The sequence below is a fragment of the Balaenoptera musculus genome, chromosome 3 (assembly GCF_009873245.2).
Source record: "Balaenoptera musculus isolate JJ_BM4_2016_0621 chromosome 3, mBalMus1.pri.v3, whole genome shotgun sequence".
Classification (NCBI taxonomy): Eukaryota; Metazoa; Chordata; class Mammalia; order Artiodactyla; family Balaenopteridae; genus Balaenoptera; species Balaenoptera musculus.
In genome coordinates this window covers 64,158,568-64,230,656 of record NC_045787.1, presented here as the reverse complement: position 1 = coordinate 64,230,656, position 72,089 = coordinate 64,158,568, and the positions used below count along the sequence as shown (strand labels likewise).

At 38.5% G+C, this 72,089-nt stretch overlaps 1 protein-coding gene and 1 long non-coding RNA gene across 2 annotated transcripts; both read right to left on the bottom strand.

Annotated features, from left to right (window-relative positions):
* Nucleotides 1-29,262: 29,262 nt before the first annotated feature.
* Nucleotides 29,263-39,003, bottom strand: LOC118891810. Its single transcript, XR_005019175.1, has 5 exons — nucleotides 38,909-39,003; nucleotides 38,092-38,183; nucleotides 36,399-36,598; nucleotides 34,764-34,927; nucleotides 29,263-29,348 (listed from the first exon to the last, which is right to left on the bottom strand). It is a non-coding gene; the product is annotated as an uncharacterized LOC118891810 (long non-coding RNA).
* Nucleotides 39,004-46,012: 7,009 nt separating this feature from the next.
* ATP6AP1L (ATPase H+ transporting accessory protein 1 like) lies at nucleotides 46,013-71,622 on the bottom strand. The gene is given in 10 exon segments (XM_036847597.1): nucleotides 46,013-46,401; nucleotides 46,404-46,424; nucleotides 50,849-51,089; nucleotides 56,857-56,907; nucleotides 62,036-62,145; nucleotides 62,148-62,246; nucleotides 62,249-62,275; nucleotides 64,096-64,157; nucleotides 64,399-64,445; nucleotides 71,528-71,622. Coding segments are annotated over 10 exon segments (1,035 nt in total). The 3' UTR covers nucleotides 46,013-46,119.
* Between the last annotated feature and the right edge of the window lie 467 nt (nucleotides 71,623-72,089).

The window sequence follows — 72,089 nt, the reverse complement described above, 5'->3', positions numbered from 1 at the left end:
AACATGGGAAAGGAAATAGCCACCCAAGTCCAGGAAGCGCAGAGAGTCCCATACAGGATAAACCCAAGGAGAAACACGTCGAGACACATAGTAATCAAAGTGGCAAAAATTAAAGACAAAGAAAAATTATTGAAAGCAGCAAGGGAAAAACGACAAATAACTTACAAGGGAACTCCCATAAGGTTAACAGCTGATTTCTCAGCAGAAACTCTGCAAGCCAGAAGGGAGTGGCATGATATACTTAAAGTGATGAAAGGGAAGAACCTACAACCAAGATTACTCTACCCGGCAAGGATCTCATTTAGATTTGATGGAGAAATCAAAAGCTTTACAGACAAGCAAAAGCTAAGAGAATTCAGCACCACCAAACCAGCTCTACAACAAATGCTAAAGGAACTTCTCTAAGTGGGAAACACAAGAGAAGAAAAGGACCTACAAAAACAAACCCAAAACAATTAAGAAAATGGTCATAGGAACATACATATCAATAATTACCTTAAATGTGAATGGATTAAACGCCCCAACCAAAAGACATAGACTGGCTGAATGGATACAAAAACAAGACCCATATATATGCTGTCTACAAGAGACCCACTTTAGACCTAGGAACACATACAGACTGAAAGGGAGGGGATGGAAAAAGATATTCCATGCAAATGGAAATCAAAAGAAAGCTGGAGTAGCTATACTCATATCAGATAAAATAGACTTTAAAATAAAGAATGTTACAAGAGACAAGGAAGGACACTACATAATGATCAAGGGATCAATCCAAGAAGAAGATATAACAATTATAAATATATATGCACCCAACATAGGAGCACCTCAATACATAAGGCAACTGCTAACAGCTATAAAAGAGGAAATCGACAGTAACACAATAATAGTGGGGGACTTTAACACTTCACTTACACCAATGGACAGATCATCCAAAATGAAAATAAATAAGGAAACAGAAGCTTTAAATGACACAATAGACCAGATAGATTTAACAGATATATATAGGACATTCCATCCAAAAACAGCAGATTACACGTTCTTCTCAAGTGCGCACGGAACATTCTCCAGGATAGATAACATCTTGGGTCACAAATCAAGCCTCAGTAAATTTAAGAAAATTGAAATCATACCAAGTATCTTTTCTGACCACAACGCTATGAGATTAGAAATGAATTACAGGGAAAAAAACGTAAAAAAGACAAACACATGGAGGCTAAACAATACGTTACTAAATAACCAAGAGATCACTGACGAAATCAAAGAGGAAATCAAAAAATACCTAGAGACAAATGACAATGAAAACACGACGACCCAAAACCTATGGGATGCAGCAAAAGCGGTTCTAAGAGGGAAGTTTATAGCTATACAAGCCTACCTAAAGAAACAAGAAAAATCTCAAGTAAACAATCTAACCTTACACCTAAAGAAACTAGAGAAAGAAGAACAAACAAAACCCAAAGTTAGCAGAAGGAAACAAATCATAAAGATCAGAGCAGAAATAAATGAAATAGAAACAAAGAAAACAATAGCAAAGATCAATAAAACTAAAAGTTGGTTCTTTGAGAAGATAAACAAAATTGAAAAGCCATTAGCCAGACTCATCAGGAAAAAGAGGGAGAGGACTCAAATCAATAAAATCAGAAATGAAAAAGGAGAAGTTACAACAGACACCGCAGAAATACAAAACATCCTAAGAGACTACTACAAGCAACTTTATGCCAATAAAATGGACAACCTGGAAGACATGGACAAATTCTTAGAAAGGTATAACCTTCCCAGACTGAATCAGGAAGAAACAGAAAATATGAACAGACCAATCACAAGTAATGAAATTGAAACTGTGATTAAAAATCTTCCAACAAACAAAAGTCCAGGACCAGATGGCTTCACAGGTGAATTCTATCAAACATTTAGAGAAGAGCTAACACCCATCCTTCTCAAACTCTTCCAAAAAATTGCAGAGGAAGGAACACTCCCAAACTCATTCTATGAGGCCACCATCACCCTGATACCAAAACCAGACAAAGACACTACAAAAAAAGAAAATTACAGACCAATATCACTGATGAATATAGATGCAAAAATCCTCAACAAAATACTAGCAAACAGAATCCAACAACACATTAAAAGGATCATACACCACGATCAAGTGGGATTTATCCCAGGGATGCAAGGATTCTTCAATATACGCAAATCAATCAATGTGATACACCATATTAACAAATTGAAGGATAAAAACCATATGATCATCTCAATAGATGCAGAAAAAGCTTTTGACAAAATTCAACACCGATTTCTGATAAAAACTCTCCAGAAAGTGGGCATAGAGGGAACCTACCTCAACATAATAAAGGCCATATATGACAAACCCACAGCAAACATCATTCTCAATGGTGAAAAACTGAAAGCATTTCCTCTAAGATCAGGAACGAGACAAGGATGTCCACTCTCACCACTATTATTCAACATAGTTCTGGAAGTCCTAGCCACGGCAATCAGAGAAGAAAAAGAAATAAAAGGAATACAAATTGGAAAAGAGGAAGTAAAACTGTCACTGTTTGCGGATGACATGATACTATACATAGAGAATCCTAAAACTGCCACCAGAAAACTGCTAGAGCTAATGAATGAATATGGTAAAGTTGCAGGATACAAAATGAATGCACAGAAATCTCTTGCATTCCTATACACTAATGATGAAAAATCTGAAAGAGAAATTATGGAAACACTCCCCTTTACCATTGCAACAAAAAGAATAAAATACCTAGGAATAAACCTACCTAGGGAGACAAAAGACCTGTATGCAGAAAACTATAAGACACTGATGAAAGAAATTAAAGATGATACCAACAGATGGAGAGATATACCATGTTCTTGGATTGGAAGAATCAACATTGTGAAAATGAGTATACTACCCAAAGCAATCTACAGATTCAATGCAATCCCTATCAAATTACCAATGGCATTTTTTACGGAGCTAGAACAAATCATCTTAAAATTTGTATGGAGACACAAAAGACCCCGAATAGCCAAAGCAGTCTTGAGGGAAAAAAATGGAGCTGGAGGAATCAGACTCCCTGACTTCAGACTATACTACAAAGCTACAGTAATCAAGACAATATGGTACTGGCACAAAAACAGAAACATAGATCAATGGAACAAGATAGAAAGCCCAGAGATTAACCCACGCACCTATGGTCAACTAATCTATGACAAAGGAGGCAAAGATATACAATGGAGAAAAGACAGTCTCTTCAATAAGTGGTGCTGGGAAAACTGGACAGCTACATGTAAAAGAATGAAATTAGAATACTCCCTAACACCATACACAAAAATAAACTCAAAATGGATTAGAGACCTAAATATAAGACTGGACACTATAAAACTCTTAGAGGAAAACATAGGAAGAACACTCTTTGACATAAATCACAGCAAGATCTTTTTTGATCCACCTCCTAGAGTAATGGAAATAAAAACAAAAATAAACAAGTGGGACCTAATGAAACTTCAAAGCTTTTGCACAGCAAAGGAAACCATAAACAAGACGAAAAGACAACCCTCAGAATGGGAGAAAATATTTGCAAATGAATCAACGGACAAAGGATTAATCTCCAAAATATATAAACAGCTCATTCAGCTCAATATCAAAGAAACAAACACCCCAATCCAAAAATGGGCAGAAGACCTAAATAGACATTTCTCCAAAGAAGACATACAGACGGCCACGAAGCACATGAAAAGCTGCTCAACATCACTAATTATTAGAGAAATGCAAATCAAAACTACAATGAGGTATCACCTCACTCCTGTTAGAATGGGCATCATCAGAAAATCTACAAACAACAAACGCTGGAGAAGGTGTGGAGAAAAGGGAACCCTCTTGCACTGTTGGTGGGAATGTAAATTGATACAGCCACTATGGAGAACAATATGGAGGTTCCTTAAAAAACTAAAAATAGAATTACCATATGACCCAGCAATCCCACTACTGGGCATATACCCAGAGAAAACCGTAATTCAAAAAGACACATGCACCCGAATGTTCATTGCAGCACTATTTACAATAGCCAGGTCATGGAAGCAACCTAAATGCCCATCAACAGACGAATGGATAAAGAAGTTGTGGTACATATATACAATGGAATATTACTCAGCCATAAAAAGGAACGAAATTGAGTCATTTGTTGAGACGTGGATGGATCTAGAGACTGTCATACAGAGTGAAGTAAGTCAGAAAGAGAAAAACAAATATCATATATTAATGCATGTATGTGGAACCTAGAAAAATGGTACAGATGAGCCAGTTTGCAGGGCAGAAGTTGAGACACAGATGTAGAGAATGGACATATGGACACCAAGGGGGGAAAACTGCGGTGAGGTGGGGATGGTGGTGTGCTGAATTGGGCGATTGGGATTGACATGTATACACTGATGTGTATAAAATTGATGCCTAATAAGAACCTGCAGTATAAAAAAACAAACAAAACAACTAATACTAAACTTTCATTGGGTTATTTGTATGGAAATATGTTAATATAAATGTTTCAGACATTACATGAAATTTCTAAAAATCTTGTACTTGTATTTGTATGGAAATATGTATGGAAATATGTTAATATAAATGTTTCAGACATTACATGAAATTTCTAAAAATCTTAAAAAAAAAAAAAAAGAAAAAGATAATATGACAGACATAAAACTTAGTCCATGAACCTAGGTGGGTAAGAGGGAACACTTCTTCCATATTCTTTAAATCAACCTGAGTCCAACTCAAGCCCCCAGGAGATGTAACCCAGTCGCTATTGGGGCTCCCCACACAGCAATAGGACATCAATAGGCCTTGGGTTGGATGTCAGCTAAAAGAGTGAGAAAAGTCCAGAAGGACTCCCAAAATTTCTGTCCCAGCATTGGCTGCACCACTGACTGAAAGAGGGTGAGACACACAGTTCTAGAGGGGCAACACCTTGGTTCACCTTGAATTTGAGGTTCTTGAAGGATGTCTGTGTGGAGATGCCCAAAAGGCATTTGCATATACATGTCTGGAAAATCAGAACTATAGATTAATATTTTAGAGTTATCAGTATATGGGTAGCAATTAAAACTTTGAGAATGATAGTGTTTTACACGCAGAATTAATTAATTGCTGTCATATTTTACTGTTCTCTGGTACCCCCCGCACACACATATACCCTGAAACAAAATCAGCAAGAAAACTGCTGACCTCACAGTGAAACTCAGAGTGGGAAGACACAAGATTGTTATCTGGCCGATTAATCCGGCACACATCTCCCCTTTGGTACCTGGCTGCAGCTCCAAGAGGCTGGGGACACACCTGTTGGCTTATTGTTGCACACACACATCCAATCCTGTGCTCAGCACAGTGCCCAGCACATAGTAGGCACTCAGAGAGAGTTATAGACTGAATGAAGCAAGACATCCCACCGCCATATTTAACCATCATGTATATACAGTGCTGGATTTTGAGGTCTGGATTTATGCATGGATGATAAAGGGGAAATCTTTGTATATTAGAAAAAATGCTCAGAGTACGAATAAATAATGTGGATTGCTTGGAAATGGGGTCAATTATTTTGGCAAGATATGGCAGAAATTAATTCTGTATCTAAAACTGCAATATATAATGACAAAATAAAAGAATCTTTTACTATGAGAATACAATGACCATATTCCTAACAAATGTAAGAGTCACGCTTGAATGAGTCAGATGAAATTTCCCTGCTGTGACTAAAATGCATTCCCTTATACAAATACATGATTTCACAAAGGTGCCATATTATATAATTTTTAAAACTATCAAAATGACATTCAAAAATATTTCAAGACTCTAAAAAATATCTATGTTGACTGTGTAGTGAATAATAAATTAATTACATAAATAATTCCATTTTAAAAAGCATTACTTCAATTTTTCATTTATAATAAGCACATTAAAAACAACAGATGCCTGAGATCATTTTGAATATCGTTTGATGTTAAGGTAAAAGAACCATGCAAAACTTTCTAACCTGGGCTCAAAATTGTTTTAGTTTGACATTTTAGTCTTTTGTGTACATATATTTAGAAGGAGCCTAACCTCATCTTTATCGTTAGGATCGTAAAGACTATCAGTTCTCAATGTTGTGTTATAGTGTCTAATTTATTCTAAAATACTTGCCCTCAAACAGGGTATTTGTAAGTGAATCTTAACTAATGTAACTCCCCAGGGGCGATTAGTTAGAATTTAAAAGACCCTAATCGGTCATTCTCTGAGGAGCCTATTGCAAGCAGCTTTCAATATGGCTTTCCAAATCTGCACCAGAAGATTAATTTAAATAAAGATATTAGATAAATTTTCATAGGTGAAATAAGAATTATTCTAGATCTGCAGTCAAATGAAAATTTTATGCAGGCACCCCAACCTTTGCATGAACAAAGTATACAAATTTGCCACATTCACCTTCAGTGTGAGACCCTAGGTCTGGTCCAGTCCTCCATGTTGCCTGTTAAACTAAAAGGATTTTTCCCTTCCAAGAGTACTGTTCTACTGCCTTAAAATGAATGTTCATGCAACATGTTCAGCCCAAGCGCCTAAAAGGACAAAAACCTCATGAAGCCAGTTGCATGACTGCCTGCTAATAAATGTTGGATTACAGTAGAATTCTGCCTGAGACTTGCTTTCACTGATTCCTAGCACCTGGTGGCTAGGGGTGTAGGGAAGGAGCTTTCCAGTTACCACTTACTTCTAACTGTTGGAGGCTACCAATAATCACCAAAATAAGCTGACACTGTCATTGGGTGAATTGGCTTACATGAGTTCTCAAAATTGTAGTAGGGAGACCAGTAGGGATAGCCAGAAATAGACTGGCCATGTCCCTCTCCCAAATAACCTGAGGCCAAATCCTTTCTAAAGCCTAACTATGCTCAGAAAAATTGCCATACAAAATGAAAGGTAGGCACATGAAAAGATGCTCAACATCACTAATCATCAGGGAAATGCAAATCAAAACCACAATGAGATATCACCCTATACCTGTGAGAATGGCTATCATCAACAAGAATACAACAAACGTTGGCAAGAATGTAGAGAAAAGGGAACCCTTGTACACTGGTGGTAGGAACGTAAATCGGTGCAGACACTGTGGAAAACAGTATGGAGGTTTCTCAAAAACACTAAAATTAGAACTACTATATGACCCAGCAATCCCACTCCTGGGTATATATCTGAAAAAAACAAAAACACTAATTCAAAAAGATACGTGCACCACAGTGCTCATAGCAGCATTATTTATAATTGCTAAGATAAGGAAGCAACCAAAGTGTCCATCAACAGATGAATGGATAAAGAAGATGCAGTACATACATATAATGGAATATTACTCAGTCGTAAAAAAGAATGAAAGTTTGCCATTTGTAACTACATGGATGGACTTGGAAGGTATTATGTGAAGTGAAATAAGTCAGACGGAGAAAGACAAATACTGTATGATATCACTTATATGTGGAATCTAAAAAAGTACAACAAACTAGTGAATATAACAAAAAGAAGCAGACTCACAGATATAGAGAACAAACTAATGGTTACCAGTAGGGATAGGAAAGGGGGGAGAGGGGCAAGAGATGGGTAGGGGATTAAGAGGTACAAACTATTATGTATAAAATAAGCTACAAGGATATATTATACAACACAGGGAATATAGCCAATATTTTATAATAACTATGAATGGAGTATAACCTTTAAAAATCGTGAATCACAATATTGTACACCTGTAAGTTGTATAATATTGTACATTAACTATGCAATAAAAAAATTTTTAGTTTTTTAAAATGAAAGGTATGGAATGACTGAAGTGGCCTAACCCTCCCACTATAGAGGTGAAAACTTCAACTCACAGAGAAGAGACCAGAATCTCCCAGAAAGCAAGTGATAGCCCCACACACTGCACGCAAGGGCAAGCCAATTGGCTGAGAAGGGTCAGCCTCACTCTGTCCTGAGGGTAGGACACTTCCTACACTTCCAGAGGTGATTGAAGGATAGGGGAAAGACTTCCACTCAAAAACACTGCCCCATGGGCTGTCATTAGTTGGTGTATTTTCTGCTGTGGATTTAGGGTTTGTATGGGTGAAGCCACTAGGCAAGATACAGAAAGACAAGGATGTTTGTTGAGATTAGGTCAACAACTGAAATTTCATGGTCAGGTACTCAGTCTTTTGAATTTAGCTTGACTGTCTCTTGTACAAAGATACTATATTTATTAGCAAACATGACTTAAGTACCAATTGTATGCCAGGCGCTGTCCAAGACACCAGGAACACAGAAATGAAAGGCACATAATCCATTCCTCAATTTGTCACCAGTCCTAGGAGAGTAGCATATTCTCAGAAACAACTTCATAGGACTTAATTTATCTAAGTTTTCCTAGATGACTGGAAGGACCTGGGACAGTCTCCAAGCAGAGATGAGTGAGGGAAAGAGTTAAAGAAAAATGCCAAAAGGGAAAAAGAAGGAAGAGATACTGAAAGAGGTGCCTTCTTTCGGCAGCCTTCCCTGCATGGCCACGTCGTCCTAGGATCAGCCTAAACCTAACCAAGATAACTGAAGTTATTAGTAAGGTGAGGGACATAAGACTGTTGGCAAAACACAGATCCACCAGTGTCAGAGTAGCTTTAGTCTTGGAAAGAATGAAAATATAATACTTCTTCTCTGAGTATTCATGCTCTTTCATATGTTTGTCCCAAATCCTTGCAATGAAAAAGGGCTTCTTCCTTTCTGTTTCCATAGACCAAATGAATTCAGAATCATCTGGTGTTTGTATTGCACAATGTATGCAATGAAGCAGAGGTAGATGAAAGTAAAATACATCCTGTACTTCCTGCCAAGTTAGAAAACAGGCCCAGATAGGGGCCAGATGTGTAAATCACGCCATATCATATTTTGCCCTTCCAGAGCTCCGCTGCTCTGAGTCACTTAGAAATGGAAGCAGGTAGGAACTTATTTCCTAACTTAGGAAACTAAGGAACTTTTCCATAAGATGGAAGTACGAATTTTAGACTCAAGGAGAAAACCTGAATTTTCTGGTGCTGGGCATTAGGTTTACCCTCCGCAAAGCACTTAGAACTGCTTGGAAAAAGTCAAAAGACTTGTTAGACATCAAAAGCCCAGAACAATGCTTTAATGATTTTAAGTGTAAATGAATCTTTGACACATATGGATTAAATTTCCCTTACAAGGCGCATGCTAAAGCACTGAAGAAAAATGTTCCTGACAAGTCACATGTTCAGTTTACCAAATGAGTGCAGACTATGTGATAGATCATCCATGAGGCCCAATTGTGTACCATCCCACAGGACACATGCTGCCTGCAGGCGGACACATCACAGGTGGACTCATCTGCTTTTCTCCGGGAAAACCGATATCCACTTGCAAAAGAATGAAATTGGACCTTACCTTACACCATACACAAATACACAAAAATCAACTCAAACTGGATTAAAAATTTAAACATAAGACCTAAAGCCATACAACTCCTAGAAGAAAGCATAGGAGAAAAGCTCCTTGACATTGGTCTTGGTGATGATATTTTGGATTTGACACCAAAAGTACAAACAACAAAAGCAAAACTAAACAAGAGGGACTACATCAAATTAAAAGCTTCTGCACAGCAAAAGAAACAACAAAATGAAAAGAAAATCTATGTAACGGGAGAAAATATTTGCAAACCATGTATCTGATAAGGGGTTAATATTCAAAATATATAAGGCACACATATAACTCAATAGCAGAAAAACAACTAATCAGATTTTTTAAATGGGCAAAGGACCTGACTAGATATTTTTCCAAAGAAGACATACAAATGGCCAACAGGTGTATAAAAAGATGCTCAACATCACTAGGTATTAGGGAAATACAAGCCAAAACCACAGTGAGATATCACCCCACGCCTGTTAGGATGGTTATTATCAAAAAAAGTCAAAAGATAAGTTTTGGCTAAGTGTGGGGAAAGGGAACCATTTTCCACTGTTGGTGGGAATGTAAATTCATACTGCCTTTATGGAAAATAGTATGGAGGTTCCTCAAAAAATTAAGAATAGAACTATACTACCATATGATCTAGCAATTCCACTTCTGGATATAACTATCAAAGAGATAGCTGTACTCCCATGTTCACGTCAGCATTATTTACAATTGTCAAGATATGAAAACAGCCTAAGTGTCTGTCAACAGAAAAATGGATAAATAAAATGTCTAAAATCTATGTATATAATGAAATGTTATTCAGTCTTAATAAAAGAAGGAAATAATGCCATTTGCAACATCACGAATAAACTGAAGGACATTGTGAAAATTGAAATAAGCCAGAGAAAGACAATTATGGCATGGTGTCACTTACAAGTGGAATCTATAAAAGCTGAACAGAACTTTTTACAGAAGCAAAGAGAAGAATGGTAGCTGGGGGATGGGGAAAATGGGGAGATGTTTGCCAAAGGGTACAAAAGTTCAGTTATAACATGAAAAAGTTTGGAGACCTAGTGTACAGTATGGTGACTGTAGTTAATAATTATTGTATACTTGAAATTTGCTAAAAGAATAGATTGTAAGTATTCTTGCCACCAAAACAAAAAAGGTAACCATATGAGGAGATAGATATGTTAACTTGATTGTGGTAATCATTTCACAACATGTATGTATATACAATCATCACACTGTACTTTATATACAATTTTACTTGTCAATCATACTTCAATAAAGCTGAAAAACAGTAGGAGTATAATAAGGTAAAAATGAGATGAAGTAAATTGGAATGAAATTAAATGGAAAAAAAAAACTTATGGGCTATGAACCATAGACTTGTTAGTCCTTTTTTTGGTTCAATGGGTCCTAGCACGACCCCAGAAACTCAAGAGAAAACATTTTGAAAGTTGATCAGTCTAGGTTCAGCCTGGGACAAAAGACTGTCTTACTGAAAAAATATGGATACGCCCTAAGGGCTGCCATATAAATTTAAAAGCCATAACTTCTTGACATCATAATTTATGCACACAAGAGAAGGTCTGCCAGAAATATCTGAGTCCAAAACATCAATAGGGAACAAAATTATTCTGGGAAAAAATAAGTGTTAGGTTTGTATCAATCCACAGTAATCCACAGTAGACAAAACAGTCAACTTTAGAAAGTAACAAACTAAGGTTTCTTAGAAAGTAACAATAAGGCTGACACATTACAAACCTGGATGAGTGACTAAATATCTTAATCTAAAGTGAAATCTGGGTGAAGGTATGAGATGCGGTGCTGTGAGGCGTATAGACTATTGAAGAGCAAAAAGCAGCTGCAGAATTGTCCTGTTATTCTCCAGATTTAATGTCCCTAACACTTCTCCAAACACATATAAAAGCTGTGAAAATGCAATAAGAAAAAAGTCAGGAATCGTTACATATTAAATGGGTTTACTGTCTCATCTTTGGATTCAGCCTGATTTTTATTTTCATAACTTCTAGAAAAGGTAATCTTAACACTTACTAATACCTAACAGTCTGCCCTAAGAATTTCTATGATAGTTTGTGCGAAGGAAGGAAGGGAGGAAGGAAGGGCTAGTAACACACCAGATTTGGAGCATTTGAGGAACTGTAAATGACTAGACTGAATTTAAAGCTTTATCATTAGACTGTGTGCTTCAAAATCAGAAGTAAGATGAAAAATATAGGGGAAAACTGAATAAAGCATATAAAAAGTAAATATGAATTATTTATTTTAGGATATAATTATTCTTATGGAACAAGCCAGAAGGGAGTTTTAGACGGAAGAAAAGGTGGGGAAATCCCAGCTAATTAATTTCGATTTTTTTTTTTGGTAAATTTTACAGTCTCCACACTAAATTTCTAAAAAATTTTAAACGGCCCACACCATTCCAAAACTATTTGACTTTATGTTTCATCATTTGGTGAGTTTAATCAGTTCCATAAAGGAAGCAACAAACGATGGCCAAATGAAAATATAAACTTCAAGAGCTTGGGAATCATTAGTGAGGAGCCATGTTTCTTCCCAGGAAGCCTGCTCAGCTGTGGGCTCTGGATATGAGAATGAGAATCTCCTCTGAATTTACATAACCTTAAGTTAAAGAATGAAACGCAGCTAATAGGAGAGAACCAGATTAAAGAGGACAAGCTCTCACTAATTACTCAGCCAAAGTTTTTATAGGAAGTAGCAATAAAGGTTTCATGTCTTTCACACTTCTCCCTAGAATAGGTTTTACCAAATTTTAATAAAGACACATGGAAAGATTTCTTTCTGAGCATTAACTTAAATCTCATTTTCAATTCTTATTTTTAGACACTGAGTCCTGTGGTTGGCATTACAGAAGTGTTTCTGGAGGGTGGCCATGTTACTGATGATTTTTAATGGATGCCAAAGAAGAAAAAACATTCTAACTTGGAAAGAAGAATTCAGGCCAAAGAAGAAAGCACAAGGTATGCAAGCCATCTATGTTAAACAAATGCAGCCATGCTGAAACAATATAATTTGTGCTTCAGACAAAAAAATATTGTAATTTTCTTATGGGTTACAGAAAAATCATACAATAAATATTATAGAAATGACCCTTTTTGGTACTGGGGAAAATTAGAGCATTTGCCTCAAACATTGTGCTGTGGGCACAGACCTATTCCTAGTCCCAAAGCCTTTTTTTCTTGCCAAACTAAAGCAGATACATGAGCTGGAGCAGGTGGGGGACCACGCCTTGGACACTTGGGCATGTGAGCAGAGATGGGATAAAGTAATGAGAATATCACACAAGAAAAGTCCAAAGACCTGGGATCTAGTTCCATATATGCCATTTGATTGTTGGGCAGAGTTAATGAATGTTTCTTTGGTGCCCAAGGCACTGACAGGTAGTCGATTTAGCATTTAGGCAGACCCACAGGCACTTTTAGTCTCATATAGCATCACTCAATGCCATGTCACAGATGACATAGAGAGTCTTACTAGACTCCATCAACCTGAGTCTTTCTCAGGCTCCATCCTTCTCAGTCTCACTTGGACAAAGCTCTCAAAAAAAAAGTTTGGCTTATCTGAGTCCAACAGGGTGTTGAGTTTCTTGTGTCAGAGCTCTAGAAATAAGACACTATTCTTAGCTAGGATTACTTGGGAAATGTTTAGCAGTGATTGTTAGCTATTCTAGGAATGACACTGAATTTGGATGGGATCAGGTTGGCGCCTCTACTAGAGGAATGTCTGCTCTGGTGAGGAAGGGAGCATGGGGATTGTAACTTCAGTTTGAACGTTTTAAATCATCCTGTGGGTAAACAGAAGTTCCCGCAACCCAATTCCTCAACATAATTTACCTGTAGCTCTGAGTTTTCTCATGAAAGGTGAGGGGTACTTCCAGTCAGCATGAGCCTAACCATCATGTTAATTGGTTAAATTCACTACATCTTCCACTGTTGAAAGACAAAAACTTCAGACACAAGAATAATCACTGGACACCTTCCCAAAACACATCCCACATAGCTCCCTAAACAGCTTACCATAATTCCTGGCACCCAACACTGGCATCAGCGTGCAGTGTCTTAGACATCACAAGTAGATAAACTCAATCAGGAAACCAGAGAGAGAAGCAAAAAACAACCTTTGCTTTTTATGAAGCAAAAAACAACCTTAGGGCTCAGTTGACATCAGAAGGCAGAATAACATGTAAGCCAATTTTGCCTACTTGACAAATCTACATGGAGTGCACTCTGGACATGAAAAATAGTAGGTCACAGTCCCATTTCTAGGCTTTCATAAATTCGCAGTACATATCCAACCTCTCATATTCCTCTGCTCAAAAGACTCATATATAAAAGTCCTACATAAATTCACTTCAATAAAGGCTCCTTTAATCTAGATGAGTATAGGAGTTAATATGTATAAAGCACCTAGAAAAATCCTGAGTACATAATATTCTTTATGTATATAAATGTTTGTTAAATAAAAGATTTAAGAATTTAGTACATCTGTTTTTAAACGTCAACATAATTATAAACTCCTTGGAGCTTTTTAAAGATTTTCCTACAGTTCTATCAGAGTTCTAGGAACATACTAGACATGTAATAAACACTGCTTCCTAACTGATTCATTTCAAATATTTATTGAATACCTGTATGGTTATTCAAAATTAATTGAACACTTCTGAAATTTATTTTCAGTGCCTAAGTTTTATATGAACATTCAGTCAAACCAATTTATTAAGAAGCCTTCATGGTTATTTCTTTACTCCTGCAGATGTTCATTATGCATCCTGCATGGCACCTGGCAGGGCTCAATCCTGCATCTAATTCATCTCAGGCTCTGTGTAGCATCACACCATCAATGGTGGAAATGGCAGCCTTGATGTGGTCCTTCATAGCCTCAGATCTGAGAGGATGAAATAGTCCGAATACAAGGTTCAGGACACACCCCCAAAAGAAGAAGTCACTCAGTGTACAACTTGAGGGGTCAGGGGGCCACTGCTCCTGAGATAGTTAGGGGCAAAGCCCTGTACTCTACACATGTTGGATTCCTTGACCCCTGGCAGTGTTACCTATTATATGGTCTAAAATAGCCCTCTTACTTAAGGAACTTTACTCTGAGTTTTAAAAGTTATTGCTCTTTCTCCTTCTCAACATACTTACCCTATTTGAAGGATAATTCTTCCTGGCAGGAATAATTATTTATAATATATAAAATAGACTGAGGTAGACAATGAGTTCCTTATGCTCACATTATCACCTTTAGTTCTTCTACTTGCTTGTTTCTTTCAAACATTTCTCACTTTCCCCATCTGAATTGCTCATTTCTAGAACTTCTCTCTGTCCATCTGCTTTTCTTGAGAATCAAGGTTCAGGTTAAAAGAGTCATTTTCCCAGTACATAGAGTTTGCCATTCATCAGTGTCAACATAAGCATCAGCTTTGTGTCCAGTGCATCAAATTTTAACCTCTATGCCCTCTTTCTCAAACGACCTACACTTTCCAAAAATCATCTCCCAAGCTTCAGACTTTTCTGGCTGCCTCTGCTCACTGGCATTGGAAGGCTCTCCTAATACGCTTCTTCACCCAATGTCAGTTACGTGTTATTGTCTTCTTTCAGCAAAACATTTCTAAAGATGTTCAATAAGCCTGCACCTCACAACCTCTTCAATGCCTAGGACATCTGTCTCTCCACAGTGTGGTAGACATCTATATAGTCTCAGCCCTTGATTCTCTCAGTCTGTCTCCACCCATACGTCAAAAAACCCATATTGTCCAGCACATCCATAACTCGCTTCATAGGTCATATTTCATCAAATCCTAAAAAAGACGCTGCACTAAAATCTAGTCAAATAATCTACTGTTACTCTCTTCAGTCCCCTAACAAATCTATTGTACAAAGAACAGTACTCAGCATATCCAGAGAGTTGTTCATTTAGAAACACAACTATGGGCAAGATTATTATCTCCAATCCATTAGTGGCAAGCCCAAGAAATTCAAGAGACTAGAGAGGGGTTAACACATAAATTCCTTTCAGAAAAGTGACTTCCTTTATTTCATTGGCCTTAAGGCATCTCTTTTACTCCTCATTCCATAGAGGAGTAAAATCAATAAAGATCTCAGAGAAAATACAATTTTTTAGACAACAGAAGAAATGGAAAGACCTCAAAACAGAAGACCTCAGAGGTATTTTTCCAGAGTGTGTATTTCCCAGGCTGGTGTGGACATTCCTTCAATCACTGAAAGACAAGGAGATTTGCACTTTGTTTTTCCTTAATCTGAACACAATCATCACCTTCATGTACCCAACAAACACAGAGAGCTACATTCACCCTCCAACAAAAATAAAGCCATCCCTACCATGGGCTTCCCAAGGGTAGTTACCTACTCTTCCACTCACATTCCCACCATGTCACCTTTCCAAGCCCTCTGCTCTCCACGTTTAAGGGTGTGAGCATGGAATAGGCAGGCTCTCACTTTTATCACTCTGACTTCCACCAGGATTAAAGATTCTATAATATAATTGAATGGTTCTTAGATTTGTGGAATGTCTGAATTCTAAAGGTAACTGGAGATTAGATGTTCAATAAATGTTACCTATTATTCCACTAAACTCTAAGCAAGGCCTGTATCTGAATTTTCTCATCAATGTATCTCAGCACCCACCAGAGTATCTGGCACATAGTAGGTGCTCAATATCTATTTACTAAATTAATGAACAAATAAATAAGTAAATGAATGATGAATAAATGAGAGATCACTTATTCCAAATATCTATTTTAAGGATGACAAATGCTATATAGCATTAATAACAGACACTTCATATTTACTGTCTTACAGCAGTCTTACTTTCAGTCTTAAATAATATAAAACTAATTTAAATGACTTGCCCAGTTTCTCACAATTCTAATACCAAAATTTCAGTGCTCCTAATCTAAAAGAAAAAAAATGCCACAGTTGGGAAATCAGCTCCATCAAGAAGGTATTAAATATAATAATAGGGCTATATGAATCTATATGAGCTTATAGGCACAAAGCCCAAAATCAAAAGTATGTGTGATATATTAATAAACTATATAAATATTAATAAAAGATGTACTATAGTTTAATTTAACATATGCACTATAATTTAGATGGTATTATGATACTCAAGCATTTGATAATTCCTGAATGCATAATCAATATCACCTTGATATTGATAAGAGAATGCCAAGCTGATGACAATTTTGCTGGTTAGTCAGTGTTTGCATATTGATCATTTGTTTCAAATTAGCTGTAAAAGCAAGATGTCCTTTGGGAAAAGTACAAATAATGGGGTGATTAAAAACAAATAAGGTGTTTTTATATCAGTAAGTGAAATACATATTTCTATTTCAAAATTGTGGTATTCAATTATTCAATGCACTGAATTCAATGCAGAATTCGATATACTCACTAAAGAGGAAAGTGGAGAATTTCAGCAATTATCCACCTATTGCAAAAGGGGAAATATATTTTGCTTATTCCATTAGATATCTCATACAAAACTAAGGGATGGTTTTGTTTCACCTGATCGGAGAAACAGTCTCAGTTTGCTCCTGAAAAGCTGGTAGTTACACGTAATGAGTAATCTTTATTCCACAGTAAAACTTAATTTTAGTGTGATTCACTGGTCACCTACGTGTTACATTTATTACAAAATGCATTACTTTTTATTATATTACTAATATAATACTATACTGTTACTATATTATATTACTAATCAAAAATAAAAGAGCATATAAAATGAATATATTGATCTAGAGAGAGGGAGGAAATACCATTGTTTATTCACCCAAATATTACATAATAAATATCATTTTTTGACTCTAAATACAAATGAATCTGACTAGACACAAAATGCCTTACTCCACTCCTTGCTGTCACATGGACTTTGAGAAGTCCACCATTTACATCATGAGAAATAAGGCCTACTTCATTCTGTTGTGAATCAAATACCAGCTGATGGAAAAGCAACGAATCATTAACTTAGTCTTCTCTCAGTGAGGAAGAAACAGATTGAGTGTGTTAATCCATCCACTTCAAAGGGAAATATTTTGAAGATTTTCAAAAGCAACCTTGAATCCCAAAAACAAATAAATGCAGATTTGGGGGAATCGTTTATAGGAAAAGACTGGGTGTGTCTACATTTTCCTTACTGATGACTGCAACCAATTAATTTAATCGGCAAAACTTGTTAGTAGGACAGAACTGGAAATAAATTTACTTATTCTGACAAGTTTTCTATTAGAGATATCAAGGAACAACTGATGTCTCTTGGAAATAACTAAAGACAACACCCTCTTTGGCATCAGCTGTGTGTTTTCTTTGGTTTGATTTTCCCTGGTTTTCCATGGCAAACAGTATTTGCTTAAAGACACCTCTCCGAGAGATTAACCAAGATGGCGGAGTAGAAGGACGTGCTCTCACTCCCTCTTGCGAGAGCACCAGAATCACCACTGGCTGCTGGACAATCATTGACAGGAAGACCCTGGACTTCACCAAGGAGGATACCCCACGTCCAAGGACAGAGGAGAAGCCACAGTGAGACGGTAGGAGGGGCGCAATCAGAGTAAAATCAAATCCCATAACTGCTGGGTGGGTGACTCACAGACTGGCGAACACTTATACCACAGAATTCCACCCACTGGAGTGAAGGTTCTGAGCCCAACGTCAGGCTTCCCAACCTGGGGGGTCCGGCAACGGGAGGAGGAATTCCTAGAGAATCAGACTTTGAAGCCTAGTGGGAATTGATTGCAGGACTTTGACAGGACTGGGGGGAAACAGAGACCCCACTCTTGGAGGGCACACACAAAGTAATGTGTGCATCGGGACCCAGGGGAAGGAGCAGTGACCCTGGGGGAGACTGAACCAGACCTACCTACTGGTGTTGGGGGGTCTCCTGCAGAGGCGAGTAGTGGCTCTGTTTCACCGTGGGGATAAGGACACTGGCAGCAGAGGTTCTGGGAAGTTCTCCTTGGCGTGAGCCCTCCCAGAGTCTGCCATTAACCCCACCAAAGAGCACCGGTAGGCTCCAGTGTTGGGTTGCCTCAGGCAAAACAACCAACAGGGAGGGAACCCAGCCCCCACCCATCAACAGTCAAGTGGATTAAGGTTTTACTGAGCTCTGACCGCCACAGCAACAGTCAGCTCTACCCACCACCAGAGCCTCCCATCAAGCCTCTTAGATAGCCTCAACCACCAGAGGGCAGACAACAGAAGCAAGAAAAACTACGATCCTGCAGCCTGTGGACCAAAAACCACAGTTACAGAAAGATAGAGAAGATGAAAGGCAGAGGGCTATGTACCAGATGAAGGAACAAGAAAAAACCCCAGAAAAACAACTAAATGAAGTGGAGATAGGCAACCTTCCAGAAAAAGAATTCAGAATAATGATAGTGAAGATGATCCAGGACCTCGGAATAAGAATGGAGGCAAAGATTGAGAAGATGCAAGAAATGATTAACAAAGACCTAGAAGAATTAAAGAACAAACAAACAGAGATCACCAATACAATAACTGAAATGAAAACTACACTAGAAGGAATCAATAGCAGAATAACTGAGGCAGAAGAACGGATAAGTGACCTGGAAGACAGAATGGTGGAATTCACTGCTGCAGAACAGACTAAAGAAAAAAGAATGAAAAGAAATGAAGACAGCCTAAGAGACCTCTGGGACAACATTAAACGCAACAACATTCGCATTATAGGGGTCCCAGAAGGAGAAGAGAGAGAGAAAGGACCAGAGAAAATATTTGAAGAGATTATAGTCGAAAACTTCCCTAACATGGGAAAGGAAATAGCCACCCAAGTCCAGGAAGCGCAGAGAGTCCCATACAGGATAAACCCAAGGAGAAACACGTCGAGACACATAGTAATCAAAGTGGCAAAAATTAAAGACAAAGAAAAATTATTGAAAGCAGCAAGGGAAAAACGACAAATAACATACAAGGGAACTCCCATAAGGTTAACAGCTGATTTCTCAGCAGAAACTCTGCAAGCCAGAAGGGAGTGGCATGATATACTTAAAGTGATGAAAGGGAAGAACCTACAACCAAGATTACTCTACCCGGCAAGGATCTCATTTAGATTTGATGGAGAAATCAAAAGCTTTGCAGACAAGCAAAAGCTAAGAGAATTCAGCACCACCAAACCAGCTCTACAACAAATGCTAAAGGAACTTCTCTAAGTGGGAAACACAAGAGAAGAAAAGGACCTACAAAAACAAACCCAAAACAATTAAGAAAATGGTCATAGGAACATACATATCGATAATTACCTTAAACGTGAATGGATTAAATGCCCCAACCAAAAGACATAGACTGGCTGAATGGATACGAAAACAAGACCCATATATATGCTGTCTACAAGAGACCCACTTTAGACCTAGGGACACATACAGACTGAAAGTGAGGGGATGGAAAAAGATATTCCATGCAAATGGAAATCAAAAGAAAGCTGGAGTAGCTATACTCATATCAGATAAAATAGACTTTAAAATAAAGAATGTTACAAGAGACAAGGAAGGACACTACATAATGATCCAGGGATCAATCCAAGAAGAAGATATAACAATTATAAATATATATGCACCCAACATAGGAGCACCTCAATACATAAGGCAACTGCTAACAGCTATAAAAGAGGAAATCGACAGTAACACAATAATAGTGGGGGACTTTAACACCTCACTTACACCAATGGACAGATCATCCAAAATGAAAATAAATAAGGAAACAGAAGCTTTAAATGACACAATAGACCAGATAGATTTAATTGATATATATAGGACATTCCATCCAAAAACAGCAGATTACACGTTCTTCTCAAGTGCGCACGGAACATTCTCCAGGATAGATCACATCTTGGGTCACAAATCAAGCCTCAGTAAATTTAAGAAAATTGAAATCATATCAAGCATCTTTTCTGACCACAACGCTATGAGATTAGAAATGAATTACAGGGAAAAAAACGTAAAAAGGACAAACACATGGAGGCTAAACAATACGTTACTAAATAACCAAGAGATCACTGAAGAAATCAAAGAGGAAATCAAAAAATACCTAGAGACAAATGACAATGAAAACACGACGACCCAAAACCTATGGGATACAGCAAAAGCGGTTCTAAGAGGGAAGTTTATAGCTATACAAGCCTACCTAAAGAAACAAGAAAAATCTCAAGTAAACAATCTAACCTTACACCTAAAGAAACTAGAGAAAGAAGAACAAACAAAACCCAAAGTTAGCAGAAGGAAACAAATCATAAAGATCAGAGCAGAAATAAATGAAATAGAAACAAAGAAAACAATAGCAAAGATCAATAAAACTAAAAGTTGGTTCTTTGAGAAGATAAACAAAATTGATAAGCCATTAGCCATACTCATCAAGAAAAAGAGGGAGAGGACTCAAATCAATAAAATCAGAAATGAAAAAGGAGAAGTTACAACAGACACCGCAGAAATACAAAGCATCCTAAGAGACTACTACAAGCAACTTTATGCCAATAAAATGGACAACCTGGAAGAAATGGACAAATTCTTAGAAAGGTATAACCTTCCCAGACTGAATCAGGAAGAAACAGAAAATATGAACAGACCAATCACAAGTAATGAAATTGAAACTGTGATTAAAAATCTTCCAACAAACAAAAGTCCAGGACCAGATGGCTTCACAGGTGAATTCTATCAAACATTTAGAGAAGAGCTAACACCCATCCTTCTCAAACTCTTCCAAAAAATTGCAGAGGAAGGAACACTCCCAAACTCATTCTATGAGGCCACCATCACCCTGATACCAAAACCAGACAAAGACACTACAAAAAAAGAAAATTACAGACCAATATCACTGATGAATATAGATGCAAAAATCCTCAACAAAATACTAGCAAACAGAATCCAGCAACACATTAAAAGGATCATACACCACGATCAAGTGGGATTTATCCCAGGGATGCAAGGATTCTTCAATATACGCAAATCAATCAATGTGATACACCATATTAACAAATTGAAGAATAAAAACCATATGATCATTTCAATAGATGCAGAAAAAGCTTTTGACAAAATTCAACACCCATTTCTGATAAAAACTCTCCAGAAAGTGGGCATAGAGGGAACCTACCTCAACATAATAAAGGCCATATATGACAAACCCACAGCAAACATCATTCTCAATGGTGAAAAACTGAAAGCATTTCCTCTAAGATCAGGAACGAGACAAGGATGTCCACTCTCACCACTATTATTCAACATAGTTCTGGAAGTCCTAGCCACGGCAATCAGAGAAGAAAAAGAAATAAAAGGAATACAAATTGGAAAAGAAGAAGTAAAACTGTCACTGTTTGCAGATGACATGATACTATACATAGAGAATCCTAAAACTGCCACCAGAAAACTGCTAGAGCTAATCAATGAATATGGTAAAGTTGCAGGATACAAAATTAATGCACAGAAATCTCTTGCATTCCTATACACTAATGATGAAAAATCTGAAAGAGAAATTATGGAAACACTCCCATTTACCATTGCAACAAAAAGAATAAAATACCTAGGAATAAACCTACCTAGGGAGATGAAAGACCTGTATGCAGAAAACTATAAGACACTGATGAAAGAAATTAAAGATGATACCAACAGATGGAGAGATATACCATGTTCTTGGATTGGAAGAATCAACATTGTGAAAATGAGTATACTACCCAAAGCAATCTACAGATTCAATGCAATCCCTATCAAATTACCAATGGCATTTTTTACGGAGCTAGAACAAATCATCTTAAAATTTGTATGGAGACACAAAAGACCCCGAATAGCCAAAGCAGTCTTGAGGCAAAAAAATGGAGCTGGAGGAATCAGACTCCCTGACTTCAGACTATACTACAAAGCTACAGTAATCAAGACAGTATGGTACTGGCACAAAAACAGAAACATAGATCAATGGAACAAGATAGAAAGCCCAGAGATTAACCCACGCACCTATGGTCAACTAATCTATGACAAAGGAGGCAAAGATATACAATGGAGAAAAGACAGTCTCTTCAATAAGTGGTGCTGGGAAAACTGGACAGCTACATGTAAAAGAATGAAATTAGAATACTCCCTAACACCATACACAAAAATAAACTCAAAATGGATTAGAGACCTAAATATAAGACTGGATACTATAAAACTCTTAGAGGAAAACATAGGAAGAACACTCTTTGACATAAATCACAGCAAGATCTTTTTTGATCCACCTCCTAGAGTAATGGAAATAAAAACAAAAATAAACAAATGGGACCTAATGAAACTTCAAAGCTTTTGCACAGCAAAGGAAACCATAAACAAGACGAAAAGACAACTCTCAGAATGGGAGAAAATATTTGCAAATGAATCAACGGACAAAGGATTAATCTCCAAAATATATAAACAGCTCATTCAGCTCAATATCAAAGAAACAAACACCCCAATCCAAAAATGGGCAGAAGACCTAAATAGACATTTCTCCAAAGAAGACATACAGATGGCCACGAAGCACATGAAAAGATGCTCAACATCACTAATTATTAGAGAAATGCAAATCAAAACTACAATGAGGTATCACCTCACTCCTGTTAGAATGGGCATCATCAGAAAATCTACAAACAACAAATGCTGGAGAGGGTGTGGAGAAAAGGGAACCCTCTTGCACTGTTGGTGGGAATGTAAATTGATACAGCCACTATGGAGAACAATATGGAGGTTCCTTAAAAAGCTAAAAATAGAATTACCATATGACCCAGCAATCCCACTACTGGGCATATACCCAGAGAAAACCGTAATTCAAAAAGACACATGCACCCGAATGTTCATTGCAGCACTATTTACAATAGCCAGGTCATGGAAGCAACCTAAATGCCCATCAACAGACGAATGGATAAAGAAGATGTGGTACATATATACAATGGAATATTACTCAGCCATAAAAAGGAACGAAATTGAGTCATTTGTTGAGACATGGATGGATCTAGAGACTGTCATACAGAGTGAAGTAAGTCAGAAAGAGAAAAACAAATATCGTATATTAATGCATGTATGCGGAACCTAGAAAAATGGTACAGATGAGCCAGTTTGCAGGGCAGAAGTTGAGACACAAATGTAGAGAATGGTCATATGGACACCAAGGGGGGAAAACTGCGGTGAGGTGGGGATGGTGGTGTGCTGAATTGGGCAATTGGGATTGACATGTATACACTGATGTGTATAAAACTGATGCCTAATAAGAACCTGCAGTATAAAAAAACAAACAAAACAACTAATACTAAACTTTCATTGGGTTATTTGTATGGAAATATGTTAATATAAATGTTTCAGACATTACATGAAATTTCTAAAAATCTTATATTTGTATTTGTATGGAAATATGTTAATATAAATGTTTCAGACATTACATGAAATTTCTAAAAATCTTATATTTGTATTTGTATGGAAATATGTATGGAAATATGTTAATATAAATGTTTCAGGCATTACATGAAATTTCTAAAAATCTTATATGTTCTGGTATAATGTTATAAGTAATAATCCTAGTTATTACTTTAAAATGTATATCTCAGAAATAACTAATTTTCTTGTCAACTGCATTATTATGAACTTTCATCAAATCTTTAACTGTGGTCATTTTTAAGTCTTTTGTCATTTACAGACAGTTCTGGGTGTACTCTGATGATTTTGCAAATATGTTCCTATAAAAGGGTTTCATCTTCAAGAAATTCATGGAAAAGACTCTGACAAGTACAGGTTTCTGGTAACTGACTGTACTGCTGAACTGAATGAATAAGCATTTTCAGAACTCTAATGAAAAACTGATGAACTCATAAAAGTGCTAACAAAAGATCAAGATGAAAAAAAAAAATTAATTACATGGGATTGAGTGAACTGATGAGGATGAGTATAATTTTTGTGACTTTCTGTCTGAATTTAAAAAAAAAAAAAAAATCCCACAAGGACTCAGAGGCAAAGAATATACAAATCAATTTTCACTGCAAAGTAAAGGAGCTGTTACAGTGGAGGATTACTGGACTGAATGTCAATATTATGACATAGTATGAGTGTGTTTCATGTTTGGTAATTGCAATCATTGTTGCTTTTGTTGTGGTCATCCATGTACAATGCTTGGTGTCAGTCTATTTATGTCTTGTAAAAATAAAATACAGTGTGTGTGTGTGTGAATAAAAAAAAAATAAAAATAAAAAAATAAAAAATAAAAAATAAAAAAGAATCTGCCTGCCAATGCAGGGCACATGGGTTCAAGCCCTGGTCCGGGAAGATCCCACATGCCGCGGAGCAACTGAGCCCGTGCACCACGGCTGCTGAGCCTGCGCTCTAGAGTCTGTGAACCACAACTACTGAGCCCATAAGCCACAACTACTGAGCCCGCGTGCCACAACTACTAAAGTCCACGTGCCTAGAGTCTGTACTCCACAACGGGAGAAGCCACCGCAATGAGAAGCCCGTGCACCGCAACGGGGAGTAGCCCCAACTCGCCGCAGCTAGAGAAAGCCCGCGTGCAGCAGCGAAGACCCAACACAGCCAAAAATAAAATAAATCAATTTAAAAAAAACACACGCAAAAAACACTCTGGCCCTTGGTCCCCTTTCTCCAGGCAAATCAGAGCTGACCTTTCCCCATTCTAGAAGGGCTTTGAGGTGGGAAGCAGAGTCTCACAACCAGTCCTCCAGTTCTGTCAGTGTGTATGGAAGCTGTTAAAAATGCAGATTCCTGGGAGCCACCCTCAGAAATCCTGAGTCCACAGGTCTACCTTAGAGCCTATGAATCTACATTTTAAACAAGCTTCCCAAGCAGTTACAGCACCACACTTTGAGAAAACTGCACCTATGCACTTTTTAGTTACCAAGTAGATGCTGTCCATGGGACCACTGGGAAGGAAGTGCCTCCTCTCTGAATATTTGGGGTTTCCTGGCCAGCCTACCTTGGTGGATTACTGGGGTATAGAGTGGGGTTCAAGGTCTCAATGAACCTGACATAGCAAGGAAAGCTACATTGTAGGATGGCTATACATGGAGGGAGACAACTGGAGTAGGAGGCCATGGAATTGGTGATGTCACATATCTCAAAAGATCCTAAACGTACAACTGCATGTGAATCTACTACTATATCACAAGAAAAAGTTTAAAAAGAAAATTCCTAACAGAAGTCATCCAGCCACTGGCATGGGCAGGAGAAGAGGTGCTAGGATGTTTCCCAAGGATCTAGTGTTCGTGTCAGCTCCTGGGCTCAGTCTTTTGTATGAATTTGGAGGAAGAGGGGAATACAGTTAGCTGTCAGGATGTGGATGGTGCTGGACAGTGTGAGAAGATAGGTGCTGTAGCTGCTATGAAAAAGAGTGCAAAAAATTGATGTGAACAAACACTGGTCCAAGGGACACAGATTGGTCATGTTGTCAGCAGACTCTTTAAGAGTAGATTTATGTGGCTGTCTGGCTGTCAATCTCCAGATGAATGGTAAACAATGGCCAGCAACTATGAACATGAACTATTTTGGAAAGCATCTTTGGAAAATGGATACAAACAGGGGGCTCAGTTAGAGCCCAGGTGGCTTGACAGTCCATGGAGGAAGAAGCAGATCTCACTGTTGAACAGGACTGCCGCAGCTAGAGTGAACTGGGAGAACAGTACTGAGGTAAGGGAAAGAGGACAAGCCATCTTGGTGACGGAGTCCACCACCACCAGGAAAGAGACCTGCTTTGAAAGGACAGTCAATTGGACGTTAATCTAGTGTGAAGGTTTTCTGGAGACATTCCATCAAGAGCAGGGGGCAGTGGTTCTTTGGGTCACCCATGCCTGTCCTTGACCTGGACACAGTTGTTAACAATAGGGAGAATCCTGAATGGTGTCTTTCAAAGTTTTACACAGCCCTGGGGCCAATGAGACTGCATACCTTTTTCTGCTGCCAGATTCATTGAGACCCTGATCCCCACCATGCACTCCAGTAAGCCACCAAGGTAAACTGTTTGCCTTGATGGGCTAACCCAGCATTCTGCACTATCACACAGTCTTGATAGATGACAGTCTAACTTATCATATGCCTACACAGATGCTACTGGTTCCCTGATAGATGTAGCCAGGGACACAAAGTTCTCTGGTTTAAGACTCTCCCTTAGTAGGGCTGCCTCCACTGCTCCCTGGCCTTCGGGATTGGGGATTGGACATCTGATCGGTAGTTTGTGCTGCTTAGTATGAGTAGAGTTCAAGTCTAGGAAAGAAAGACACATTCCCTTGTGTGTAATAAATCTGAGTCTCAGTTACTCAGATTGTAGTAATCTAAGCACTCTGGTTGAAGATGCAGTTCCACTCAAGGCTGTGCTTCCAGTATTGACTGCAGCCTTGAATCCCACACTGGGTGATTGCCCTCAGCTGGAGCCGGCTTCAGGACAAGACTACAGGGACTACAAGGAATAGGTAGAGTCCTGGTGGGAAAGGATAAGCCCTACAGCAATGCATTAAGCCTTCATGCAATGAGTATTGAATGGATGAAGTAGTGATTCAGTCTACATATGAGCAATTCCAACATGGGTTGAGGGGGTGGGGGGAGATTATTTCCTAAAATAACTCATCTTCAGACTCTTAAAGAATTATTCCTTGTTTTGAATTAAATCTATCTTCATTTAACTTCCAAAAAAAAAAAAAAAAAAAAAAGACACCTCTCCCTGCTCTGCCTGACTATTCTCCATGGGAATCAGAGCTCCCTATCTGATGATAAATCTGGTTTCCTACAGCAAATGGAGTTGATACCCTGAGGCCTATGAGGCCTGTTCCCCTAGGGCAGTGAGTCTACTGAACAGATGAACCATAGAAACAGAAAATGTTTTCCATCTCCAAAAGCAGATACAGAAAACCAGTAGGAAAGAGAAACCCTTGGTTCTGAGATTGTAAAAGTTGGTTCAGAGAACATCTGCTGCCTTCTAAAGAATATATTATGGAGGACACAATCTCTTTGTCTCAATGGACATCTCCCAAAGTCTATGCAGCAAAACCCCCAAAAAGCTGTGAGTGTGAGGACAGAGTGCAGGGGTCTAATTCAATTTCTATTTTGACATTCAAACAAAGAAATGTAGCTGTTTGGGAGAACTCTCCTGACTACAAAGGAACCATCTGGGACTAATTATGATATCCAGGCTTATTTAAAACCATCATTTCATTTGTATTTTGAGTTTCTAGTGTAGTTAATTAAGGTTTCCCTTATCCCTAACCATACCGTAATCATACACACACACACACACACACACACACACACACACACAAAGCTTTTGCAGAGTTGTGTAAGGATTACCACTATGAATAGCAGTGAGTTACAAAATTCTACAGGACTTTTTATTTATTTATTTAACAATTTATTTATTTTATTTTTATTTATTTTTGGCTGCATTGGGTCTTTGTTGCTGCGCACGGGCTTTCTCTAGTTGCGGCAAGCGGGGGCTACACTTCGTTGTGGTGCGCAGGCTTCTCATTGGGGTGGCTTCTCTTGTTACGGAGCACGGGCTTCAATAGTTGTGGCACGCAGGCTTCAGTAGTTGTGGCTCATGGGCTCTAGAGCGCAGGCTCAGTAGTTGTGGTGCATGGGCTTAGTTGCTCCGCGGCATATGGGATCTTCCTGGACCAGGGATCGAACCCGTGTCCCCTGCACTGGCAGGCAGATTCTTAACCACTGTGCCACCAGGAAAGTCCTCCAGGACTTTTTAAAACTGGAAGTCATTTTCCAAGTCTTCTTCAACGGATAACAATAATAGTTCCAGCAACAATAGTTCCAGAACAAATTAGTGGTTTACATCATTAGAGCATTACATCTGGACACCACAAATGCAATGTACTCTTGTCCCTACAAGTGTATGAGCTCTTGCATTCAAGAAACACTCCAGATTCAGAATAAGTGAGACCCTGCCCCTCCAGTCTATTGAAAACCCTTGTGGGAGCCAGGAGGCCATAAAGAGTTTATATATCATCTCCTTCTCCCAAATAGTCAGAGACTGAACCAGACAAAATAAATCCTTTCTCTTGCAGGCTACTGGCTAGATGTAGAAGGCTCTGTGGTAGCATTCTTCCTTCCCATTCAGCTATATTTCAAATCTTCCCTTTTTGAGAGAATAGCTTCAAAGAGGCTTCAGAATTCTCTAAAATCCTTTTACTTCTTTTTTGCAGTTACAAACTGAAAACTGAATTTGGAAAGGAGGTAACATGAGTTTCGGTGTATGATTATCTCTTAAATCATAAGGAAAGACAAGACACCTTACTAAAGGAACAGGAAGACTGTCATCCTCTTTTCCTATAGAGTAGTTTCCTTTTCCCACAAACGAGCTATAGTCAACATGCTGAGAAAAATCTAATGATCATGAGATTTGTGAATAAGTTTTTTGATTCTACCCTTCTTTCCTGCTGGCCATTTCTCTACCCCAGAGTCTGGTGAACCAGGAGGAGGGTAAAGAACAACTTGACTACTTGTGGATCTCTGGCAAAAGGTTTAGCGTAGGACAAGGTTCAACCTAATTTCTAAAATAAATTTTTCAAATATTACTGGTACAAACTCTGTCTGTTCCCCATTACCATAGATACCAGGAATTAACTGTAATTTTGCTTCCATTTGATTCCCCGTAGGGACAAAACCACAGTTTTAATGCCAACACATGCACATTCTAACATTACAGTAAACGTTTTTCTGACGCATTTACAGATTCACAAAAAAAAGAGAGATAAACTGAAACATTTGGCTAAGGCTTAGTTACTTTGCTGAGAATCAGTAATATTTCAGAAAGTGGTACAATGTTGAAATTACAAAATCCATTCTTTAAAAACCCTCAGGTTAGAGTTTGAGTTACTAGAAAAAGAAAGAAATGCAAATTGTTTATTGTTTTCACATGTACAGTAAATTCAGAAAATTGTACTTCTTTCAAGAACCATATGGTAGAGAGAGACTTTCTTTTCATCAGGGGTGGTTTTGCTTATTGTGCCAAGAGCTAAAAAGATGTTTTTAATAACCAAAGCCAGTTTGTCATACAATCTGTCTGGATCTTGCTTGTAAGAGATGAAGATCCCTTGGGTAGGAAATAGAGGGTGATGGGGGAGTTGTCTGAGATAGAAAAGTTGTGCAAGAAACACAATCCAAAGGGAAGATCTTTAACTCATGGTTGATAGAAAAACTGGTTTGCATATTTCATTGCGGAATCATGGGAGGTTACTGAGGCTCCTTTTGTAAATGTAACCATGTTCTTCATGAGGGGGAATGTGACAATGAACTGAGTGCTGAAAACATGTCCCCTAAATACCCAAGTTTGGTGCAAGTGAAGGATTCACCCAACAACAGTCTGAGAGGGCCTCAGAGAGAAGAGGACTGCTCTTTGAAAATGACTTTGAATCAAGGGAAGGCCAGAATCCTGCCTTGGAGGCTAGGAAAAAAGCATTCTTAGGAATGAGAGTGATCCTGAGAGGATCACGCAGATGTGTTTCCCCAGACCTGTGTTTAAAAAAAGGACACATCAAAAACTAGTGCCAGACCATTATAAAGTGTTCATGGTTCATGATGAAATAAGAAAATTAAGGAAAGTGTAGCGCACTTTTCATAAAGTTAAATAAACTCACTGTAAAGGTCAGTTCTTTATTATAAGAGTATATCCTTCCTACAGTTCTCAAGTTAAAATATGCTTCAATATATTACATTGAACCACAGGAAATTGCCAATATTCAACTGTTTTTGACCTACAAAAAGGGCAATTTCCTTGGTTTCAATCTAACATTAAATGATGATGATTGGATATGGGAGCTTGTAATGGCTTTTTGTGGCAAAATATAGACCTGGTAACCATATGTCAGTACCCAGATTTATTTTTGAAAATTTTCTATTCCATAAAATCCATATAACTATAAATTGCTATTAGAGAGTGCCTCGATCAGCAGGCTTCTAGATTTTGACTATTGTAAAATAAAATAAAACAAAACAAAACACAATTTTTTTAAAAAAGGAAAACAGACCCAGATGCTGAACAGAATGTTAAGGACACTGGAAGCTAGCTTCATAGGAAGGAGAGGCTGGAAGCCCTGAGTCTTGGGACACCAGGAGCATCATAAAGACATTTGAGGCAGGACTCAGGGCTAAGAAAGACTTTCCAATCCCTGCCCCAGCCTGATCAGGAAAGGAAATTGCTGATTATTGTCATTCATATTCCTCCAATGGAAGGACGCAGAAGTTGATCCTCCACTGGAAAGCAAAGGTAAAAATCTATTTGGTAACTTGGTAAAAAAGGAGTTCCAGAAAGTAAGGTGTAGTTCCTGCCAGTAGTAGAGATTAAGAATATTAATGCAGTCCTCTGGTTCTTACAAAAGATACCCGCCCAATGTCAAAAGAGTGGGAAGCAGCCTCATAGCACAGGGAGATCAGCTCAGTGCTTTGTGACCATCTAGAGGGGTGGGATAGGGAGGATGGGAGGGAGACAGCAAGAGGGAGGAGATATGGGGATATATGTATATGTATATGTAAAGCTGATTCACTTTGCTATAAAGCAGAAACTAACACACCGTTGCAAAGCAATTATCCTCCAATAAAGATGTTAAAAAAGAATAATTAAAAAAAAATTTTTTTTTTTAAAGGCAAAAAAAAAGGGGTATCTTTATTGGCCTTGCCAACCACCACTCAAGCACAACTGACTGGTCCACAGTGGACCAAATAGGATTCTCTCTGAATGGGAATTTGAATTTATGGAAGGTGAGCTAGAAGGTCCTGAGGACTGGAGTCTGAGCCTGCTATTTTGGAATGGGCACAATGAAGCTATGTGCAAGCAGAGAACTGAAGAGAGAAAAAGTGAAGCAAACATACAGAAGTGATGAGAGATCTTGAGAAAGAGGTGGAAAAAACAAGGCAGAGAAAGTAGCTCTCTTGTATCCAAACTATATTCCAGTTCTAGGACCAGTCACTCAAGAAGACCTAGCTGGGTCTTGGGATCCATGAGATACCCCTGAGACTAATTTTCCTTTACTTAAGCCAGTGTGGGGGAGTTTCTGAGTCTTGTAAACAAAAGATTCCAGTTGAATTGTAAAGTGATCCATTTAGTGGGAGAAGAAACTGGATTATAATCAGAACTACCTGAGAGTAATAGCAACCTGCCTATATATTCCTCCTTTTATATCTCTTCTCTTCCATATATGGTTCATCCTTTGCCTTTTCTTTCCTCTTATGTGGCAGGTGTGATAATTCAGCAGTGGATGTAACTTGTAATTTGGAAATGCTTCTAACCTTGATGACAAATCAATAAACTTTGGCTGCATAACAAACCACTCCAAGCCATAGTGGCTGAAAACAACCAATTTTTAGCCATAATTCTGCAGGTGGGCAATTAGGCTAACTTCAGCTTGGCAGTTCTTCAGGTCTCAGCCAGGGTCACTAGACATCTGTGGTCAGCTGCTGGGTCAGCTCGACACTGGCTAGTCTAGGGTGACCTCTGCTCAGATGGCTCCTCTCTTTTCCAGGTGGTCTCTCGCCCTCTAGCAAGCTTTGCCCCTTTGATTATTTACTTGGCAGCTGAGCAGTGTTCCAGGAGAACAGGTGGATCCTTAGGCTCAGAATCGACCCAGCAACACTTCTGCTGCATTCCAAAACAAATCATCAGGCTAGCCCAGATTCAAATGCTGGGGAAATATACTCCACCTCTTAAGGTAAGCAACTGCACAGTTACATCACAAGGGGTGCAGATAAAGAGAGGGGAATAATAGTGGCCATTTTGCAAAAAGTCCACCACAGGTGGCCTCCCAGGCCTAGGGTAGGGTCTATTAACAAAAGAGATGTGGAATGGTGCTTAGTCCATCTCTGCTCTAAGGCCCCAGAAGAAAAGCTATTTTCCATTTCCCTACTGGCTTCCTCCTGTCATATACAGAGCCATAGGACACAGAGGACCAAATTCAGGGCATGGGCTCACAAAGCCGAACCGTGAACTGGGATGGTTGCAAGACTGAAGCCTAGAATCTGGAAAGCCTAAGACAGCTGGTTTTAATAGTCTAAGAGAAGACTCTATCCAAAGAAAAGCATTGCAAACTGTGTCAGGGTGGAGATGGTGCATTGTGACCATGGCAATTTAAAAGTATCTCTTTAGGGACTTCTATGGTGGTGCAGTGGTTAAGAATCCACCTGCCAATACAGGGGACACGGCTTCGAGCCTTGGTCCGGGAAGATGTCACATGGAGCAACTAAGCCTGTGCACCACAACTACTGAGCCTGTGCTCTAGAGTCCGCGAGCCAGAACTACTGAGGCCGTGTGCCGCAACTACTGAGCCCACGTGCCACAACTACTGAAGCCCACGTGCCTAGAGCCCGTACTCTGCAACAAGAGAAGCCACGGCAATGATAAGCCCGTGCACCACAACGAAGAGTAGCCCCCTGCTCGCCGCAACTAGAGAAAGCCCACACGCAGCAACAAAGACCCAATGCAGCCATAAATAAATAAATAAATACATACATACATAAATAAATAAATAAATTTATTTTAAAAATAAAAAGAAAATTCCAGCACCAAAATAAAAAAATAAAGTATCTCTTTAACTATAAACTTCCAGTTATAAGATGAATAAGTTCTGGGGATCTAATGTACATGTTTATTGTAACTAATAATACTGTATTGTATACTTGAAAGCTGTTAAGTGATTGTATCTTCAATGATCTCACCACAAAAAAGATATGGTAATTATGCTACACTACAAAGGTGTTAGCTAACACTATGGTGGTAATCATTTTGCAATATGTAAGTATATCAAATCAATAGGTTGTACACTCTGAACTTACAAAATACTATATGTCAATTATATATCAATAAAGCCGGGATAAAAAAAGAAAATCAAAGTATAAAAAACAGTACCTCGGGCTTCCCTGGTGGCGCAGTGGTTGAGAATCTGCCTGCCAATGCAGGGGACACGGGTTCGAGCCCTGGTCTGGGAAGATCCCACATGCCACGGAGCAACTAGGCCCGTGAGCCACAATTACTGAGCCTGCGCGTCTGGAGCCTGTGCTCTGCAACAAGAGAGGCCGCGATAGTGAGAGGCCCGCGCACCGCGATGAAGAGTGGCCCCCACTTGCCGCAACTAGAGAAAGCCCTCGCACAGAAACGAAGACCCAACACAGCCATAAATTAATTAATTAATTAATTAAAAAAAAAAAACAAAAAAACCAGTACCTCTTTGGTGTGCTATTTCAATTGACATTCCTTGGCTACAAAGATGGAAGAGTTCATTTTCCTTAAGCACCTCTCCCATTCTTGCATGGACTCACAGTCTTTCCAGAGCCACTAACACAAACTCTACTCATCCAGGCTACCAGTACCAAGGAGACCAGCAACAATGATTTGAGTGACACAGAGGATGGAGCAGCAGAAAATGTCTTACTGTCACATCTAACAGAACCTAAGAGCAAAACAAACCAGACAAGATAAGCGAACTTAGTTACTTCAGTGAGCTGTGGATCCTAAATAACATCCCAAATGCAAGTTTGTACATGAACAGCAAAAACCTTTGAAAATTTTATGATTTTCCAGACACAACAATAGGAAACATTAATGGACACTTGGGGATAAGCAATAAGCAGTCAGAAAATGCCCTGCATGTAGACTGGCATTTACCTGAAGTAATTTGAAAGACTCCAAATTTCCCAGGATTAGCTTGCCGCAAAACTGAAATTTTTCATCGTTAGAGTAACTCTTTCTGTGACTTAGAGTCTGCAAGAAACCACTATAGAAATATAAATGTGTTTCAGATATATTTGAAAATAGAAGTCACGGATTCATTAACAATTTATCATTTTTCTATTAGAGTTCAAATCCTGAGCAAAAGAAGAATTTAAAAGGAAGGCTTGATGAAAAAAAGTTGATGAGACAGAGGAAGAACTCAGGAACCTCAGGTAGCCAGGGGTTTACATAAAGACACAGGGCACAGAAGGGGTAGAAAGAAGAGTCTTGCAATGACTTTGTGTCCTTCAATAGTTTGCCTGGAGCCAGTCTTGTGGAGAATGATGGAGACTGGGAAGGGGAGGAGGAGTGCACAGGGAGGGAGAGGACTCTACCCAGACACCTGGCGTTTCCTTTTGGGTCTAGTTTCATGTCAAGATCTCCTACTGCCACTGTGACAAATCACCACAAACTTAGTGGCTTAAAACTCAAATTTATTATCTTATAGTTCTGGAGGTCAGAAGTCCTAAAATCAAGGTGACAGCAGGGTTGTATTCCTTCTGGAGCCTCTACAGGAGAATTTATTTCCTTACTTTTTCCACTTCTTAAGGCCACCTGCATTCTTTGGTTCATGGCTCCTTCCTTGTATCACTCCAGCCTCCACTTCCGTTGTCACATCCACATCCTACTCTCTGATTGTCTCTCTCCTGTCTCCCTCTTTCTCTTATAAGAACTTTGGCAGTTACATTGGGTCCACCTGGATAAAAGAGAGTAAGTTCTCCATCTCAAGACCTTTAACTTAATCACATCTGCAAAGTCCCTTTGCCACGAAAGCTAACACATTCACAGATTCCAGGGGTTCGGACATGGACAACTTTGTGGGAGGGGCATTATTCTGTTCACCACAGGGTCCATATCAAACACACACACCAAGAGTTTAGGGATTATATATCTTTCCCCTAGAAGTAAGTATAATTAGGAGTAATGAGAAACAAAAGCTGAAATCCTGGGAGATTGTGCATAAGGAGTCAGCTTGAAGTGTCAGTGATGGATAAGGATGTTTTATGAAGCCTATGGCAGGCTGCTCTTAGTGAATCACAATGAAGACCCTTAGGATTTTGAAGCAGAACCACGCTATCCTGTGCAAATAACTACTCTCCTTTTGAGAAACAGCTTTTGGCTTTCTACTTGACCTTAGTAGACCTGAACACCTGACCATGGGCCACCAAGTTACCATGTGACCTGAGGCGCCCATCATGAAGTAGATAGTCTGACTCACCAAGCCTATAAAGCTAGGCATGTACAGCTGCGGCATTCCATCAAGTAAAAGTGGTACATAGAAAGCAGGCTCAAGAAGGTCTTGAAGGCACAAGTCAGCTGCATGAGAAAGTTGCCGAGATGCCCATGCCCCCACTCCTGATAACTGCCTTCTCTCTCTCAACCCACACCTATGGCCTTGTGGGGAGTTCTCTATGAACAGTTAACTAAGAAAGAAAAAACTCAGGCTTGGTTTACAGATGGTTCTACTTAATATATGCAGGCAGAACCTGAAAGTGGGTGGCTATAGCACTACAGCCCTATGCTGGGATGGCCTTCGTGAACAGTGGTAAAGGGAAATCTTCCCTGTAGACAGAACTTTGAGTGATGTACCTGGCTGTTCATTTTTCCTGGTAGGAACAATAACCAGAGGTATGTGTCTACAGTAATTCTTGAGGTATGGTTAATGGTCTGGCTGGGTGGTCAAGGACTTAGATGAAACACAATTGGAAAATTGGTAACATGAAGATCTGGAGAAGTATTGGATAAACATCTCTAAATGGGCACAGAATGCAAAATGTTTTGTGTCCCATGTGTATGCTCACCAAAGCGTGACCTCAACAGAGAGGGATTTTAATAGTTGAGTGGATAGGATGAGATATTCTGGGGCTGTCGGTGAACTTCTTTCTCCATCTACTTCTGTTATTGTCAAATGGGCTCAAATGTAATGGCCATATTGGCAGGGATAGAGGTAATGCATGAACCTAGTAAAATGGACTTCTACTCAGCAAGGCTTATCTGGACACAGCACTGCTGAGTACTCAACCTGCCAGCAGCAGAGACCAAAACTGAGCCCCTAAAATGGCTCATTCCCTAGGGACAATCAGCCAGATACCTGATGGTGGACTGATTACATCACCGCTTCTGTCATGAAAGGGGCTGCACGTTGTTCTCACTGGATAAGCACTTACCATAGGCATGGATTTCTCTTCCCTGCCCACAATGCTTCTGCCATTGTCCGTGGCCTTACAGAATGCCTTATCCACCGTCATGGTATAATACAGCATTGCTTCCAGCCAAGCATTTCACAGCAAACGAAGTGCAGCCAATGGGCCCATCCCCATGGAATTCACTGGTCTTCCCATGACGCCCATCATCCTGAAGTAGCTGACTTGATAGAACAACGGAATGGCTTTTTGAACACTCAGTTATAGTGCCAGATAGTTGACAGTACCTTTCAAAGCTATGGCAATATGGACCAGGAGGTAGTATATATAACCTGACAACAAATGTACAGTCCTGTTTCTCCCATAACCAGAATTCATGAATCTAGGAATCAAGGAATAGAAATAGGAATAGCAGCTCTCACTAATACCTCTAGTGATTCACTAACAAAGTGTTTGCTTTCCATCCCTGCAACTTTAGGCTCCGCTGATTTGGAGGCTGTAGTTCCCCAAAGAGCAATGCTTTCAGCAAGAGACAAAACAGTGATTCCATTAACTGGAAATTGAGACTATCACATAGCCACTTATGTCTATGAATCAACTGGCAAAAGAAAAGGGTTACTGGGGGCAATTTTGTCCAGAGGACATTTGTAACGTCTAGAGACATTTTTTGTTGTTGTTGCGACAATTGCAGGAGGAGAGTGAACTAGTACCTGGTGGTTAGAGGTCAAGGATGCGGCTAAACATCGTACAATGCACAGGACAGCCCACTACAACAAAGAATTATCTAGCCCAAAATGCCAATAGTATGGAAATCCTGGATTGCTCAGATCATCCCGGTGATTGATCCTCACTATCAAGAGGAAATTGGATTGCTACTGCACAGTGGGGGCAGAGGGAGACCCTGGGAGAGCCTTTCAGCAGTCCTTTGTTATGTGATTAAAGTCAATGGAAAACTAAAACAAGTCAATTCATGCAAGACTACTAATGGTGCAGAAACTTCAGGAATAAATGTTTAGGTTACCTCACCAGGAGAGGAACTCCAACTAGCAGAAGAAGGCAATTATAAATACCAGCTAGACCATGTAACTAACTGCAGAAATGAGAAGTATGGTAGTTGTATTGCTTCCTTATTTTGATATGAATGTATCACATCAAAATACTACACACTAGACAAATACTTTAATTTTCTTTCCTACTCCCATTTCCTGAGCAACTAACATAAGATATATGGATAATTGTTAACCTTATATCTCAGTATTTAAGTTACAGGATAACAAAGGGGGAGTTTGAATAACTTAAGAGAAGAATGAACATGATCAAAAACACAAAAGGGAATTAGTATCCACTTAGGTGGGAAAGGGTTAGCATATTTTCAGTTGTACATAGGGTAGTTGTATCAGGTTAGGCAGAAGTATGACTTTGTTAATGTCTTTATTTTTAAAATAAGTATAGTTTACAGAGATGTATATGGGTGGCAAAGTGACAATGGGCAGACTGTGGTGGTTTTGTAATACATCAGTATACCTAGGCTGAACCATGTTTCCTAGCATTCACTTCCCTGTATGTTTCTGGTCAGGGTGAACCATATTTGAGAGACCTATGTGCGTGAGATTTAGAAGGTGGACATGAAGCAGCAGCCATATTACATTTAACCTTCAAAAGGTGGAGTCAGGTACACTTGTAGCTCAAGCACATTACCATTGATCTGCTGGTTTACCTTGTTGGCCACAGGGCAGCACCCAGGCCTGCAGCTGCTCCACCTTCTCCTGGGATCCTCCTTCAACATCTTCCTGAGACATTTGTTTAGCTCTGTAACAAAGGGCACTATTTTATAAAGATGAAGGCAGTGAAAACTGACACAGGTCCCAGTTCATTCTCATGATCCTGGCTCCTCTTCGTGGATTCTAGCTTGTCCTTGCTCTCCCCCACTTTACATCCATCTTCCCTTCCCAATTGTTTGCTATGCAGACTTTAAGTTTTAGCATCTGACATGAAGACAACAGGCCCAAAGAGACTATTTAACCAGCATCCACAGTTGTGTATAATGTCAAATCTCTGTAAAAATCCCATACACACACACACACACGCACACAATTTATACAGGTCTCTTCCATGGCCCTGGAAGGGTCCCTAGCATTACATTCTCATGAAAGTATGTTTTTGAAAAAGTTGTGAAAATAAACTATTTCAAACTCAGTCAACTTTTAAAATTTTTGTTATTAGTTTTCTCTTTCTAAATAGATAATCACCTTTATGCCTAATTTATATTTATAATTTTATATTCATTTTCCTAAAGAGGGTCTTCTAAATAGTGCTTCAAAATCTGCATCTGTCCCTGCAGAGGTCTTCCTGCACTCGAGGTCAGTTCAGAATTGATCTCCCGGAAACGAAACCAGAAAACCCTTTTGCAGCTGCAGGGTGAAATAGATGCAAGCTGCAAACACGTGGAGAAGGCTGGCAAGTCCTGAGTTCTAACCACAAGGCATTTAAACATGAAGTGAACTCATTTCAGTCTGCACTAAGGAAAACATCACCGTAAGAAAGAGGGCTGTACTGGAAAATCAGGCTCAGTCTTGGGAACATGCACATCCTCAACAGGAAGAGGGATGGAATCGAGGGCACAGGAGCTGCAGAAAGGGGGGAAAGACTAATTAAGGTTAGAACATTTAATCCAAATCTCCACCAGCATAATCTCCTGGACCTTGGATCCTCCAAAAAGCAGAAAAATTTGTAACACATGAAGAGATTTTCAGATCTCACTGAAATGATTCATTGAAGTAGGAACAAGAGTATGCCTTGTTTAAGGAGAAGAACTGAGACTACTGAGTAGGTTTCTAAATCCAATGCTTCACATAAATGTGACAACAAACTCTTAAGGCCAGAGATGAGTTTTGCTCAGAATGCCATTGCTGGATAAAAATGAACACTTTATCACTGTAATAGGGTTGGAAATAAAATTTAGCTTCTTAAAAACTGTGATAATATGCATTCTACAGTTAAGTATTTTACTGAGAACACAAAAATTTCTTTGCTTCATATTTCCTAAGCTTTTCTGTGATAACTTTTGAAGAGCTAGTATGCATCTTTTACAGCCTAAACATACAGACTTTTAAAACATCTTTCAAGTTTTTTTAACATTGTAAAACCACATTCGTCTTACATATGTACCAGATGGATGGATAAAGGAAAGAGAGAGAGAGATGGGTCAATAGATGAAGAGATGTTATTATTTTAAACCTGACTGCAGTTTAATCCAGGTCGGTTAAAAAGAAAGAATTCTGAAGAGGGAGAAAGGCTCTTTTCTTTAAGAGCTACACCGTATATTATTCCCTAACTTTCAGTAGAAGTCTGTGACACTCGTGTCAATGTCAGACAGCAGCTCCAGGAACTGCGAGCAATGGGAGAAGGTGAGGCCACCAAGGGGGTGTCTGAAAATCAAGACAGGCAAGAAATCAGAACTAGAAGAAACCACAAGAATACAAGTCACTACTGCTCACGCCACCAATCCGCCCTCCTGCTGAATTCTCAGCTGTCTTGGGGAACAGACTTATTTCTCATATTAAGGAGACTCAAGCCACTTTATTAGGAGAGTAAACTGAAGGATGACTCCAGAGGGTTTGGGGACATCCAGGTGGCCACCATCAGGGTTACATGTGTTACAAAATAATAAACATTAGAACAACTAAATTTGACTACCAACATTTGTCCTATTTTTCCTTCACAAAACATCAGAAGGTCCAAACCACATTTTAAATTCCATTTATTTGGAACTAGAGGTTTTGCTCTTTTGGTCCTTATAAAATGTTGTTGATCTCATCTCAGTAACTGAAAGTATCATATAGCAAACATTGCAAGTTCTATCATAAAAAGAGGAATCTGAAATAAAGACAGATTGTCCCACAGAGTTACAGGAAAACTGGATCTGTTCATTTCATTACCGTCTAACTCTTAAAGGTGAGGTCATGAAAAGCACAAGCAGGGATAGAGACAGAAGGGACAACTGTTCAGTATTCTCCCCAGAAAGTTGTTCCTTCTATGTGTCTCCACTGAGGAAGCACAAGTACCTTCTCCACCCCATCCCCAGAAGAAAATCTATAACACAGAGGACCTTGTTCCACCAATTTTCTCCCCTCTCTGGAGTATATATTTTTAACCTTTCTCTACACCCTGGACTCTATATCCTTTCTTCCAGTCCAAGGGTTCCCAACTATAGAGGCAATCAACTTTATGGGATGCCCATACAACCTGTTGGCAATGATTGTTTATACTATTTGCATAAATCAGAGAATAGTCAAGGGCTGCCCTATAATAACACACTCTCACATTCCAATATGCTTTTTTAAGTAAGAAAGCCTCAGTTTGTTACCTGGGAATTGTCTGTAGCCTGTAGCTACCTATTTCTGTTACCCAAGGACCTTTATGCAGCAGGGATCTCAGAAGACTACCAGGCTGTAGGGCCCTGAAAATTGGCGTACAGAGTAACAACATGTGGGCATGTCTATGGGAGAGTATTACACATGTGAACATCATCGTTCATAATGTCACAGGAGGCAAAAAAAAAAAAAAATCCACCACAACCTCAGAACTGCTAACTTGCCCTACAACATACTCAAGTTTCTTCTACCTTATTAAAATGTTTTAAATTCTTTCTGAAAAACTGCTAGCTATAAAAAATTGCAACAAATAAATTTTAATTTTTCTAAACCTCTGTATAAGTCTGATTCCCAACAGGAAGCAGGCACCCTCAAAATGGGATAATTTAAGGAGGGTTTATTTACAAAGAAACCATTACGCAGGTCCCAGTAGAGTACAGGAGATCCATAAGGGACAATGCAGTAAGCTGGGGCTACTATCAATGGCGTTGTTACCATCTCTGAGTCCAAAGAGACAAGGAAATAAGAAATTACTGAAAGCCAGGAGAGAGTCATGTGTAGGAGGCCATGTTAAAAGAGGCAATGACCTTCAGAGAAGGGATACAACCAGTCCAAGGTATTCCCTCCAGGAGAAAACTGGGGCAATAAATACCCTGAGTATCTCTAATCTCTCTTTTTCCATGAAGTTTGATGTTCATCGATGACCTCCTATTGATCAATCCAAGGAATAAACATTTCTTAAGTTCTTTTCTTACTTGATCTATCTCCAAATTTGACATAACTGACTACTCCCCTCATCCTGAAAGCCTTTTTCCCTTTAATTTCTAAGACAATATTCCTTTCTTGGTTTGCCTTCTTTCTTCTCCGATTGCTCCTACTCTAGCTCCTTTACAGAGTTCTTTCTCATCCTACTCCATAAATAATGGCATTCCCCAGAGATCCATTATCAAAATACCCTTTCTCCTTGCCTGATCTCGTTCATTTCTCCATCACCACTACCACCTTGTTTTCAACCTTCCCCCTATGACCACTACTGCTTATCTTAGTTTGGGTTTCCTGAGAAGCAGATCCCAAGACAAGGATTTGAATGCAAGCAGTTTATTTTGGAGGTGATGCCAGGAAACATCATTAGGGGAGCAGGAAAGTAAGACAGGGGAAAGAAGAGAGTTAATAAAATGAACATTATCAAGCAAAGATGCCCCAATGGGCAAAAGAGCATAGTCTTTGAGGAGCTCCAGGAAATGGTGTAAAACACTCTAGAATTATTCCAGTCAAGGGGAAAATGAGCTGGGGTATTTATACACAACTCCTGAGAGTCATTATATGGAGGTTACTCCCAGGGGACATTAATTCCTCAGCACTTCCAGCCTGCCATGAACACAGGCAGAGCAGCCTCTGAGGGCAGTCACTGGCAAAGGAGAGATGGGCCAAGATGCACTGAAATGGTAAGGTGCAAAGGTGGACACTGACAGCAGCTGCTACATTTCCAAATTTCTATTTCCAGTCCAGACCTCTTCATTGTACCCCATATTCATACATTCAACCACCTACTTGGACCTCTACTACAGGACCTGCCTACAGGAGTCTCCCATTTCCCACTCCCACCCTCACCTGTTTCTCCCTGATTGCAGAGATCAGCATCACCTTCCACCAGCACCCAGAATAAGTTATCTACCAGTCATTTGTGACTTGCCACCTGGTCGCTATGTCTTATTGAACCAACCTCTGAATCCTCCAAAATCCTCTCAATGGCCTCTCCATTAACTCAAGTCATGATTCTAAGTCTTTAGTTGAGTACAATGATCTATTTCCTCTCTCCATTTCCAGCTGCACCTCTCTTTCACTCTCCAAATACATTGTATGTGCCAACCCATATACATGTGTTTATCATGTTCTCCGCACATGATAAGGTCTAATCTTTGCATATGTGTTTCCTTCTGCCATATCTATCCTTTTCCATATTACCTGTCTGGTTAACTGCTACTCATGTCAAACATCACTTTCTTTGCCATATTTTTCCAGACCTCCCAGGAAGACAGACATCTCTTAGGCTGTGCTCCTGCATCACTAACAATTACAGGACAATAATCACATACCTACTAGGTTAATAATAAAAGTACCCATGGGAATAGTGTCAGTTCTTTACCTAAAAGTCAGAACATACCAGAATTGATACAAAAAGACAGATACCTGATGGACAAACATAAAATTGTTCATGATAATACTCAACATTAGATACGAAGATCAAAGACCTTCTTTTAATAGGTCTCTTCTTCAGTCAAGGGCTCTCTTCTTAAGTCATGAACAGACTCAGCTCCATGAGTCCACCATGATGGCTCAAGTAAGGTCTTTTTTACACCAGAACTAGATCATTTATTATTATTATTATTATTATTAAGATAAATAAGTATTCCAATGGACTGTCTAGCCACATCTACCATAGAACACTTTACCATTAATAAACATAATCTAATCTGATTAACACTCCTGCCCTTCAGCCCCTTAAGGCTGCTCTGCTGCTATTTGACCCCTGCCACTCCAGGATCCCAGCTTCCCTATGAGACTAAGCGGAATCCTTAGTTCAAGGATAGCACCTCTTACCTTCACCCATAGACTACAGAGGACAGTTGCTGGAACACTTTTCAAAAATGCTGATACTATGTTCCCAATGTGTTTCTCAGTGCTATGACAAAAGGAATATCCTCTGGTCCTTCACAGAGGAAAATAGTTATAAGGATGGAGAACAGGTCATACATGATAAATCCATTCCTATATCCCAATTTTCTAAGTTTAAATTTTTTTTTTTTCTCCATAGTATACCAAGAAATTTCTGGCCTATTTTATTTTGTGTCTGTCACTGTTGAGTTTCAGATTGTAACCAACCAACTGAGAAAACTGTTAGAAATACTCCCAGCTGCTCAAACCACCACAATTAACCCAAAATCTGGTAAGAGAACCTATCTCAAAAGATTCAGCGTGATCTAAATTATACACCTCACTCTCTGAGCTAGCACCTCCAGAATCCATTCACACATATATTCCCCAAGTCTTATGCTGCATAAATTAGCAAAACCTTGCAATTTTATTCTCCCATGTTTAACTTTGCAATTGGTTCCCTGGGATATGCTAGAATACGACACTAATTGTCTAGAGGCATTGAGGAAAATGGGCAAGGTAACTGTCTCTGATGAGGTCATCACAGGACCTTCAAGCAAGGCAAGAATCATTTCATCTCAGAGAGGATGCTTCTGCTAGCAAGAAAAACTTAATGGAGTTTGGGATTCAATATACCTTAAGTTGTCTAAATTCTCCCAACAGTTACCACTCCTATTTCAGTCTCCTTCTATTTTGAAACAAATGTTCTCATGTATATGTAAGAGACCTGGCAAGGCTGTGAATTCCACATGCAATGCAGTTTACCAATTTGCAGGATCAGACCTGTGTCTGATTTTCAACTATGTCAGCCCTTTGACAAGAGGTAAGAGATCCTTGCAGATCAGTTATAGAAACTCCCTGGATTTTTTTTAACCATGCCTTGAGCTGTGAATTTAAAATCCTGAGCTATCATTTTTCTTTCTGTAAGCCCTCCAGCACAGCTAGAAAGAGCTAGCCTACCTTACAGGGTTACCACCATACCTAAGGTGACTATATACCCCAGTTTGCCTGGAGCCATCCCGTTTATGTCTGTTATCTTAGAATGGTCAATGACACTCACTTTTACTTTCAAAAGTGTCCCAGCTTGAACAATAAATTATGTTGACCCTTCATGTACTTACAGACTCTCACAGCAACCATTTATACCACCAGTGGACACTCAAAGCAACCACAATGAAAATTTCTTTATGGAATGGCATGGGCTCTCAGTTTCCATCCTCTAATGCTAACAAAGTCCCCTCTAATTTTAAGCTAAACAGAGTCAGATAATCAATCCTAGATTCCCATTTTCTTGAGGGTGTGCTCCCTGCAATCATCTTTGGTACAAATAAGTACATAAATTAAGATTCTTAGTTGCAGGCTACAGAATCTACTCCAGGTATTAAAACAGAAAGGATGTAAATCAAGTACGCTTCAATTAAAAAAAACAAAAAGGAATTCACTACAGACTAATAGGAGCTTATGGAATTCTGAGAGGGCTGCAACCAAATCTACATTCACAGCCAAGAATAATGCAGCCAAAAGAAATGTCCAACATGAGACTGTTTTTATCAGAAATCCCACAGTCATGATCAGTCACACTTGGCATCAAAGATGAGACTAGACTATAGACCCATCACCACAGCTGCCCAGAGGATCCAATTTCTCTGTGCATGACTCCCTATCTTGCATTGTTCTCAACTGCTTTCGAGGTTTTGTGCAGGGTATCTTAGTAGAACCTAGCTCATGTGTGAAACCCTAGTTATGGAAATGCAATGTAGTTTTTACACATAAGATCTCTTTAACACAGAAGGCATATTAGAGAAGCTTTGGTGAGGATGCAGAGTGAGCCATTTTTCACTATCTGCCAAGAACTGAAAAGGATTATGGGGAAATCCATGTAGAAGAAAATGGTTATAAGAAGATCAGTGGTGGTTCCAGAATTTCTTTAGGGAACGCTATCTCACTGGAAGGGGACTTGGAGATGTATTTGCATAGTAAGCAAATTGTTTTTATTTAGCTTAGTTGTTTATTTTAAGTGGTACCTAGGAGAGCTGAGGGAAGTCTAAATCAGACACACGAGGCAAGTCTTGGCACCACAATGAAATAAGAAAGGTAAGATACTGCCAAGACTATCATTGCTCCTTCAGAGACTGAATCGGGCTGCCTCTGAATAGCAAAGAAAAAGACAAGAATGCCCTTGAATAAAGTGTTCCACCATATTGACAGGAGTCTTCCCTAAACAGTTCTGTGACAGAGAAAAAAAAGACTATTTTTTAAAAGAAAATTGGGACAAAACTTCTGAGAAACGCAAACTATGTTACAAAATACTTTAAATTCTGAACTTCCAGATAACCTTATATTTATCATTTCTATATTTCTCACATCCAAACTGACACAGGCAAGGAAGACCAAGTGTGTTTTCCCTTCTTTATATTGCATCATTCTTTTTGGGGGGGGTTGCCCCTAACTTGAAATATTCTTTTACTGTCAAGACACCTTGGGGCAGCAATCATATTTATCTCTGTGGGATTCCTGAGATACCTTTATCATTGCTCCAAGTCTATCTAAGAAGGCCAGTGGATGTTCCAAAATGTATTCTTTGCATGTATTTCCTTTAAAAAAAGAAAATCAAGACTTTTGGTGAAAATCTTATATCACAAGTCAAACAGCACAGAACAGGAACACCTCCTTTCAGAGCCTATCGTGGACCTCCTGAGGAAGAGGGACCTGTGCTGTTAAACATAAATTTTGCAGGTCTGCTGGCTTCTCAGTTCATAGCATTCGACTCCCTGGCTCCTCAGCAGCTCCTTCTCTTCTGATGCATCTCAAGCTTTCAACTGGCAGAAGTGAGCCGGAGAGGCGATGAAATCATAGTGCCAATCCAGAGAGCACAGGTAGATGAGCATGTGCAGGGCACAGGCCAACACCAGCAGCAGGATCAGGGACATTGCCAGGCTGACTGGAATGGCTGGTGAGAAGGAAGAGGTGCAGTCTCGGGCCTTGGCAAACTGTCCCCCCCCTTAATGGTAAAGCCTTGGATCTGTCATGAGAAATAAAAGAGCTGAAGTAACATACTCTTTCCTCTGAAAATCTGCTTCACAGTTGGGCTAGGGGTTCTGGAGCCCTAATCAGTCAAATTTAAATACTGGGGCCATACTTGCGGAATAATTTAAACACATTATCTAACAAATGTGAGTGTGCTCTTGGGGACAGTGAAACTTAATTTTAAATCAAGACTGACCCAGAAACTCTGGGATATATGGTTGTCATAATTAAGTGGCCAGAGAAATTCAAGGCTCTGAAATAAAACCTCTTTTATCTGATCCTTAGTTCACCTAAAACCACGTCTGGTGTCTCTAAAATTCAAAGCCTACTCAAAATTTTATGTGTTAATATAAATTTCGCAAAGAACATTAATTCTCACTTTCTCTGCCTTTGATTCTGTTGACAGGAAGTAGATAGGAAGAGTCTTTTAAGGGAAGATATGATTCCCAGTGACGTAAAATATAGATAATAAAAGCTAACACTTATTGAAGATTTTTTTTTACGTACCAGACACTGCCTTAACTCATTTAATACTTACAAGAGCCTATAAATAAGTTACTATTTTATCCTAATTTATGGATGAGGAAATAGGCACAGAATAGTTAAGTAACTTGCCCATAGTCACACAGCATTAAGTACAAAGAAGCTGTAATTCAAACCTTGGCAGTCTGGTTTCAGAGTCACTTCTCGGTTTACAACTCCGTAACTCCTGGTATATTGTGTCTCTTTTTCCCCCCATCACTAACTCTCCTTCTTTATCAGTTGTACCATGCAGACTTGGTACTGTTTTTGGAAGAGCTGTATACCACTTGCAGTCTGCCCAGAGAATAGAAAGAAAAGCTTTCTCATATGTGCAAATGAAGTGATTTAATTACATGGAACTAGGAGAGGTTCAAATCGACAACTGGCCCCGTTATCTAAACACTATCACAGTAAAGAAACAGGAGCTACAGAGTCTACGGAGTAATGATTCTAAATGAGAACAATCATTTGTAGAAGGCAGCTTCCACATGCAGCTGGCTTTTAGAACATAACCCTACAGTGTCACCTCATTCAGTCACCTAGTTGGTTTTAAAAGGGTACATCAGAAAATTGAATTATCCATGAATGCTTTACTGAGGATTCATTTTTAAGACTTAGGTGGGCACTTTACCATGTTTCCATGCTAAAATGATTGTAGCCACCCATCATACCATAGACATTAGGGGCCTTGCTTGCCCAACTACCTGTGCTTAGACTGAACCAAAACAACTACTGAAGGAGACTCTAGGCCTGGCTTTTAGGATACTTGGCCTGCCCACTCTATGAAGAGGCAAAGTGGCCTTCTCTTCAGGCACTAGCCTGACGAGTCAAGCTCCTCAATGACAAAAAATGGCCTCATTTGATGCTACAACTCCAGCCAAAGAGAATGTCCTGACATTGACTGCCACTTAACTCTTAAGACTTGACTGAGAACAATACCTGTGGAGGATGCCTGAGGGACACGTTGTCTATCCATGTTCTGGACTAGAAATTGCAAACACTCTGTATCTAGCCCACGGGTAAGTTTTGTTTGGCCCAGAGTTCTGAACATCCTGAAAACCTCCCCCAGGAATCTACATTTCTATCTTTAATTGAAAAGTCAGAAGATCCAGCAAGATTGGGCCTGCATTCCTACAAAGCAAAAATTAGCTGAAGTTTTACAAAATATACTTCTTGTGATGCCAGCTACATTTTGCCAAAGTCCCCAGCTGGCCCACCTGAGGCATGTGAGCTTTCACCTGAGGCACCTGAGTTTGCCATGCCTGTGACATCACTCTATACTTTAATCCTAGAATAAACCAGATAGATCAGCAAATCTGTAGATGTGGAACGCAGCCTTTTGTATGCATCCCTTAACCCCCATCACCACCAGCACTACCTCTTCCCTGGACTGGGTTTGCTTCTGCATCTGTCCACGTGAAGAGCATTTTACAAGGCCCACCTCTGCCCCCCAGTGCTCTGCCCCCCCGAGGCTGCTGCTGAGGATGCTGTCACGCACTGCACAACACCAGGGATGAATGTGCTCCGCACAAGCACATTCTCAGCAGTCTTGTGAACCCCATGAACACGTAAAGGGCGATTCTTTCTTATGCTGGCTGCTCAAAAGCTTCAGAGCGAAATTACTGTGCTGCTTCCAGCCAGGGCAGACAGATGGTCTCATGGTTTTGTGTACCAACTTCACTAGTGGTTTAGCTGATCTTTTCTTCCTTTTGTTTTCCTTAATCCCATGTCGTGGCTCATTTTTGGTTTTATATTTTTTATTGTAAAATACGCATAAAATCTACCATCTTAACCATTTTTAGGTGTACAGTTCAGTGGCATCAAGTACATTCACATCATTGTGCAACCATCACCACCATCCATCTCCAAAACTCTTTTCATCTTGCAAAACTGACACTCTGTACCAATTAAACACTACCTCTCCAGTCCCCTCTTCCCCCAGCCCCTAGCAACTGCCATTCTACTTTCTGTCTTCAAATGTGCCTACTCTAGTACCTCATAAGTAGAATCATACAAATATTTGTCCTTTTGTGTCTGGTTTATTTCACTTAGCATAATACCCTCAAGGTTCATTCATGCTGTTGCATTTATCTGAATTTCCTTCCTTTCTAAGGCTAAATAATATTTCATTGTATGTATATGATAGATTTTGTTTTTCAATCATCCACTGATAGACATTTGGGTTATGTCCATCTTTTGGCTACTGTCAATAATGCTGCTATGAACATGGATGTGCAAATATCTGTTGATGTCTCTGTTTTCAATTCTTTTAGGTATATAATTGGAAGTGGAATTACTGAATCACATGGTAATTCTATGTTTAATTTTTTGAGGGACCACCATACTGTTTTCCATAGTGGCTGCACCATTTTACATTTCTACCAGCAATGTACAAGGGTTCTAATTTCTCCACATCCTTGCAATAGCTGTTATTTTCAGTTTGGGGGATTTTTTTTTTTTTATAATAATCAACCTAATGGGTGTGAAGTGGTTTGCCCATTTTTCAAAGTTATTTTTCTTGAAGTATTTCTATAAGTCATTGTAAGTCATTTCTGGAACAAGGTAGAGATATAAATCAGTCAATTCACCTGTTTGGCAAGATTATGTGTGAATTATTCCTTGTTTTCATTATTACCTCCTCATTGCCCTTTCCACCTACTTCTCTTTTAAAAGTGCGAGAGAAATAGATACAATATATACTTCATAAATGTTATATAAATAGATATATACATTACATGTATTATAAAGTGTCTTTGGAGCCAGTCCACAATTCAAATTCTGCCTCTACCAGTTACCAATTATATCACTTTGAACAATTATGTAATCATCAGTTTCAGTCATCTCATTTGTAAAACAGGGATAATAACAGCTATCTTGCAGCATTATGTTAAGTTTTGAAGACAAAATATGTAAAACTACAACAGTGCCAACATACAAAGAGGACTCATAAGTATTAGTTATTGTTAATCCATGCCTGACACGGTCCTGGGTGTTGCCACATGTATATTAGGCCATGAATTCTTTACATCCATAAAGATAGGTCAGAAATCGAGAGGGTGGAGTAACTTGCCCAAGTGGCTGAGAAGTAATTAAAAACCATGTCTTTCGAACTCCAAAATGCAAACTCCTTCCCTACCCCAAACTACCTCACCACACTTCTCCAAGCTGGGGGGAAGGGGAATAAATATATATTTATATATGGAAAAGATTGGGAAGAACCCATAAAAGGGACATGTAAAACCCTGCCTATTTCAGGGAGTTGGAAGAACAAGTTAAGCTTTTTTCACAGGTAAACAGGTCAGAGGAAGTTGACAAATGTCTCTCAGCCCGAGATTCTGTTGGTGAAAAGGAACTTCTTATGCCTCTATGCCTTTCCCCAAATACTTTCAAGAGGATCTTTAGGGTATTTTTGACTCCCTGGCTGACAGTTCCATTCCTATGCTAAATGCCAAAGCTGTCACTCACACTTCAGATGTACTTCTTATCTGCCCTGATAGGATCACTGCTCCTCTCCCTGAAGGAAATAAAATAATTGTCTGACAATTCCTCTCCCCAGAAGGGCCTCTTGCTCCAGGAAGTGTCAGTCACTGGGCTCATGCCACAGCTTCACTCTGGCTTACATTGCTGGCATTCCTCACTGATAATTATTAGTGACTGGATAAACCTTTATATAAAAGAAAGTCCTTGTGGGGGGCAGGGGGGATCACTGTGCAGGAAGAGGAAATACTTGACCCTATTCTATTTCATACCTTAGAAGATAAAGAACATAATTTATGCCAATATAATTTTAACAATATCTACTCCTCTCTTTTCCTTAAACATCTATGTTTTCAAACAAACAGAATTTCTTTGGCACCAAACACACAGGTGCATTGAGCATATGCTTTAGTTTATTACCTGGAAATCAACAAAAGTGACCTCCCACAGGCTTGACATATCATTGGTGTCGCTGGGCAACAAAAGGGCATCATACCGCTGCAGGCTGCTGACGTGTTGGCAGTGGTAGGAGTAACTTGACAGAGCAAATATGCCAGTTGCATTAAAAGTTGCTGGAATTGAATTATTGAAAATAACCTCGACTCGGTGCAAACTAAACCAGCTCTGGATGGACAACTTGTTGTAACTGGTAAGGGTGAATCTGACAATGATTATAAAACAGTATTACCCCCAAAGCACTTTTACATTTGCTGATGCAAGACACTGTTGACGAACAGTACAACTGCGCCCTCTTTTGTCAGGTAGTAGAACTGGCTCAGAGAGAGGCTTTTACTTTCTAGTTTTGAACAAGAGCCTCCTGACGGGTGGGAATGAAAGCAAGTACAGGAGAGCCCCCCAGAGTGAGCAATACAAATTCCTACAAAAGGAAAAACACAAAAAGCTTGAGGATTTTTTCTTTTTTAAAATTAAAATAATTTTATTATTGCAAAAAAATTGAGAAAAACTAAATGGACAATAATATAGAATTAGCTAAATAATGGTCAAAACTAAAAGTAATAGCTCTTACTATGTGTCAAGCATCTCTCTAAATTCTTTATGTATATTTTATTTAATCTTCACTACAACACCATGAGATAGAGAATATTATTATCCTCATTTTGCAGATGAGGAATCTAAGACACAAAGGGGTTAAGTAATTAACTTGTGCAAGTTTACTCAGAGAGTAAGCACTGGAGCTGGGCTTAGAATCCCATCTGAGACCAGAGCGCTTACTCTTAGCCATTTTGGAATGGAATATTCTCTAGCAATAAAAAATTATAATATGCATACGTCATGATCACTTTTTTCATTAAAAATGTGTGACTGCATAGAAAAATATTCTGGAAAGATAGAGATCAAAATGTTAATATGATTACCCACTTTGTTATACACCTGAAACTAACACAACATTGTAAATCAACTATATTTCAATTTTTAAAAAGGAAAAAAGAAAAAAAAAGCAGCTGAGATCAGTATAGCTCAGGGTGAAAGCCTGGGTTTTGATCCTGGCTCTGCCCACCTGTAGGTTATGTTCCTGCTCCTCCTGGGAACAGCATCTTGGTGTGTATAGGGCTGACCCTCTCCCCTCTCAGTGAAGTCTCCCGGACCCTGCCAATCAGTGTATTGCAGGCCCTTTAAATCACTGTGATCGTTTAGAGAGAGGCATATGCCCCAGGCTGGGTCAATAAGATGTAAGCTGTGCTATAGCTATCAAGCAACAGAGTTCTTTTATGTTGCCTAAGTGGATAACTGTCAGCTGGCCACCATCTTTCCAGCCTGAGAATGGAACTGACACAAGGACAGCAGAGCCAAGAGATGGAGAAAGATACTGCCCTGGTGAGGTAAGTTAAGCGTCTGAAGCTAACACTTTCAATCCTATTAATCAATCAGTTACCTTTTGACTTTATGCAGCCAAAAGAGTTCTCACAAATACAGCTCTTATTAGTGGTATGGTAAGTGTTGTTAAACAACCTCAGTGGGCCTTGCTTTCCTCATCTGTAAAATAGGTTGTGCTTGCTTAGAGTGCTCTGTGCTGGCCTGGTGTTATAAAACATTCGACGTTATCTGGGACAGCCCCTGCTCACCCTGGGCTCCTGACTCAGATACAGAAAGGTTTTTTGAGGGATGCAATTGAGCCTGGCCACCCCCGCCCACTGCAACAATCCACCGAGAACGCTGAAGGCCAGAAGGACGGAGGTGGTGGACATCTCAGATCTGGACTCTGGAGTCAGCTGTTCCAGAGGGCAATGGGAGAGACAAGCCATTCCCAGAAAGGGCAGGCTGGCTCTGGATTCCCTGGAAGTGACTTCTGTTGTGCTCAGGGCTGGGGTGGAGCCTGCCACATTGTTTGCAGCCCTGTTTCAGATAATGGCCTGAGATTGAGGCTGTTCTGACACAGCCTCAGTGAGGTGGGAACATTAATGCACCAACAGCACGGCTCGAAGAAATTCTTCCTGGTGAAAACACCAGGTCGTTTTGCCAAACAGCTGTCCAGCCCACAGTGTCTTTGGTTCTGTGTCTCTTGGCCCACTTGAGGGCAGGAATGGCATGCCCATGGGCCTGGAGGACATGACACCCTCTGCCCCGGCCTCTCAAACCTGTGCTGGTTCCTGGAGCAGAGCCTGAGCAAGGATTTGTGGGCGAGTGATTTTTTAAGAAAATCCCAGGACAGGAGAGGAAAGATGTGAAACAGGTGGAGGGAGGGGAGAACAAGTAAGGGCGTGCATCCAGCAGGGTCCCTGGAGGGTGACTTTGGCTCTGTCCTGCTGGGATATCTGGAAACGCCTGTTGGTTAGGGCTGTCCTGGGGGATGTCTGGCCCTCTGGTGGACATGCAGGCAAAGGGCGCTCCAGCAGCCCAGGGGAGCCCTGGCAATCACACAGGTGCCTGTTGTTAAACGAGGAGAGGGAGGGAGGGAGGGAAGTGGATGGAGCAGCACAGTGCCTACTTCTGTCCCTGCCCTTCCAAGTTGCTCTTTTAAAGGGATACGTTGGAAAAGTCAGACATAAAAGGTCATATGTTGTATGATCCCATTTATATGAAATGTCCAGAACAGGCAAATCCAGAGACAGAAAGCAGACTGGTGGTTGCCAGGGGCTAGGAGGGGGAATGGGAAGTGACTGCTAAGGGGTAGGGAGTTTCCTTTTGGAGTGATAAAATGCTCTGGAACTACACAGAGGTGATGGTTGTACAATATTGTGAATGTACTAAGTGCCACAGAAGTGAACACTTTAAAATGGTAACTTTTATATTATGTAACTTTTACCACAATAAAAAAAAGTATAAATAGAAAAAACAAATGTTAATTGCGATGACCAATGGTGGTTGGATTATGAACGATTTTCATTTTCTTTTTATAGCTCAGTATTTTCCAATCTTTCTGTTTTCAACAGATATATATAACCTTGTCTTAGTTTGAAAGGCTACTACAGAAGCAGACCCTGAGACAAGGATGTGAGTACAAGTATTTTGTGGAGGTGATCCCAAATTTATTGGGGAATTTAGTCATTCAAAAAATGTAGAGTATCATATGACATTTGTCTTTCTCTTTCTGACTTACTTCACTTAGTATGATAATCTCTAGGTCCATCCATGTTGCTGCAAATGACATTATTTCATTCTTTTTTATGGCTGAGTAGTATTCTATTGTTGTTGTTTTTTTTTAAATGGGGTACAGTTGTTTTACAATGTTGCGTTAGTTTCTACTGTACAGCAAAGTGAGGTAGAATTCCCTGTGTTATACAGCAAGGTTCTCATTAGTTATCTATTTTATACATATTAGTGTATACATGTCAATCCCAATCTCCCAATTCATCCCACCCCTCCTCTTTCCCCCCTTGGCGTCCATACATTTGTTCTCTACATCTGTGGTCTCTATTCTGCCTTGCAAACTGGTTCATCTGTACCATTTTTCTAGATTCCACATATATGTGTTAATATACGATATTTGTTTTTCTCTTTCTGACTTACCTTACTCTGTATGACAGTCTCTAGGTCCATCCACGTCTCTACAAATGCTCACTTGTATGTGGAATCTAAAAACTGATACAAAACAGAAACAGACTTACAGACATAAAAAACAAACTTATGGTTACCAAAGGGGAAGGGGTGGGGAGGGATAAATTAGGAGTTTGGGATTAGCAGATACAAACTACTATATATATAATAAATAAACAAGATCCTACTGTATAGCACAGGGAACTATATTCAGTATCCTGAAATAAACCATAATGGAAAAGAATATAAAAAAGAATATATGTATACATACACACACATATATGTGTGTGTGTATAACTGAATCACTTTGCTGTACAAAACTTATACAGCATTGTGAATGAACTATAGTTGAAGTATACTTCAATTAAAAAAATTTTTAAATAAAGTATTGCAAATAAAAAACAAACAAACAAAGTATGTAGATACAGAGAAGAGAAATGACAGAAGAATGGAGGCAGCCCCAAAGGACAAAGGTAAGCAAGTTTCCACCATGGGCGACGGGGGCTTAATGCCCACAGGGAATCCTGGGAGACAGCGTAGGACACACACCTCTGAGTTATCTCACCCGAGGGTGAGGGAGCTAGGATATTTACAGACTTCTTTCAGTCATTGCTGGGGTACAGATGGGAGGCAGTGGGCCCCTTTGGCCAGAGAAAGCTTTTAGGCAAAGAAAGGCTGGCAGTTGAAAGTTGAGCTGGTGGGGACTTCCCTGGGGGTCCAGTGGTAAAGAATCCACCTTCCAATGCAGGGGACGCAGGTTCGATCCCTGGTCAGGGAACTAAGATCCCACAAGCCATGGAGCAACTAAGCCCGTGCGCCACAACTACTGAACTCGCACGCCTCAACTACAGCCCACGTACCGCAAACTACAGAGCCCACGCACCCTGGAACCTGTGCTCCACAACTAAAGAGAGAAAACCTGCATGCCACAACTAGAGAGAAGCCCACGCACTGCAATGCAAGATCCCGCATGCTGCAACTAACACCTGACGCAGCCAAAAATAAATAAATAAATAAATGATAAATAAATCTTTAAATAAATAAATAAATAAATCATTTTTTTTTTAAAAAGTTGAGCTGGTGGACTATAGTGCTCTCAAATGGAAATGCCCAACAGGATATAGACAAGGCACACTGACAATGTCAGCCACATAGCTTTATCATCAGAAAGAATAATAATCAAAAAGCTACTTTCCTCTAGGGAAAAAATTTTAAAAAGGTGCTATTTGAATCAAAAATATTCCCCATTCCTATATCAAACAGATATGTATACGTGTTTGGTCACCTTGTGAGATTCTATAAAGTGTCTCTGAAAGATGATGGCATGTATGTTCTAAATTATGACCAGTGAAACATTCGTATCCCATAATATGTAGGCACATGTTGAGGAAAGAGCTTTCAAGGTTAAACACAGGAAATGCTAGGTGAGAGGCAAAAAAAGAAAGAAAGGGGGACTGGAGACAAGACGGCAGAGTAGAAGGACTTGAGCTCATCTCCTCTTACGAAAACACCAAAATCACAACTAACTGCTGAACAACCATCAACAACAACAAAAAAAGACAGGAAATGCTAGGTTAATCAAGTCACCCAAGTGAAGCAATCTTCCTTAAGAGCGCGTCTTCATGGAAACTTCAATATACAGATTTATACTGTGAATCTCCAAGAGGACACGGTGTGCAGTCTTTCTCAAACACAGGACCCCTTTTCTGGAAATATTATAAACATTTACACAGAGCAAAAGTGTTCCATAGAACACAGCTTAGGAAAGACTGCCCTAGCACATCCTTCTGGTTTTTCAAGAAATGTTAATGACACGGCTGCTTATCTCCACTAAAAGGGTTGCTCCTATAGGAAAAGAAACATTATATTTTTATAAGAAAAAAATTTTTAATGCCTTCAAATTGCTCCCCACCCCTGGAGCAGTTCCTAACTCCTTGGATAAGCCAATGTTGGCAGATGCATTATTCCATACATAAACACCAAAAAATGCAGGCCTATGTTTGATTGTCTGCTGGGGAATTCAGCTAACAGAGAATTTTTAGTTACAGTTAAATGATAAGTGTGACTCAGTTGTAAGGAGCTATACAGAAAATAACTTCAAACTAGAGCCTCAGTTTTGGAGCTTTAAACATATTTTATTCTTTGCTCAGAGGAAAGAGGTATCCCATTCTCAGGTTCATGTATTTTCTAGGTCGCTAAAGGAAGAAGGAGAAAGTATAGTTGCTTTGGTAGAAACTAAAGAAAGCATTGCTACAGGATCCTATCATAACATCACTGACTTTTCAGTGTAATTAGATAAATGTGGCATTTCATGTGTCACAATACTGGGCACACAGTAGCCCCTTGATAACTTACACGTTGAATGAATAAATTATATGGAGCTAATCTGAAGTGCTGAACCTATGACATTCCAAAGTGCTATCCATACCTACCTTATATCAATACCTCTGGGATTTTCAGCATCACCAAACTTCAGAGACAACCTTAGAAAACAGAAACACAGTCCATCAAAATAGGAATAACCCTTACTCCACACTATACTCAAAAATTACCTCCAAATGCATCACAGGTCTAAATGTAACAACTAAAACTATAAAACACATAGAAGAAACATAAAATAACATTTGTGCAATCTTGGGGTAAGAAACAGCTTCTTGAAAAAATGTAAAAGTATGAACTATAAAAGAAAAAACTGATAAATTGCACTTTATCAAATTTTAAAAACTTTTGCTCTTCAAAAGATACTGTTAAGAAAATGAAAAAGGCAAGTCACAGAATGGGAGAAAATATTCACAACACATATGGACAAATAATTTGTATCTGAAATACAGAAATAGCACGAACAACTCAATAATAAGGAGACAACCCAACTTTAAAGTGTTCAAAAGACATGCACGTCACAAAGGAAGATATACAAATAACCAGTAAGTACATATAAAGGTGTCAATATCATTAGTCATCAAGCAAATATAAAATAAAACCACAATAAGATGCCATGGTACAGTAATCGGTATGGTTAAAACTTTTTTCAAAAAAAAAAAACACTCTTAAGCTTTTAGTATCTACATTTATTCACATTTTCTGGAACATTAACACAAGATTTCCTGGAGAGGAGATAGATTATCACTAACCCAGAGCAATAACCACATTGGTTCCCCTTTCAGCCCAATTCTTCCCCTGCTGAAAGCCAGATGCCATCCTGCACATACTGGGATTTACAACACAGGTAAGGAACACTAAAATTATGAACCTGGGAGCTCATAGAGGAGACAGTGGTTCCTCCTTCAACTCCTGAGAGAAGGATAAAGACATTTGCTTCCTTAGTGTCAGAAATTTTCCTTGGAAAAATAAAAGTGTATGAATTTTATTAGCCTTTGGATGGGAGCAAACAGCTCACCATAAAGGAAACAAATGGGTGCATGTCTAATACCCATGTAGGTAAATAAAGTCTCCAAGGAGACGATAAGAAGCTTCTCTGGGTTTCTAAGCCCTGGAATATCTCGATGGTACTGAGCTTCATTACTCCTTGACATGTAATCACATTCCTCTGAGGAGGTACATCTCTTACTAACTCCAAGACTTATCTTTATACCCAAGTCTGACAAAATTTGTTTAGAAATTGCTAACCGTACAGAAACATAATAGTATTTTCTCTGTAGTCCCACACTGATCATACCTAATGTTGGTAAGGATGTGAAGTAGCTGGAACTCTCATACAACGCTGGTAGAAAGGTAAACGCTACAACCACGTTAAAAAACCATTTGGCAGTTTCTTAATAAGCTAAACATACACATACCATATGATCTAGCCATTCCAGTCCTAGGTATTCACCTAAGAGAAATGAAAATATAATGTTCCTATAAAGACTTGTACATGAATATTTACAGCAAACTTTATTTGGAAGTTATCTAAAAACTGGAGGAAAAAACAATTTCCATCAAGATAAATAGTTGTGATATATCCATACAAAGGAATACTTACTACTCATCAGTAAAAAGAAATACACCTTTGACACATGCAACAATGTAGAAGAATATCAAAATCATTATACTAAGTGAAGGAAGCTAAACTAAAAAAGAGTGTACACTATACGATTATAGTTATATAAAATTCTAGAAAATGCAAACTAATCTATAACAATAGGAAGCAGAACAGTGGTTACCTAGAAAGGTGGGAATGGCAGAGGGATGGATTACAAAGGGGCATAAGGAAACTTCTGAGTGTGATGAAAATGTTTGCTGTCTTGCTTGTGATGACGGTTTCACAGGTATAAACGTATGTCAAAACTGACCAAACTGTATACCTGAAATATGTGCAGTTTATTATATTTCATTTAAATTTCAATAAGGTTGAAAAATAAGAATGATGAAAAGCTAAATACAATTGAAATGGGAAAATGTGAGAAATTTAAATATATAAAGGATGACGCTGATATGTGACATTATGTCTTGAAGTTATAACACCTCAATATACAAAAAAAAAAAAAAAAAGCCAAAGTAGATGGTTATAAAATGTCCAATTACAAATTTGAAAAAAATCACACAAATATAATCTCATCAATTTGGTCCCACTTATCAAGAAATAGAAATGTCAGTGACTGAGCTCGTTTATCTTCCTACTACTTACGGAGAAAGGGAAGGAGTATTTACAAAATTAACCATATTAATAAGATCGCTAAAAGAAATATCTTTATTTCCTAACATCATAAGCTTAGATACCGTAGAAGCGCTCATTTACAAACACTTTATAAGCTAACTTACTCGGTAAAGCAAGTTTTCAGGAGGATTTTCTCTAACAATATTCTGATAATCTGTTAGAAATTACTGAAAATACTTTAAAGAAATGAAGTGCATTTCTTGGATTGTACTTTATAAATTTGACTGGTCACTTACTCTAACAGAAGTTCTCTAGTTCTTCCAAGGAATCAGAATAGCTTAGTTACTCACAAATTGGGTCTCCGGCTAATGAACTAAAGCTCCAAGCAAAGCCACGCTGTGCCCACCCGAATCTCTGGTGGAGCAGCTCAATGGCCTCCATGCTTCTGATGCCCCAAGAGCTTTCTCCAGCAGTCCTGGTTTCAATGAAAGCTGTTAACGTGCTCTGCTGTGGAGTAAAGAACATGAGGCCCAATTTCAACAAAGCAAATTCAGCAATCATTCAGTGAGATTTTTTTATGTGCCAAGCACTGCACCACATGCTGCACCATAAAGGGGAAATACAACCTAGGGAGTCACTCAAAAAAGAGCTTCATTTACTCTTCCAAGCGCCCTACCCTCCCATGTTTAAAACAGATTCTGAATTCTTGAGACTTTAATTGCCTAAATTCAAAATACACACAGATGCTGGTACTATGCTCTGTTTGTAAGGCTTTCACTATTTAAAAAGACTTCTGTAGCAAATCTGTCTGCCAACAATTTGCCTTTCCCTGAACATTTTGTTTCCAAGCACTAAAATATGGTCATTTTTTTTTTAAATCTGTGCTTTTGACCTTACATGGTTATGTCTTAGCTTGGGTTTGTTCTTTCCGCAACTCCCTTTCTGGTTCTTGAATGTAAGATTCCTTGCCAGCACAACAAAGGCATCTCACTAATCTATGCAATTCACAGGAGTCAGGGACAGTCTCAGCAGCTGGTCCTTGAATGCCTCACATCCTCATGCCCTTGAAGCCTCCCCCTCATGCCCTTGGGTGGGCTCTCCAAGATGCCTGCACACTCACCTGAGCAGGACTCCAAAAGGTGGATGATACACGCGCAGAACTCACCCACTAGAATTCTTGGGCAGTGACAAAGAAAAATAAAAAATCATTAATTTGTGTATTATGAAAACCAAAGGTTCCTTAGGTCTCTCTACCAGGTAACTAGACACTGTTTTACTCTAGTTGTCATTAGTATCTTATACTTTGAGTAGCACTTGGCAAAGTTCTCATGCATACATTTCCTCATTTGATTTTCACACCCCAATGAGATAGGGCCAAGAGAGAGGAGGGAAAATGGCATTGTTAAAGATGTTTTAGACCCCAGCTCTATTACCATACAGGCTGTATGATCTTAGCAAGTTTCCTAACCTCACGAGCTTTGATTTCCTCACCTGAAACACCGATGATAACTGTACCTGTGACTCAGGGACTTACTCGCAATAGCATTGTGAGGAATAACAGAGTGGCTCCTGTTTATAAAGTCACAGAGCTCACTGGCAGAACTGGGCCTAGAAGCTAAGTTTTCATTCTTTCTGTCTCTAGGTTCCCAGCGATAATCAAGGTTTCTCAAGTCCAGCAAAAAGCTGTGGTGCCCTCATCTTCCCCACAAATTCCCTGGGGTCAGGATAAATGGAATCAAGCAGGGCCAGTCAGCCATGGACAGGCAAGACTATTCCCAGGCAATCAGCCTCTCTCCCCGCAGCTGACCACAAATAAAGAGCACTGTAGGGAATTAATTAGAGGCTGAGGAAAAAGTCCTGAGCTCTCAGCAATGCTGGAGTCTCTTTGATAGTTATGCTGTAACAGAATAAACAAATCCGGGAGGACTCTGGATTTTGCTTACAATTCCCTAGCTCTCTGATAAGAGATAGTCATTCTGAATAGCAAGATACTTAATAAAACTTGTAATGTAACTTGTAAGCATACATGAATATAATCCGTTTTTTACCCATCATCAAGAATTTTTAAATGAGAAGTAAAGTTCAGAAATAAAAAAGTGTTTCCACCAAAGTATATAAGAATAATACAGAGAAACACACACACACACACAAACACAGAGCACGTTATGGTTTATACAAAGCATTCTGCCCATCTAAAAAGCCAGGCCAGAACAAATGCAGAGCATCTTCCAAAGCCTCCAATTATGCCAACAAATGTTGAAAGCTAAGGAGCTTTATAGAAAGCAAGTGGGACATGCCAGACTTCCTCCCTCTGGACCAAAACAAATACAAGCAAAAAATATTTGCTTGGATGGCTGAAAAGCAGAGAAAGGCACTGGAAATTGACTTCCTCTTCGAAAGGGATAGTTGTTTAATCTGCTTATCTCAAGTCAAAATAATTATTCTAATCATTTTTTACATGCTCCTAAAGAATTCTCTGAAATTTGGCCATTCAAAGGTACCCTTGCACATCTGCAAACAGGCATGTTTCCATAACTTCAGAACGCTTCCTAGAATCAAATATCTGCCCTGGCTAGATGGAGTCAGCTTTCTTTGTTTTTCACCCATTAGAATATGTATGACTCTGGTCACCAATATGCAATTCCTTCCTGCTGGGACAAAGTAGTTTGACACCTCACATTTGGAGGTGACACAGAGCCTGGAATCCTTTTTCTTTTTCAGAACAAGTTTGGGAAACTTGATTTCAGAATCCTGAACTTCCACAAAGTAGTATAACAATTAGTTAAAAGTGTTTCAGAAGGAAATTCCTGGGAAAAAAATAATAATAAAAAAATTAATTTCTGACTTGACTTGTTCTTTTCATTTTAGACGTTAGACATTTCCCTCAGAAATGTATGTCAGGGTCATGTACAAAGGAGCCTACTTCTACTTTCTGAAATGACAGAAAACTGGACCACCCAGTTAATAGGCTACACTCGCCCTAAGGGTTTGCTCCAGCAAAGCAGTCAACTTACATGGCACTTCCTTCACTGCAATTTGAGTTGCCAGCGCCCACTATTGCCTTCTGGCCAATGGCTTCATCTGTAAGGTCCAGCCAGGTCTGATTCTTAAATTTAATTGTTACTTCTTTTTGGCCCAAAAGAGAATGCAGGGAATTCCCATCCACGGAGACATTAACCGGGGCTATGATGGCTGAAATGCATTCCAAGGTTCTTTTTCTAAATCTTTGTCCTGCTCAGATTGTAGTTGAGAGCCTAATTAACCAAACAAATGAAATTTAAGATATGAATTTGTATCCATGGTACAAAAGGGCTTCTTGGAAGTAAAAAGAGCCAATTCAAAACCTGTTGAACCTCTACTAGCTCCAGAGTCCCTGCCATTGTGGGGAAAAAGATGGGTGGACCTATCAAGCCTAAAAATGATAGGTGTACCTGAAAGGCACATGAACCCAGTTCCACAAAGGACCAAAAATGTAAAGGAACAAAATTATAAAACAAACAACCAAAAACCAACTTTGAAAGTAATATATTAGGCAATAATGACTTTAAAAGTCACCAGTCACCATGCTGGGGGAGGAAGAGGGGATAAATAGGTGGAGTGCACCAGATTTTTAGGGCCGTGAAACTACTAGTCTGTATAATACTGTAATAGTAGATAGATATCATTATACATTGTTAAAACTCATAAATGTGCGACACGAAGAATGAATGCTAATGTAAACTATGGACTTTAGTTAATAATGTATCTAGTGGATTATCAGTTTAACAGATGCATTACACACTAATGAAAGATTTTAAATACAGGGGAAATTAGCAGGGGTGGAGGCTGCAGACTGGAGAGGTATATGGGAATATTCTGTACTTGTGGTCAATTTTTTCTGTAAACCTAAAACTACTAAAAAAAAAAGTCTATTAAATTTTTTTTAAAATCCACCATGCCTTGAAACTAATGGTGGTATCTTTTCAAAAAATAATATAAGGGCTTCCCTGGTGGCGCAGTGGTTGAGAATCTGCCTGCCAATGCAGAGGACACGGGTTCGAGCCCTGGTCTGGGAAGATCCCACATGCCGCGGAGCGACTAAGGCCCGTGAGCCACAATTGCTGAGCCTGCGGCATCTGGAGCCTGTGCTCCACAACAAGAGAGGCCATGATAGTGAGAGGCCTGCGCACCGCGATGAAGAGTGGCCCCCACTTGCCGCAACTAGAGAAAAGCCCTCACACAGAAATGAAGACCCAACACAGCATAAATAAATAAATAATAAATAATAAATAAATAAATAAATAAAATAATATAAGAACCCAAATAATTCAGAACTTTAAATAATTCATTAATATGTTAAACAAAGAAACAAGAGGTTTCTGAAAATCAAGCGTAGTTCCCCAGACCATTAATGTCCAACAGAACTTCCTGTGATATTGGCTATTATGCACTGAAATGTAGCCAGTACAACTGAGGAGCTTAATTTTAATTTTACTTAACATTATCCAATTTGAATTTAAATTAAATAGCGGCATGTGGCTAGTGTCTACTGTCTTGGAGAGTGTAGTTCCAGGTCATTTAATATAACATAACTAGCAAGGTATTCTAACCTTATTCTACATCTTATGAAACCTTTGCAGATTTCCAGGAAGCCCAAGACAATGCACTTCAGCATGTCATGTCACTCTGGAGATCATAAAGGCAGGTCTCTATCCGAAGAAGATCCACTTATCTAGAGCAACTATTCCATACCAATTACTTCCAGTGTAAACAGAGATAAAAGAGAAATTGAACAGGCAGCAGCAACCCAAAGTTTACCAGTAACCAAAGATAAACTGTTACTATAGTGATCCTTCTGGAAAGCAACAAAAGTAAAACTGAATATTGTAATGAAAATACTGTATATGACAGCAAGTGAAACTTTAGTGTTTTTCTCAACTATAAGATTACCATAATACATTTCCTCACCCAAAGTTTCAAGAATGTTAGTTATTAATAGAATTATAAAACTTATATTTTCACAGTGGCTCTGACCTGATTGAAATGTGTTTACTTTTTTTTATGATACAATTCTGGTTTCCTAACATGTTCATACCTGTGTGATTGGTATTGTTGTCAAATCCTGCACTGGTTTCATACCTCCATTATTCTGTTGATCTGTCAAATAAAATGATATGAGTACAAAGGCTAAGTGTCATATATTTATTAATGTAATTGAGTGACAATAATATGCTAAGCACAGGCTTAAGTCTCTTTTGGCTCATAATTTAGAATACTGTAGTTTAAGAGATTTTCACATCAGACTGCTGGTGCCAGTACTGGTGTTCAGGGAAGCCCATCACAGACAGAACCCTTCCTCAACCCCCCAAGGAATCATAAGGGAAATTACAAGTCTTACCATTGTTCATAACCACTTCTTTATTTGAAGATGTTGGAGAGCTGAAACTAGAAGAAACAAAAATAAAAAGATGCTGAACAAATATCTACATTTTAGATTTTATATGTAATTTTAAAGACATTTTGGTTTATTACATCTCAGAGTAGAGGAGCAGAACCTTAGCCTGTCAAAACTGTTCACTTTTGAATAGTTAATTTCTGATTTAAAAAGTAATACTATATATGTTCTTCAAAGAAAATAAGGAAAAGACTGAAAACTTTAAAGTAGAAAAAATTTTTAAATATCAACCCTAATGTTCACTCATTGAATAAACAATCTACTCTGAGAGTTTACTATGTGCCAAGCAGTATGCTAGACACTGAGGTTTAACCAAAAATAAATAATAACCAAATAATAAATCAAATAACCAAATAATAAAACATAATAAAATATTTTACAGTGAAATTTTATTCCACATTGTACTGTCAACATATTAAAGCAAAAGTATTCAACCCTTTTTATTTAAAAAAAAGACAAACTCTATTGCCAAAAAGGTATTTCTGAAAATTATGAAGATATAAATTATAATAATATATCCTTCCAGCGTTTCACTCTACATACATGCATACACACCCTACACACAAATATAATTTATTTTTTATATCATTTAAACAGATTTTTATAAACATCCTGTTTTAAAGCATGTAATTTTTTTTACTTAAAAATATATCACAAATATTTTCCCACGTTATTACATATTTTTCTGACATAATTTTGAATTCCATGTGGTATTACATCATACAAATGTATTAATTTATTTAATTAAAAACCTACTAAGTATTTAAGTTGTTTCCAATTAATAAACAATACTACATTGAACATTATCATGGATTATTTGTTCATACTCCTGAGAAGTTCCTTAAGATAAATTCCTAGAAGTGAAATTGCTATGTTAGAAGATATATACATCTTTTTATCGTGTAATATTGCAAACATATACAAATTTAAACAGAAAAATATAAGCTCCTTCACCCTCCCCAAGTACCTGTGCCCATCATCCAGCTTTAGTAATTATCAAGTCATAACCAATCTTGTTTTACCTATGTGCCCACCCACTTCCCCACTCTGGTATTATTATGAAGAAAATATCAGAAATTATATCTATTTAGGTATGTATTTCTAAAAGATAAGGACTTTAAAAAGTAACAGCCCAATTATATCTAGAAAATATTAATAATTCTTTAATATTAAATATCACATCAGTTTAAGTCTCCAATTGTGTCATGTCATAAAAATTTTTAGTTTATTGCATATTTTTAATTTTTCATAAGTTGTACCTGTAATATATGAGAATGCAGATTAAATTCTATATTTAGAGACTCCTATCCAAGACCTATATATATAACTATCATATAAACTCAACATTTTTACAATTAGAGAAATATATATATTACACATTATTATCTATATGCAAAACATAATTTTGGATAAAGAGTTACTAAATCTATATTATAATGAAATGCTTTAGAATTAATTATATGGAACCAATTACAAATTAAATGCACCATTCTCCTTGTAATACAACCTCTAACAGCTAGTGAGAAGTTCTTAAGATGATAAATTGATAACTATAATGTCTACTAGATGCTGTTAATAAATTCATATATGCATGCAATTATTTTTTCACTTTATCAGCTCTATTGACATATAATTTAAGTACAATAAACTGCATTAATCCATTCAATGTGTACAATTTGATGGATTTGGGCATAGACATATACCTATGACACACTGCCACAATAAAGATACAGAATATTTACATCCCACAGAAGTTTCCTCATGCACTTTTGCAGTGAAGAGATGTTTCCTCCACCTCAGCCACAGGCAACTACAGACTTACTTTCTGTCACTTTAGATTAGTTTGTATCTTCTCCAATTATAAATAGAAGCATATAACATATATTCTTTGGTGCTTGGATTCTTTCAGATTTATGATGACTAAAATTCACTGACGTTGTTACATGTATCAATATTTCATTCCTTTTTATTACTGAGAAATATTTCATTGTATGGATATACCACATTTTGTCTATGAACCCATTGATGGACATTTATGGGGTTTTGTGGAATATGTTTTTGTTTCTCTTGAATACATACCTAAAGTAGAATGGCTGAGTCATAATGTATAAGTTTGTTTAACTTTTAAACTGCCAATCAGTTTCAGCATGTGAGCTTTCCTGTAGCTCCACATTCTTATAACATTTGGTATTGTCAGTCTGCTTAATTGTAGCCATTCTAATGGGTGTGGGTTGCTATCTCATTGTAGTTTTAATTTTCAATTCCCTGATGACTAATGATGCTGAGCATCTTTTCTTGTGTCTAATGGCCATTCATATATTTTCTTTTGTAAAGTGTGTGTTTAAAACTTTTTCCAATTTTTTTTTTTTTTTAATTTATTTATTTATTTTTGGCTGTGTTGGGTCTTCGTTTCTGTGCGAGGGCTTTCTCTAGTTGAGGCAAGCGGGGGCCACTCTTCATCGCGGTGCGCGGGCCTCTCACTATCACGGCCTCTCTTGTTGTGGAGCACAGGCTCCAGACGCGCAGGCTCAGTAGTTGTGGCTCACGGGCCCAGTTGCTCCGCGGCATGTGGGATCTTCCCAGACCAGGGCTCGAACCCGTGTCCCCTGCATTGGCAGGCGGATTCTTAACCACTGCGCCACCAGGGAAGCCCCAAACTTTTTCCAATTTTTAAAAATAAGTTCATGGTCCTCTTACGAGTTGAAAGAATTCTTTGTATGTTCTAGATACAAGTTCTCTGTCAGATATATGCACTGAAAATCATTTTTTCCATTCTATGTCTTTTTCATTTTCTTAATGGTGACTTTCAAAAAGCAAAAGTTCTAACTTTCAAAAGTCTAATGAACTCGTTTTTCTTTTATTGTCCATTTTTTTGTGTCTAAAAGAAATATTTCCTAACATAAGGTCACAAAGATTTTTTCTTGCATTTTATCTAGAAGTTTTAAAGTTTCAGCATTTACATTTAGCTATGTGAGGATCAATTTTGAGTTGATATTTGTGAGATAAGGTACATGTAACATTTGAAGACTGGAAGAAAGAAAATGTCCTATAAGCTTCCAGGAAATAAAAAACAAGAATCATGCAAGGATTCAGAAAATGTATTTCTACACCCTTTCAAAAGCTAATGGAGGACATGCTCCACCAAAGTAAGGGATAAAACCAAGAAAGAGGAAAGCATAGGTTCTAATAACAGTGGATCAAACTCAGAAGAACAATGAAGAGAAACCTAAGGATGACTACTGCACATCAGACCTAGAGAGAATCAATCCAGATTGGAGTAAGTAACAGACAAAAGGGCTCTGAAGAAGGGAAACCTAGAGGGAGATCTCTACACAAAAGGAGGATCTGAGAGACCATGTTATATGTTAAATACTCTGTTGATAATAAAAGGGAGTTGTTACACAAAATCTAAAATGTATAAATTGAGAAATCATCTGCATATATCATTTAAATAATAATATTTAATACATACAGTGGTGGACTGTATGATTGTTCCCAACTAACTCCCTAGGAACAGCAATCCCAGAGATGAATATATCCTTGTCTTTGGCCATATTCCTTGTAGTACCTCCCTGTGGGGGGAATATTTCCTGCCCCATCATCAGGCTTGGCTATATGTCTTGGAATATGGGCCAATGGAATATGAGTGGAAGCAATAATGTGCCAGTTCCACAGAAACTTTAAGAGACGTTACATGCGTCTGCCACCCCTTGCCCTTTTCTCTTTGACATGATAATGGCATGTCCAAATACAGGCTGCTCTTTCAAGTCTGGGTCTTGAAATGAGAAGACATGGGAAACAGAGCTGGAGCAGGGCCATGGCAGCCCACCTGTAGCTGTCAACATGTAACAGGAATGAGAAATAAATGTTTCAGATTGTAAGATTCTGGAATTTTGGAGTTGTTTGTTACTAGAGAAAAGCTGACGAAATAGGAGGCAGTTTTTTAATAATTTATTATGTGTCTTGGTACCATTTGATTGTTTTAACCATGTATATGTATTACTTTGATAAATTTTTCTAATTTATTCTTTTTTAAAAGGTGCCTTACTTTAAAAATTTATAAATTAGCATTCTGATTTATACTATGTCTCTTGTGAGTAGGGTTAGCATTAATCAGTCCTCTGAATCAAATCACACCTAGGAGCACTAAGAAATTAAATTTCCTGAGCAGCAAGCATGAGGCTCCAATCAAAATAATCATATAACCACAATAGAGATATGCTTTAGCCAAAAGATCTCTACCTACCTAAACTCCAAATTCTATAGTACAAGTTAAATAGTAACTGAATATATGAAAGAAACACTAATACCCCAGAAATATTTCTTGAAAAGTTTCAAGCTTTCTAATATCACCATATACAAATAGATTTTTAAATTTTTTTAATTTGAACTTTATCCAAAAATCATAATTCATGATACAAGGTTAAGGATTCAATTTTAAAATGTTTTAATGAACAAAAACAGAAAATTGAGATATATTTTACCTAAATAAGATAATAATATATCAAGTCATTTGAAAATATCTAGTCAGCAAAGGAATTTAATGTTTACTGAATAAAAGTATATGAATAAATGAATGAGTTATCATATCATTAATATGTTTGGCTTGAGACTCTACTAATTAAAATTTTCCACGTGTTCACTAATGAAAAGCTTTTAGCACACAAAATAGGCTTATTTTCATTTCAATGAATCTATGGACATACAATAATGCTGCTATACTCCTTTTTCAAATAAACTCTAATTTGGATAGGCCTTGCCCACACCCATAAGGCTAAACTAATGAGGTTTTAAAGGAAGCCATAATCTCAACCAAAGACAAAATACTGTACACATGTGTTTTCACATCACTACATGATCTCTGAACTAAAGTAGAACTAAAGGATTATCTGGTTAAAATTATCCATGTGAATAAACTAAGAAACACTGATTTTTAATGTAAAAAAAGTAAACCTACATTAGCACTAAAATATTCAGACCCTTTTCCAGTAAAAGGGAACTCTGCAATACATGAAAAGTAATCAAGAGCCCTAGGCTTGCAGTGGCTGGTGAAATATTTTTGATTTACCAGGTGTTCCATCATGAGTCTCCCAAGTATGCCTTCATGAAGATGAAGGTGAAGTAGCTCCTTCATGGCTCTGCTCAGGGTGAAGATCAGGTTCCTACCAAGGCCTACAAGGCCCTGAAAGGCCTCAGCCTGCTAGCTGTGCTCATTTCGCCTCCGCGCCTCTCTCCTCCAGCTACACTAGCATTCTTTAGTTCAGTTCCCTGAATGCTTCATGTTCCCTTCTTCCCTCATAAGAGTCTTAGCACCTGCTGTCCCCTCTACCTGGAATGTTCTCCATCCTGCCCTTCCCCCTACCTCCTTGTCATGGCCTCCATATTCTCCAGATCACAGCTCAAATATAACTTCCTCAGAAACACTGTCCCTAACTTTTCAGACTAGTTCAGATCCCCCTATTATATGTGTTCACAGTCTACCATACTTTTCTTTCAAAGCACATTTCACAGTTTATTTGTAATAATATCATTCATTTGATTAATGAGCACCTCTGCTCTAGATTTAAAGGTCCATGAGAGCAGAGACTATATCTGTTTTGCTCACTATTGTACAACCAGCACCTAGCACTGTGCCTATGTAAAAGTATCGAGCATTAAAAATATGTGTTACATGCATAAATGAGCTAACAATTTAATGAACGAACAAACTCTGAAAGGCAAGTAGGAAATGGGAGATCACGGGGGGGTGCTGTGTGAGAGGGAAAAGATTTCCTTTTTGTTTAAGTATAAACCCAATTTGAGGAAGGAATATGTAAATGAAGAGTGATGACCCCTACTTTCTCTAAGCTTAGGTAACATGTGTCAGGCTTAAAATACAATCACCCTTCCTAGAGACTTAAGAACCTTGAATTACTCATAGAATTGAAATATATTTTAAATTCCAGATCTATGATTTGAAAGAACATTCACAAAACAGCAACTGTTGTTTCCTTCATAATGAATTAATATGACATATTATTAGATTCAAATGATCATTGATTTGTATGATTTCTAGGGTCTCTTCTGGAGCTAAAATTATTTAAACCCATTAATCTTGCTTCAAAAACAGAATTGGGATTTTTACAGTTCTTGGTGTATATTTTACCAGTGTAATACACAAATCAGTCATTTCTGTATAAACCAGGTGAGGAAGCATTACTAAGCTTTAACCACCTAAGGAGTATAGGTCACTTATTACTTGAAAGTGAACCTGAAGGAAAGCATCAACTGATTTGGAAACAACGTGGGGAAACAAATAAACAATACCTGTACTTACTGTTTTTATTAGCTGATGACTTAAGAATTCCTTAACACAAGTTTTGGCAGATCATCCTGCTTGACACCTTCCTTTGTGCTCACACTAAATCCCCTGATGGATTTGTTGCGAGAGCACATAATGAGTAACTGGGGGATGTGACATAAGTTAATTGCTATTCAGATTTTGCATGTTCTTCTTTATATAGAAATCTCTATATGTTCCCTTACATGGTATGGAAAGAAGTCAAAAGGACAAAGGAAATAGAAATAGAAATTTTGCTTGTTAGTTTTAAATAGTATGTGCTCCACACAATTACCGTCTCCTACCAGTTAAAATGATTTAATACCTGTTCTTTGGGGGACAGGTAACATATTTCTGAGGTTTTTAAATGTTTTCTTACTCTCTTCTCACATGAAAACAGCAGGAGAAACCAAAATTAACATTTACTTATAAGTATAAAAGAAACATGAACACTAATTTGAGTCATTTTCTCATAGAGATATAGTTTGATACATAATACAAATGTTTCTTGGATATTTTGAACAAATAAATTAACTCTTCTCTCTTATAATAAAGATTATATTTTCATCTCTTATTTATAAGCTCTCATTCAATGATTTTAGTAGCTACCAAATGATCTAATCTAGTATATCCATTTTGAATTGTTAACAAATGTAGCTGTGCAACAATATAAAGAAATTACAGAACCACCTAATTTCATACTTGCACTGAAGTTCGCAGATGCATTATATTAAAAGATGTGCAGTTACTCACCTTACATTCTCCCTGGAAAGTAACTGGTCCAAGGTCAGTGAAAATCCCACACATAAAAAAATATGTGAAAAACTAAAGAAGATTTTTCTTCCCATCAAGAAATGAATCCGTTTTTTCAAACCAGGCACATCTGTTAATTCATAAATGCAAACAGAGCAGAGGCAGTACTTTTTACGCCTTGTGACTGACTAATATATTCAACCAATAAAAAGGTAGCTTTTCCAGGATGTATTATGTGTGGGAGAGGGTGGAAGGAGGGGCCTGATACTGTTTAATTTAGAGTACGGAGTGAAACTAATGAGTCTGTTTAGGTTGTTTGATTATTCATCGCAATGAAAGATTATTAAGCTCTTTTTATAAACTGGCATAGTTTTGGTACTCTCTCAAGAATCTCATAATGCTTTTCAGGAAACAAATTCTCCTCAAAAATCTATGAAGTATACAATATCATATGCATTTTCAGGTGAATAACTAAGTAAAACTCTCTGAGGCTAAACTAATTTTATGTATGTGTCCTAGAACACAGTTTCCTATTGAATTCGTGACTCTCCATTTGCTGAGA